The 72,089-nt window shown below is 34.6% G+C and overlaps 4 protein-coding genes and 3 long non-coding RNA genes across 10 annotated transcripts in view; 6 read left to right on the top strand and 1 right to left on the bottom strand.

The window, feature by feature from the left end:
- Window positions 1–10,229, top strand: part of LOC116182480 (glycerol-3-phosphate dehydrogenase [NAD(+)], cytoplasmic) — a 15,354-nt gene extending 5,125 nt beyond the window's left edge. The window contains exons 3-8 of one of the 3 annotated variants that reach the window (XR_004147530.1): window positions 3,024–3,164; window positions 5,319–5,573; window positions 5,623–5,960; window positions 6,010–6,102; window positions 8,651–8,858; window positions 10,076–10,229. Coding sequence is in view for 2 of the 3 variants with exons in the window: in XM_031503016.1 (XP_031358876.1) it covers window positions 3,024–3,164; window positions 5,319–5,573; window positions 5,623–5,960; window positions 6,010–6,102; window positions 10,076–10,106 (858 nt within the window). In the remaining variant the exon portion in view is untranslated. Of the gene's footprint in view, window positions 1–3,023; window positions 3,165–5,318; window positions 5,574–5,622; window positions 5,961–6,009; window positions 6,103–7,058; window positions 8,350–8,650; window positions 8,859–10,075 lie in introns of those variants that run through there. The other 2 variants (XM_031503016.1, XM_031503017.1) reach the window with 2 other exon arrangements.
- Window positions 6,109–6,911, top strand: LOC116182482. Its single transcript, XR_004147531.1, has 2 exons — window positions 6,109–6,307; window positions 6,363–6,911. It is a non-coding gene; the product is annotated as an uncharacterized LOC116182482 (long non-coding RNA).
- A 4,795-nt stretch (window positions 10,230–15,024) lies between the features above and the next one.
- LOC116182476 (regulator of nonsense transcripts 3A) lies at window positions 15,025–16,857 on the bottom strand. Its single transcript, XM_031503013.1, has 2 exons — window positions 15,310–16,857; window positions 15,025–15,258 (listed from the first exon to the last, which is right to left on the bottom strand). The coding sequence occupies exons 1-2, from the start codon at window positions 16,682–16,684 to the stop codon at window positions 15,254–15,256; spliced, it is 1,380 nt and encodes a 459-aa protein (XP_031358873.1). The 5' UTR covers window positions 16,685–16,857; the 3' UTR covers window positions 15,025–15,253.
- A 1,247-nt stretch (window positions 16,858–18,104) lies between these two features.
- Window positions 18,105–19,593, top strand: LOC116182472 (methionyl-tRNA formyltransferase, mitochondrial). Of its 2 annotated transcripts, none has more exons than XM_031503007.1 (4): window positions 18,105–18,343; window positions 18,395–18,598; window positions 18,850–19,151; window positions 19,200–19,593. In XM_031503007.1, the coding sequence occupies exons 1-4, from the start codon at window positions 18,183–18,185 to the stop codon at window positions 19,553–19,555; spliced, it is 1,023 nt and encodes a 340-aa protein (XP_031358867.1). In that variant the 5' UTR covers window positions 18,105–18,182; the 3' UTR covers window positions 19,556–19,593. The 2 variants fall into 2 exon arrangements, with proteins under 2 accessions (XP_031358867.1, XP_031358866.1); XM_031503006.1 differs by having other exon boundaries at window positions 18,847–19,151.
- A 9,008-nt stretch (window positions 19,594–28,601) lies between these two features.
- Window positions 28,602–48,780, top strand: LOC116182478. Its single transcript, XR_004147528.1, has 3 exons — window positions 28,602–28,786; window positions 45,754–45,791; window positions 48,769–48,780. It is a non-coding gene; the product is annotated as an uncharacterized LOC116182478 (long non-coding RNA).
- Window positions 42,929–44,712, top strand: LOC116182479. The gene is made up of 3 exons (XR_004147529.1): window positions 42,929–43,655; window positions 43,714–43,837; window positions 43,883–44,712. It is a non-coding gene; the product is annotated as an uncharacterized LOC116182479 (long non-coding RNA).
- Window positions 48,781–70,788: 22,008 nt separating the features above from the next.
- Window positions 70,789–72,089, top strand: part of LOC116182474 (roundabout homolog 2-like) — an 11,371-nt gene continuing 10,070 nt past the window's right edge. The window contains exons 1-2 of the mRNA XM_031503008.1: window positions 70,789–70,846; window positions 71,000–71,308. Coding sequence (XP_031358868.1) covers window positions 70,789–70,846; window positions 71,000–71,308 — 367 coding nt within the window. The remainder of the gene's footprint in view (window positions 70,847–70,999; window positions 71,309–72,089) is intronic.

The following is a 72,089-nucleotide window of genomic DNA, read 5'->3' as shown; positions in this document are numbered from 1 at the left end:
TTCCAGACTTTACACTCTCACTGTGTGATAATTATGTAAATATTAGTTTCAGTTAGTTTCAATGTTCAGAAGGCAGATAGATTACAAGACGTTTAAGTAAATAATTGATAGCTGTTATCGCATACAATGGTTCTATCTGTGAAAGATATTTAAATACACGCACCAAATAGGTACAAAATTGGATTAAGCACTTGTCCATTAATGTTAGCGTTTGAAACAATTTTATGATCTTTTAAATTGGTCATTCATCGTTATCACCAAAGATAATGATAATGGCTTAATAAGGTTTCAATTTATTGCTCGAATTGCAAAACAAAACATAAAATGAAAATGTACCCATTTTGTTTTTTTTTTGTATATGATTCGAACATAACAGTAGGTAATAATAATAGCGGCTATTACTACGAAAATATGTGAGAGATAAAAAGTTACTATAATATTTAGTTTTATTGCAGACCGATCACACAATATAATAGGTTTTAAGCTAAGCTTAGCAAATTGTTCGGTGCAAATGGCCATTAGTCGCTCTTTAACCGTGAGGGTAGATAAAGTGATCACTTTCACCGTTATGGTAGATAAAGTGAAACAGATGATTGTGCATTCTAATTACATCTGTCAATCTTTTTCAAATGTCACGTGGAGCACGATACAAAATGACGTTCAGAGAATGTATGACAATGCTGTTACTATGGAAATGACCGCGACGGCAAAACCTAAGCTTGCTATTGTTGACGTCTAAATTAAATTAAAAATTGTCAGAAGCTTTACATTGATTTATGTGTATTCTGCTATAAAATTAACGGAAACTAACCATCTCGTGAAAGTTAATTCACTGGAATGGTTAAAATAGCCCTTTATCGTCTTATATAATAAATAACTATTTTTGGGAAAACTTTAGTTGCTTCTTACGGAAGAAAACAAGACATGCCTTCAATAAGTAATTGATACTTGACTTTAGAGTAAATTTGTTTTAGCTTGTCCTCTATTAAACTAAAGAAATATCATTTGTGTGGTGATATGCAATAAATTAGTGTTCGAATTATTTTTTACATTAGTGCAGGATCCAATTCTGCTATGGAATATTCATTTTTGCACTAACGCAACATTCCATTTGCACTTCCTGCAGTCTGTATTTTTACACCTTTAATTCTGTTGTTTTAGATAAATCTTGGCACGTGAAATTACCTTGATCTATAGCCCTTCTCCTTGCCTTAGATTGTACCTACTTCGTTGTAGTAAACACAAACACATTTATTTCTGTTAACCATTTATCCACAATAGCCTCTAGAATTCCATCTACAACAAATACTTTTATTTAAGAATACCCATTATTGTCATGGGGCACTTAATTTCATTCATTCATATGACATCACTAAACACATTTACGTATTCATAGACCTTTGTGCTATTTAATTCGCAATTACTTTTCATGCGGATAATATGCTTTATGTAAATTATTGTAGTTACAATTTAATGCTCCCTAAATGAATTGCACAGTTGATTGATGACATAACCACATCTATTGAAAAATTTAAAAAAATTACGGTATATCCTACACTGTAAAATTGTGTACTTCCCTTTCTTTAAACTCCTATAATGACTACGACAAGTTGAAATAAATAGCAACTGTGAACTTTTGGCAACAGTCCCAAAAAATGCAGTTCGTCTGCGCATTTGAAGGTCTTTCATCGCCATTTTTCTATTATAGGTATCGATAGGTTTTGTCAAACATGATGTGATCATATAATTAAAATTGAGATTAAAATGAAAATGATGCAATTACATAAAAGCTTTGTAATCAGTTATGAATTATGAATGATAAAAGGAGATATCTTTGCAACAACGGTTATCTATTTGTTGAATATATTTATGCGGGAAACATTGCAAAATGTTCTACAGTAGATATATGATTTGTCAATATATAGTGCCATAATTTGTAGTGTAGATGGTGTTATGTCGTAACTGTCTTTTTTTAATAAACATTTTTGAATTGTGAATTAATTTATCGCCATGGAAATAAGTTAAACATTTTAAAATTTCAAGGCAAAGAAATAAACAAATAATTAAATACCACATTGATGACCACTTACTGTAATTGGGCGTCTGTCGTTATACCAAATTGTAGCAAATTTAATGCAAATTGGAGAACACAAACGTTTGTTATTCCAAGATCCATTAGTGTGAACATTTTGTTCAGTGCCGGCTTTAGGCGTAAGCGATGTAACACGCCGCTTACGCCGCAGACAAGAAGGGGTGCAAAAATTTTACTTTAATGACTTACGGACGAAGGACGTAAAAATCCGTACACGAATTCCTAAATAGCAAACATGTTATCCCTTCGGAAAACTTTGTACAACTTTGTTTTTAAAAAAAAAATGTGAGAACACAATTTTAAACCTACAAAATAACTTGCATCGTCTAAAACGCCTCGTTTTCGTTATACAGGGTGGCAAAGAATATGTAACACCCTGTATAATACCGCAACCAACTATTTTGATACTTTATTGTAGAGATTCTCAAAAATAATTGAGGTATCAAATTTGAAACAATTATCAGAGAATATAAGAGAGAAAGCGCAAAATACGAGATAAAAATTGAAACTTTGTCATCCTGTAAGTATAATGAAATTGAAGCCCTTTAGACCACGCACAGATCTGCATTTTTTTTCTTATTTTAACGCCTTGAAATATCTGCATATAGGTACTCTTTGGCATGACATTAATTAACACCCTATATTTTTAAAAATATCCTTGCGAAAAGTTCCCATTATTCAGGTTTTAGCGAGGAGGGCAGAGGCGCAAATTTTAGTGCTTGCTGACACGCAACTTTTGCCTTGAGCCGGTCCTGATTTTGTTGTCCTACCTCTCTTACGATTCCAAATATTTTTAGGAAAACGTCGAGGAAAATGGTTACTTGAAGGACTCTGCTTAAATCACCTTTATGTTTGCTGATGTGAAGCAATAACAATAATTATTAGTAGTATTGTTGTGTATTATTTAATTAATTAATTGTAGATGTTTTAGGTAGCCGTTCCGGATGTTGTTGAAGCTGCAAAGGAGGCAGACATTTTAATATTCGTAGTTCCACATCAATTCATACGAACATTATGTTCTACACTTTTAGGTAAAATAAAGCCTACAGCGATTGCGTTATCTTTGATTAAGGTAAAGGTTAACATTTGCAACTATGCAAACAAATTGTTGACATGTTTTTGAAATTTGGACTTGATGTAAAGAAAGTGGTTAGATATTTTAAAAGTATCTAATGCAAATGTATGATATTGTTACACGCTGATTTTTTCTTATTTGGCACAAATTAAAGAATTAATGGAGAAAAAGATAATACAACCCAGAGGATCAGTACTAAAAATTATAGCAAATAAAATAAAAACCTTAGCAGTCGAAGTCGTACTTAACAAAAAAAAAATGCAGGGTGTTCCTGTTCTTTATTTTTTGAATTTTTCTGATCCTTTATGGTCATTAGATTCTTTCTTTTTTTAAATTTTTTCAACTTATCCTATGTTTATTATTCTGCGGTCTAAACTTTATTACTTTATTCATATCAATCCTCATTTTCTATCATAGACAACTATATCATATTTTTGGATTCTTTAATTATACTTCGGATTTATGGGATTCAACAGAATATTCAAATTCTTTAACATTTTTCAATTCTTAAATACCTGGGCCTTTAAGAATTCTTTATATCCATCATATTCTTATATTTTTTTTCGATTTTTCAATTTCTTCTGATGCTTTTCTACTCACTTATTCGAATTTTAAAATCTTTGAATTTTTTTGAATTCTACTTTGTTCTGAAACTTCTTAATCTGACGAACACTTGTCCATACTAATTCAGTGCAACAATGAATTTCCAAATCGACCCAAGAACAGCCGTGTTTATTTCCCATTTTTCTTACTTAAAGGTGAAACCTCCTCCAGTCATAAGTTCTATATCGTTGTTGCCCGCCGTCGCTTGCTATTCCCACCACCATCGCCTGAATTCCAAACACTTGCATTCCTTATCTTGAATGTGGCGTTGTTAGTAAACAATGCCAATTAATTAGTCCAATAACGTCTTTTTACAAAACACGTGAAATCACGATTAAATAAATTCCCTTATTTATGCGTTCCAAAATGTATGATACTTATGGCCGTTTGCACTGACAATTTTAAGTGGAGCTTGCTTAGCTTAAGCGTAGTTTAAAATCCATTGCAACGATTATTGAGACAATGGTTGCCATGGACTTTAGGCTACGCTTAAGCTACGTTGTGCTTAAATTTGTCGGTGCAAACGGCCATAAGTACAACAAATACCATTAAATGACTTAAACAATTTCTAAATTTACAATTACAAAAAACTAACACTAAAATAACAATTAAACAAATTTTCCAATTCTGTGTCTATTTGAAAGAAATATTGGGGATATTTCCTATCTAATACATTGAATCATTTTACATACAGGATGTCCCAACTGCTATTTCCAATGCATAAACCGGAATTATGTTAACAAACCGTACATTTTTCACTACGCTCTCATCTTTGGCTTTGTTTCAATTTAGAGAAACGACACCCCCCTGTAGTTTGCACAACAATATGAAGTTGATCTAAAAAAATAATCAACAAATCAATCGATCCACTTACATAATGGAAAAAATAAAAAAAAATATTTAGCTTTTTAATCAACTGTACTATATTTATAGGGCTCTTCAAAATACCCAGGTGAGTCACTTTGATTTTTGTAGTACAGTAAAGTATGATTTTGGTCTATTCACCTTGATTCAAAAATGATACCATTTACCTCAATGTTGAAATTTAGGGCCACTCCGCTCAAACCGGAAGTGATAAATAACTATTATTTCAAGCATTAAAGTAATTTTAACAGAAATTTTGCTAGCATTCATTGATTCATTTAGTAGGTACGCTACAAATGAAAAGTAGAGTGAAAACAGTTTTTATCTTGTTAGGTTATTCTTCCTGTTATTAAGACGCGTATTTTGTTAGGGTCTCCTGAATAATTTCAAATTTTGGTTGGTAACACAGGACCTTGGGTAAATTCTATTCCAAGAGAGCGTCAAATTCTACACATCAAAAGATTTAAAGTTTCACTCCTCCATTTCATATAAACTATTAACCTTACGCCTTTAATTTTTTCTTAAATATATTTTGAAGTATTTTTATTTGAGCAGTAGTGCCTAACTCCAACCCAAATGGGGCATATTCATAAATTTCAAAAACATGTGAATGATTTACTAATTTATTTTGGAATTTCAACAAGTTGTGTTGCTTTTCTTATGTGTTTGGTATGCGGATTATAGGGATTCGATCAAGCTGAAGGAGGCGGAATTGAGTTAATATCACATATCATCAAACGCCAGCTGAAAATAGAATGTGCTGTTCTAATGGGCGCCAATTTAGCTGGAGAGGTCGCAGATGAAAAGTTTTGCGAAACGACAATCGGCTGTAAAGATTCACGCATGAAACCAGTTTTACGAGATCTTATACAAACAGAATATTTCCGAGTTGTTGTTGTTGACGATGAAGATGCGGTAGAAGTTTGCGGGGCTTTAAAAGTATTCGATTTTAATTAAAAAAAATTTTATTCATGAAAGAAAATTTCAGAACATTGTCGCTTGCGGTGCAGGATTCGTTGACGGTTTAAATTTGGGAGATAATACAAAGGCGGCAGTAATTCGATTAGGTTTAATGGAAATGATTAAATTTGTTGACTTGTTTTATCCTGGCAGCAAACTGTCCACTTTCTTTGAGAGTTGCGGCGTTGCAGATCTTATTACCACATGCTATGGGGGACGTAACAGAAGAATTTGTGAGGCATTCGTCAGAACTGGCAAAAGTATAAAGGAGCTGGAAGACGAACTGCTAAATGGCCAAAAGTTACAAGGTCCATACACAGCGGAAGAAGTTAACTTTATGCTCAAAACTAAAAATATGGAGGACAAGTAAGTGTTGATGACTTCAGCAGGAAGTTACCTAATTCTGTTGTTACAGATTCCCCTTGTTCACTGCAATATTTCTTATCTGTACTGGAAAAATTGATGCGAAAGAACTGATCAACTGTATCAAAAATCATCCCGAGCATATGTAAGTTGATAGCTACATTACTGTTGAAAGTATGCATGCGGTACCGTTATTGCCATTGTTGAAATTTTAATGTATGATTTATTACTCCTATCTATAACATTACCTGAGGTTGTTGCACTGTTCCTTTAGCAATAACGATATTAGTTTCCTGCTTTCTGCTGAGTACAATGCTTTTAAACAGATTTCCAGATTCTGCAATATTAAAGTAGGTACATATTATGATACACAACGTGTAGATTACACAGTTACATTATTTTCAGTACAAAACACAAACATATGCAAGGGTACTGTGCGACTCCATTATGCACCTTTTGCCTACTCAACAAGGCTTTAAAAATTGTTTGTGAAAGGGCACTCTCAATTACGTTTTCCTACTGAAGCTGCCCATTTGATTATTACAGGGAGTAGCATACTATTCGATGTGAAAGGGGGCTCAATAGTAGTCAGTGTGGCACCCCATTCTCGCCTCTAAATGAGATATCGGTGTCAGGTTTGCATTATGTGGTAGCGTGTTTATATTGTAGTTGTTATCTTGATTCCAAATACCACTGTACCATTGTTAACTATTTACTTCATTCTGGCAATACTAAAATTGGGAACCAAAGAAGTAGTAATTCATTGACAGTTTAGAACAATCAGTGTGCTGTGAACATTCAAGAAACTCCCCCTTAGTACCTTAATGTGTACGTAATAGTTTGAAAGTGTTGAAAGTGTACGTAGTATAATTAAGTAAAGTAAAGATTTGAAATGTGTGGTTATAATAACATTAGGAACCAACTAATAAAATGCTAGTCATTCGATGATAATTACTGAAAATAGTATAACTACATAACCAACATCATTACCTTTAACTAGTTAAACTATAATCTGCCAATGAGCATCGAATTAACCTAAATTTTTGCAATCTGGTTGATCTTTTGTGCAGCTTAATAGTAATGTGTTGTTTTCGTTTACAGCTCACCGCTAACAAATATTGCATAGTTGCCTTTTTTGCCATTCACTAGTATTAAATGTGATGGCACGTTTCGTTTAATTTTATACAATTTTTAAAATTGAAGTTTTTATTCCGTTAAGTTTTAGTAGCTTAGACTATATATTATGTTGGTACCTTTTACATTCATTTTATTTTTTTTTCTAAAATGTTGAATTTTACGACATTGTTCCTCAAAACAGCAACATATGTATTTAATTTTTCTTTATCCTAAGTTTTCTTACTTAATTTATTTAAAAAGTAGTTGTCAGTGCTGTTTAAATACAAAAAGTTACAAATTTGTAAAAATATATAAATCGTAGGTAATAAAATATCTTATAATTGTAAAAAGTTTTCAATTTCGGAACAATGGTTCCATGATTAGACTGTGTGTCAAAGGCTGATAAAACTTTATTACATACGATTTAAACTTAGAGCTTATAATTAAACATGGAGCACTCAACAAAATTTTAAAAATGTACCTAATCATATTTATTTTTAATGTAAAAAGTAGAACTGCTGGTTTTTTAATTTGTGATCAGAATTGTTGCTGTTTTGGGAATGTTTTATTTTTGCTCGCAGGCATGTAGAGTAAGATTGATAACATTTGTGCCTTGTTATGTAGTTTAGTAATTGTTTTAATAATACATGTGGAATATTAAAGTATTTAATATGATAAAAATTAATTGTGTTGAAACGAATTATAAGAATTGTGATACGTACTTAATTGCATAAGACAGTCGGTAAATGCTCTATGATGTCTTTACAGTTTTTTAATTTATCTCCCTTAAATACCTGGGAAGTAGCATTTAATTGTCCCTATACATAACTACTCAATATGTATTTTAAAGACTCATAATATTCCATGTGCAGCTTTTTCTTTAGCATCCTTACTACCCCATTAAAGGCTTCCAAGTTTTTTAATTAATAATTTAAATTAACTGTGCAATAACTGTTATAAGCAATCTTATATTGTAATTAATATTTAATTCATGCATGTTAACTTTTCTTCAAGAGGACATATTAGTATATTAAGTTTGTCTCTGTGTTCAATTATCTAATTTGTACTGTTATAATGTTAATATTGTTACGCAGAAAAGTAGTTGTAAAATATTTTTTATGGAAGATTAAAAGATATCTTAATGTTTTAGGTACGTTCCCAAATCAATTTCATATATATAGCAGCCCTGACTTTCCAAACCTTCCCTACAACTGGATCCCATCTATTGCTATATTTAACCTTTATAAATTTGCGAAATATATCTTTTCTAAACCACGACACTGTTTTATATACATTACATTTTTAGCATATGTTACATTAAAACAAACGTGCAACAAATAATTTACAAGCCTATGGTACGGTTGTATGAAATTTTCAACACGTTTTTTCACTGTATTTGTATTTGACTGGAAATATTAATGCAGATTTTAATACATTGTAACACAGTTGCCATGTAACATTGTAACTTCTATTAAATTGGTTGTACGGCAGCTGCTGTTGTGCTGCATTATCCAAAGTTGCATTGCTACTTTTCCGTCCTGCACTTGTCTAATCGCCATATATGTACTTTGTTTTAGGAACACAAAATTACCATCTAGGACAGTGTATTCCAAGCTTTAACGATTGGCGATTTTAAATGCTTTCGAACTGCAAACTCTTTGTGATGCATCTTTAAGCCTGTGCTAATCTTTCTTGAAATACTCTTAAGGTTTTAATTTTTAATATAAGTGTTTTACCTAGTCATATACTTATTGTGTGTGTAACTAATCAGTGTTCCACGAAAAGGTATGTTATACTTTTGATAATTTTATTATCACTTTAATTTTGCCTCATCTTAAGGATTCTGGAAAAAGTATTAATTTGGTATTTTGTTTATAAGTGTACGTCACCATCAAACGTAAAGCATTTTGCATGTGTTCTTAGCACATTTCATATAACAAAAACACGTTAATTGTTTCATGAGATGCTCAGAATTCTATGCTGATCCATGCTTTATTTGAATTTGTAAGAACCAAGTAGTGCTTATGTAGCCTACTTGCGTAACCAATTGTTTGTTAAAACGCATGGTAATATGTTTTCCGTGTTAGAAAATTTGGCATCGAACTTTGAATGCACTTTTTATGATAGTTCCACATTTTACATAAAAACACTAGTACAAGAGCACATATAATTATGCAAGTAATGTTCTAATGTACATAAACATCAGATAATACTGGGTGATACAAGTGTATCTAACTTTACTCATGGAATTATGTGCATAATGTTCATATCATTGACACCTTAACGATTTTTATGTATAAAGCAAGAATGTACTTCCTGCATTAGGTTAAGATTCCATAGCAATAAAAAAAAGTTAAATTGATTTTAATTTTTTTTGTTTCTAGTATAAGTACTTCTCAATATTATTGTTTAACTTATCATTTACTATTGAGAGTATTTTTATGATATGCATGTACTAAAGCAATACAAACGTCGTGTAATTTGGTCCATATCAGTATAAACAGCATTATAATGAAACTTACAAATGATCTAACTAAATTAAACATGTGCGTTTACAAGTTTATTGTGCAATGTTGCCTGCTATATTGAGGTGGACTAAATTGTCTACACACAATAATCAATTTCTGTCCACATAGCATTTAACTACCTATAGTCAACCATGCAACAAGGGAGATTACCAAGTCAATTGTAATATTAATGGCCGTTTGTACCGACAAATTTCAACAGGGCTTAGCTTAAACGTACCTTAAAATTAAAATCCTTGACTATTGTCTCAATAATCGTTACCATGAATTTTAAGCTAAGCTCCGCTTAAATTTGGCAGTGCAAAGGGCCATAAATGTATCAGTTGATAGGTTCGAAGTAATCATGTCCATCAATTGACACTTAGCAGTTACCATTTTTCTTAAAACTAATTTGTTATGGTCTACTTTTTCCAGACGCCTACCTTTACATCGTTTCATCATACTGGAGTTCCTTTATTAATATTTGTTATGTTTTAGGATCACATATGAGGGTGGGGATGATCACTAAGAAGTGTGGAGCCAGACAATTTAGTTCTTGTAATTAGATAAAGGGAATGTGGGAAAATGTATTATTTTAATGAAAACGCTATGGGAGAAACAATTAAATGATTACATCGCTACCATAAAGAAATGGTTGTTTTTATTCTCCTGGTGGTTTTAAGTAATTTGCTGCCATTTTTTTTGCATAGGTGACATGGAACTTGAGTTGTTTAAACAATAAACATACAGCCCTGTGATGTATTAGAAATGTCAAACTTAACGTGCAGGTTATCTGCCGAAAAACGTTATTTGGCGGTATTTAGTATAGGCAAAATGACATTTTGACACGTTATTTTGCGTTATTTACTATATTAAAACAAACTCATTCTGCAAATATTCTCAGAATATTGCTTTTTTGTACTCCGTGTGGAGTATCCTGTTTTGTCTTCCAAGTGTATAATTTTTATCCCGGAAGGAGAAACGCGCGACTAGGGACAAGAAGTGACAGAACACACTGAAATGTCAAACACAATTTATGGTGGATTTATACAATCAATGGGTGCGTTCACCAGAACCAAACGTGTTTGCGCTTTGATTACGTTTGCAAACACAAACTGTTTAGGCGCAGGTGAACGATAAGGTGCGTTTGCCAGAACCAACTGTTTGCAAACCGTTTGCGCTTTTTAGATAAGTACGTTTACTGAACGCGTTGCTAGTTGTTAAACTGTTTGCAAGCGGACGCCATTTTTTGAATCGCATTTTAAACTTGCTGAAAATCACAAACATGTTTGTAATTTTGTAAGGCATGCATATTTGTTTAAACCATCGGCATATAGGTTTATGCGTGAAATTGGAGTAAATTACTAGTACCTATACATCACGACCAAAAATTGGATAATTGCACACAATGCGCTTTAAAGTTGTAAGAGATAAATCGAATAATTTAATTATGAATGAAGAAGAGAGCATTCCATGTATGCAGGCTTATTCAAATTCGAGGGCCACCATGGGGATCTCGGGAACTGTAAGAAATAGAGGTTGGCAAAGTTGAGTAGTTTGATACTTAACAAAATGTCGTTTTGAAACTGAAAAAATTCCGACTACTTTCGGAGATATCCAGAAAAAAAATGACATTTTACAAAATCGTTTTTATTTGTTACCTAAGTTATTTAAAAAGATATTTCAAAATAAACGGCGCATAATTGTGACCACTTTTTTCCATATACAAGATGCTAGTTTTAAATTTTTAGTCTGACGTTTCGTCTCTGGTTAACCATCATATCAGCTTTATTTTTTCTTATGGAAGCCATTTTTACTTTTTGTGTCATTTGATAGAGCTTTTTCCTATCAATAAATGGTGCTGTTAATCCGTAAAAACGCAAGAAACTGCGAACGTACACTGCCCACAACAAAGTTGCCAGACAAAAAAAGAAGATATTTTAACAGTATTACTTCAGCCTCCCTTTGACGAATGTCAAATTTGAAATACTCGGCGAGTAATAACTTTGTAGTGAAATCGTTCCACACCAAACTTCTCTTCGAATCTAATTAGGGTACATTATTCGTATACTAATAATTAACACAAGTATCTCTATAACCTATAACTGATACTGGCTGAGTGCTCTCGATTTCATTTGGACTTGTACTGACCCCTTCATATGCGGTTTATGAAGGCTCCAAAACGGCACGAACGATTTGCTCGTCTCCTAGTAGATTCCTGGCCATCAAACCCTGCCTTGCAACACTATAACCACAGATATACGTCGTGTGCTATAACTATACGTTTTTCCCCTATACAAATCTTAACTCTTTCCTTAAAATGACTATAGGTACTTATGTGGTGAGTTTAGTAAATTTATTAAATGTAACAATCTGAAAATAAAAACTTCTCATAAAGCAGGTACAATTTATGGATAAAAAATATTTACTCAAGGATCCAGTGAATATGTATTTAATACACCAATCTTGATTTTCTATAGGACAATTCAATTCATCTCGTATAGAAGGATGTATTTAAACTGTAGAAAGGTTGCCATATTTTTATTGAAATGTACAAAAAGAATACAATAGTATTTTACATTATTAGCCAGGTAAGTGAGTTTTTACTGGCGATAGGAGAAGTTGACTGGCGAGCCTGTCATCTCCTAGAGCCAGTAAAAACTATTACCTGGCGTATAATGTACAATATTTTATTTGTTACTCATTTGTAAACGTAAATAATTAGTTCTTAAATTGATCTTGAAGAAATGTCTAAAATATCATGTGATCCATGTAACAGAGACTTCGCATTAATTCTGGCCAATGAAATTACTAGATTACTAACTTGTAAAATTTTTACAGGTCTGCTGTCAGTTTTACAAGTCAAGTCAGTAGCGTTTAAACATGACGTTTACCCGTTTGCGTTTTGTCTTGTTAATCAACGTTTTTGCGCGATCGGTCATTTCTGACTATTTACCATGGGTGTTTCCATGACAGTACGTAGAATTTACGAGTTACTATGATTACGACGACGCCAAAATTACTTACCGATCTAAAAACAGAACAGCAAAAATACTTACCGACGCCTTTTTAAAAATCAACAGTCTTACATTACATTTAATCTTTAATTATTGTTAGCTGTTTTTCCTATAGCAAGACGCTCATAAAGTCATAAAGGAAGTGCAAAGCTAGTAAACTACATCAGACACATGCACATTTTTATGAAATTATTAATTTCAATTTTGACATTTAAACTGGTTGCCTAGTGATGTACACCATACCACTTCGATCATTTCGATTTATTCTGCTCGTTAATTTCTTAGTGCATATTTATATTGGTTGCATAATTTTAATTTCGATCGCGCAAAAAATGTTATAAGCACGTCGAACGTTAAGGGTTACCGTTCTCAGACAATAATTGGAGTCGTCGCTTCGCTCCTCCTCCAAATAATTGTCTTCGAACGGTAAAAATCCCTTACCGTTCTCCATACTTAATATACTATTACAACTGAGTAACAAATAAAACTGTTTTCTCAAAATTCACTCAAATTAAATTTGACGTGTGGTTTCCAGGCAAATTGCGCGGTTATGACAAATGCGGATGCCCGATCAACATGTTTGTGATTTTCAGCGAGTTTGAATTATGATTAAAAAAATGGCGACCGCTTTCAAACAGTTTGACAATTAGCAATGCGTTCAGTTAATATGCTTATATAAAAAGCGCAAACGGTTTGCAAACAGTTGGTTCTGGTGAACGCACCCATTATCATTAGTTCACTAACAAAAATCATTAAGAAATAGCCAATAGAAACAAAGGATTTCGCGCGTTGCTAACCAACAAAACCATCCTAAGCGTAGTGAACTAATAATAATGATTGTATAAACCCACCATTAATGATTACATTTAGGATATTGCACCAGATATATTTAATACTTATTGTACCGTTTTCCATATATCTTTTTGAATTTGGGAAGCAGTGGTTGCTTCCCATAGGTTGCTCTGCAAAGTTTTAAGTCATTTCTTTAATCTTTAAATGAAACTGAATTTATTATTCTACAGCTTAGACCATATAAGTAGTAGGTACATGGACTGCTAATTGTAACTAAAATATGGTCAAGGACATCGTCTGGGTTTGTGAGTTTCAGGGTAAACGAGTCTGTCCAAAGCTGCCTGATATTAGACACGATTTGAGACTGTCTAACCTATAAATTAACAAACGTCAATTAATTATAATCACCTAGATATGCCAAAAAAGCAAACCTATCCTTATTTGTGGACGTATAGAAGATAATCATGAGTATTTAAAGCTTCGCGGTTACTATAAAAGCTACTCTTTAAGCGATCCGAGTGGTGTTTACACGACTGTAGTTTATCCTGAGATTCACATACCCACGACTACGGGGCCCTCTATCCATGACCACCCATTTAGTATTGAAAACATAGGGCTAATAGCAGTCCATGTACTATATGGTCTAAGTTCTACAGTCACAATTTGACAAGACAAGGTATATTGGTCCTACAATCAATTTTTTAGCTCCAATATGGCGGATTATGATAAGTTGTCGCCACTGTCCTAATCTTTGGTAGTATATAATCAAAGGTACTAATAAGTCACTGTAGGCTAGAATGAAATTTCGATTCAGGAAATTTGTATGGATTGAATGAGCTTGTAACCCTTCTGATTCTTTTATTTGTTACTGTATAAACCTTTCTAGCTCTGTTACGGTCCTCATTCTTTGCCATGGCGCGTGAGAGGGCTACTAGTGTGTCCTCGGTGGCATCTGCGAAGTGTCTGCCAGTTGTACATATGCTGTGCAGTTGTGTGAAGACCGTCTGTTTTTTTTCAGGATACCTACAGTGTGTACCTATACTTTGCTTGGTATAGAACCCTGTGAAGTCAAGGTGATGTTCGGTCTCCTCCAGTTGCTTTTAGCCGTTTGCGCTTAGTAGTGGTTTGTTTTTGGATTGACTAATTTACAACAGATAAATGTGAACAATTATTCACAGCATAAATGAGCATCTACTCAGGTGCGGTTAGGACAAAAACAAAATAAATTAAAAGTTTGAAAATGAAAAGGAAATTGTCCATTGGTAAAAGCAGATTTCCTTATTGCAAGCCCCATCAGTTGAAGAATCTCTTATCAGGGAAAATAGGATCATACACCTAATACCTTGCCTCATATTTTGAAGCTAATATCTTCTATCGCATATACTTACTGAAAATACTGTTCTGAGAGTTTCGGGCGAAAAGATAAAAGGTAGAAATAGAAACTTTCACATTGTCTCCCAAACCGTCAAAGAATCTCTGTTGTGCGAGCGCTGATCTAGGCGCGATTGGAGTTACAGTTTAGGATGTTAGACAAGGGACAACACTGAGATAAAAAAAATAATCCCATGAACGTGAAACAACTCTGTCCCCAGCAAAATTAAACAATCCTTACATTTATGTAGGCAAGGAAGATAACAATAAGTTGCAATTTTTTATTTAAAATAATTATGAATAGAAATGTATCCCCTATTTACTAATGTATGAAACAAAAGTTAAAAAAAACATCTAATCATAAAGGGCAAACCCAAATATTTAACTCCTAAAAGTAATCTTCCTTCTCACTTCATCGGCCGTGTGAGTAGAAAATTTCTCTGAATTCTCTTGTAGAGGTTCCCATAAAATCAATTGGCGTACTGCAATAGGATAATCACTCTGAAATTCTAACAATTAATACATCAAAGTAGACACATAGACAGTGATTACCTTTTGGACCTGCGGTATCATCATCAGTAGTTTTACGTTTTGATAACATGCCTGGCTGATAGATAGCCATTGTAGGACGATCTTTATTTCTAATTCGTCTTTGTAAACGTGGATCATGCTCTTTGCATTTGCTTTCCTTATCCAGACTAACATCATCATCAAATTCAGTGGAAGATTGATTCTCCAATTTGTGTTCAACTGGTAAGCTGCTCTCTTCCATGTCGTCAGTCTGCACGTTACCTGCTTCTTCATTTTGCCCTTCGGTACTTTCAGCTTGCACTTGACCCTCAGGCATATTATCTGTTTCTTCTGGCTTCTCAACAATTTCTTCTACGATCTTAAGCTCAGCTTTCCTAGCCTCGTTCCTCCTCTCCTCTCGTTTTTCACTATATTTCTTTGTTCGCCGAGGTGCCTTGAAGTCTGGTTCATTTTTATACTCTTCAAACCTGCGACTTCTGAACTCTTTTTCCCTATAATCATCTCTACGGTTTTTATATTCTGATCTCTTATCATGATAATCTACCTTTTCCGAACGAGTTGGAAATCGAGGTTTTAATTTAAAATGTCCCTTCGAGTCCTCCTTGGCACTTTTGTCCAACTGTGGAGTATCTTCTTCTTTTATCTTAGCATCATGTTTCTCCTCCTCTTTCAAACTATCAAGAGCTGTTTTGGTTGAACGATTGCCACCAACCGGCTTACTGGCAACTTTTGCAGGAGATTTCTGTTCGTACCTTTTACGTTCATCTTCTCTTAATTTTTTTCTTTCCAGCTCCTTTCGTTTTCTTTCTTCTCGACGTTCCTCTCTTATACGTTGTTTATCAATACGCCTTTGTTTGATGTAGTCCAGTAGTGGTGTACTCGATATTTCCTCTTTTGTATCATTGCCAAACTGATATGAAAACTCTGGTTTAATATCTTGATTAGGTTGCTCCTTAAGCGACTCTACAAATTCCAAATAGATAGGATCCGATTCAATGCTCCCCACTTTTGGATCAAGTCTAGGTTTGCGTTTACGCGGAATCTTTTGGAAAGATGCAAATTCCACGACGGCAGGGTACTCGTGTCCTTTCTGGTCTACAAAGACGTAATTATCAAACTTTTCCTTAAACATAAATATATCAGTTGGCTGAACAAAGTTTATGTAAACTCTTCCAAATGCGTGTTCGCCAAAACTCATGTCCCCCCTGACAATGTATATGTAATCATAATCTGGTATTGGAGAAACCTGCATTAAAAACGATTGTAAGTCGATTGAAGGGGGTAAACGTCTAACAATGACTTTTGTTAACGGTTTTTCTTTTTTGTCTTTAGATTTCGGTATATCTTTGTATGTTTTGTCTTCACAAGATGCATTAGGTCCATCGGAGACCGCCATTTTTGTAGCTTTCAGGTATGCAATGCGCTCCACTTTATGATAGGTCTTCAAGATTTTATCTTAAGTTCTGATAAAATGAATAACAAATTCACAGAAACATTTTACAACAATTATAATATAAAATGTACAATTCATAAAAACATTCAATCAGCTGTTAATAAACACTAATTTTTATACTAAATCCTTGCTATACAAAGTTGCATTACTCATACAACGAACTTGTATCCTTAGACTGAAAGAAAGGGGACTGACAATATCCTATCCAGCGTAATGCTGCGCGGTGAAACCTGGGGCGGCCATATTTTCGGAGCCAAAATTTGTTTAATTTTTCATTTTCGTGATTATGCGATCCTTAAGTCTCGAAATATCCGATTAAAAACATTATTGGACAATGGTACATTGTAGTGCACGGAAGTAATAGCCAAAAAACACACGAAAGTATTTCGTTTCACAGGTATAAATTTGAGGTTAGTTTTCGGTGGAATAACAAACAAATGTGGGCTACACTTTACGATCAATATTATCACTCCTCATTCTTTTTCCTTCTCTAAGCTTGTATCATTGTATCTACAGGGTGTTCTAAACGAATATCAGGGTTTAACGCTTTGTACTTTTTATCACAGACAACTTGAACTTATAATATTCATACATCAAATGATGAAACAGCTCAAACTCTAGATTCTTATCCAGAACGTGTAATGTTGTTCTAGGACCTTTTTAAATAGTCTAATCTCTAAAGAGTTCTGAAAAGACGAAGACCGCTCTGAAAAAAGCCTTTACAGAGCAAGAAAAAATCAACACGCACCACTCATACTTTCTTTAAATTGTACTTCGAGCGAAAATGAACCCTTAACGAATTAAGAGCTACCACATCTGGTTGTAGTTGTGGGCGTTTTAGGGAGTATTCGTGACTACTCACTACCATGAGAGCGATACAAAAAGTCTTTTTTGTACCCCATGGACTAAATCAACGTATCTTATCATTTAAGAGACTTGTCACAATAATCAATGGTGTCACTTTTGCTCCCGGAGAAAGATAAAACGCGACGCGTGATAAAAAGTAACAGCCACATTGAAATTTCAAACACAATTTAATGTGATGGACTTTTTTGTAGTTTTTTATGCCACATGATTTTGCTAATTGAATTTATTGTGCCGATTTTTTTTGTAAAATTAGCAGAAATACAACTGAAAATTAACTAATTCGTATATCATTAGATGAGAGAAAAGTTTTCTTTCGATTGGTGTCATTATAAACCCCAAGTTAACATGAGGGGCAAAAATCTGCAAAAAAAACGTTTTTGCCGTGTTAATTCTCTATTTTCGGTTTTGGAATATTCACCCGGTATAGTAAATTTAATAGTGCGACTATGAAACGTTGGCATAATGGAATGGCTGCGATGTGTTGGCACGCCTGATATCTCTTCCAAGGACAACCGACAAATATGATTAACTTAACCTAATTTTTTTTCCTTGCCTTAAAGCAACAGTACACATAATGTATGCAATAAATAAACTATTTAAATTTGTAAGGAATAAAAAATATTTCTCTCGTATTTACACTCACAGTCAATGCAAAGTGAAACCCCCGTGGAAGGTCATTTTTTATGGTACCGACGAATTTTCAGTCGAAAGTTTGAAGGTACTCTGCAAGGAATAGTAAGAGCATTTTAATTTAATTGTCTTCAAGCATTTTCATGAAATGTTTAGTAGACATGGATCGTTATTAAGCAATTTGGAAGTTGTAACCTCACCAAAAGCTAAAAAGAATCCAATTGAAGTTTATTCGCAGCAAGAAAAGTTATTAGTTCATAAATATCCAGTTGACGAAATAAAATGTGGCAACTTTGATATTGGGATTGTTGTATCGTTTGGACATCTCATTCCGGCGAATATAATCAAAAGTTTTAATCTGTAAGTGCATAGATTATGTTCCTGACTTTCCTGTCTATTTTTGTGACTGTTATAATAGTCTATTGCACCATTTAAATGAAGGCTTAAGCTGAACATTATTAGATAGCAATTAGATTTTAAATAATCATACACAGTTGATATACATGCAGCTTCAGTTTTAAGTATGTGTGGTGCTGTTAAGTCATAAGTACCTGTTACATTTAAACAATGCTATTACTTTTTCATTATAAAACTCTTAAGATTTGCTGTAGTGGAATGTTGAATGTGCACGCAAGTCTATTACCAAGATGGAGAGGCGCTGCACCAGTTATATATGCGATGGCGAATGGCGATCAAGAAACTGGAATAACCATAATGAAAATAAAACCAAATAAATTTGATATTGGTGAAATAGTTCGTCAAGTTCGTGTAAAAATTTTGCCCGATGACAGATTACCAGATTTATTAAACAGATTAGCACAAGCAGGTGCTTTTGCATTAGTTTCAACACTTCGAGAAATGCCAAGTTGTTTGAACTGTGCCAAACCTCAATCCAATGAAGGTGTAACATATGGTAGGTTGTAGTGTATTACAACACGAATATACAGTGATTATATTTCAGCACCAAAAATTGATCAAAAGATGGCTGTAGTGCTGTGGGATAGTTTATCTGCTCGGTCCGTGATTAATTTAGATCGGGCACTCACAGGTGTTTACCCTTTAATGACAACATTTTGCGACACTCAAATAAAATTGTATAACATTTCACAAAGTCAACAATTACCACTGATCAACTTTGTCAGGCCTGGATTAATAAGATACTGCAAACAGAGTAAAAGTTTAGAAATTCAGTGCTCAGATGGAAACTGGATTATGGTAACACATGTTGGTGTTCCTGGAAGAAGAATGATGTCTGCTGCCGACTTTAATAATGGTTTTTTAAGTAAAGTGTCTGAGAATTTTCGAATATGTAGATAATAGTAATTGTATCTAGTAAAATTTGAAATTTAAAAGTTCTTGTTTAAAATATTTAAATTCTCCCTATTTCATTTGGGTTGTTAGAAAAAACACCAACAAAATGATGATATGCTGGCTTGTTTGGTTGGGTTGATCCTTATCTAAGAATTTCAGTAATAGCAGCAACAGTTATTTGTCTATTTGCTTGAATCAAAACCGGTTCAATATTGGTTTCATTCACAGCTGTAGAGGTTTGTCTAGTAGTATGTAGCGTGTCAGTTACACTTTTTGTTGCACCACTTGGATCTTTACTACATGTTTTCCACAAAAATGGCAAGAGTCTCACCAAAGAGTTTTTACACTACACTCTTTCTCTGACTAAAAGCCCTTGACATAAAGTGTACCCTTGAGTGTATCTTTTTTTTAGAATAATTTACTAATGAATTATTGGATGCTTTTACAGCAGTCTTGAGATTCCTCTCAAGAAGTCAAGCGTTACGAGCATAATATACAGTGCTATTTATTAACAAGTAGAAATAGGGAAAAACAATATACATACGTAAATGCCTATGTCTATAGTTCTTAATGAATGGCACTGTATATTATGCTGATGATGTAACGCTTGTGATTTCCGAGAGGGATCTCACATATGGATTTACCTATGTGTATTGTTTTTCCCTATCTCTAGTTTTGAATGACAAAATCATTCTGAAGGGCGCCTAATTTTATGCAACTAAATAACATACAAATAAACACTTGGCCATTGAATTTAGGCTGTCACATTAATGAATTTGAATATTGTTATGTGAGAACTCTTAGATAGGGGATTGCTGCATACTGCTATTAGTGAACAATTAGGTTGCCATGGATTTTAAGCTACGCTTAAGCTAACACTTAAATTTGTCAGTGCAAATAGCCATTAGTGTTTCTTCTGTAATATGATGTGTCACATTATCAAAAGCTTTGAACATGGCAATGGAATGGAGGCGGCTACAGAAACGGCTTTGTAGCTCAGTGGTAGAGCGTTGGGCTACAAAACCAGAGGTCGGGTGTTTGAACCTGAGTTGAGGTGAATTTTTCATCTGTGGCAGAGATGGGAATTTCCTAATTCGTAAGGTAAATACCGGAGTAGTACTTAAGACAAACAACTTAAGACCTTCGGCAGGGACACCTCTAAAAAGCAATATGCGGGTCACTTTGTAGTTGGGCGTAAGCCTGTTGAGGGCCTAGAACAAGAGGGACAATAAATAAATAAATGTACTGCATTTTCAATTCCCTGCAACGTAGAACTAGTCTTTCATATAGGAGCTTATTATTGTCGAGACAAGTGACCATTTGTATATATAGAATGCCTTCCACGATCTTGACACTCGAAATTCCTCTACGTCGCGAGAACTGATAAAACACCTGTATCCCTTATCTCGCACGTGACATTGTATGTCGAAAAACTAATTAATTCTTGGTCGATAACAATTTTTTATCAACATCTTTTCAGATAAAACTTCAAACTCACGTAAAAAATTCGATTAAATTCTTCCTTAGTTGCCCGTTTTTTATTTCTCATACAAACTTAATATAATTAAATTAATTAAACAATTACGGACTACCTATATTACCACAGTCACAATCTGGATTTAGAGAAAACCATAGCTGCAGCACCGCGTTGTTGAATGTTACAGACGATATTTTTTCAGCCTTAGATCAGGGAAAACTTTCAGTGATGGTATCACTAGATTTTACTAGAGCGTTCGACTTAATAGATCACAATATATTGATAAGCATTTTACATTATTTTGGCTTTAGCAACAATGCGTGTGCTTTGATTAAGAACTATCTTACTGATCGGACGCAACAGGTAGTATTGATTAATAATAGATCATTGTCAACACCTGTAGCAATAGGCGTTCCACAAGGGTCGGTGTTGGGACCTCTTTTGTTCATTATATACACTGCCACCCTCCCGAATTGCCTGAAATATGCAACGTGTGCTATCAATATGCTGATGATACGCAGTTGCAATATAATTTCTTTAGTAAAGATTTAGACCTTGCGAATGAGGGAATCAATAGTGACCACAACGACTTATTACAATCATATATATTATTACAATCGGCGGAACCAATGGCGTACGTAGAAATTTATTGGGGGGGGGGGGATTAAACAAGTTCGTGGCACATACAGTCACCCAGTGCGTACTAGAAGGGGTAGGGGGAAATAGAAATTGGGTTGCATATATCTATTTATTATTGTACAGGCGAAAAAGATTAGATTAGAACGGTATTTTATTTCTTACTGCTGACAGGCCCCTTTATTGCTTTTGCTTTAATTAGTCAACGAAAACTTTGAATAATAGGTATATTTATGGGCAAAAAACCAATTTCGACAAAAAATTCAAAGGGCCGTAACTTTTGATCTAGTAGTCCGATCTTGGAACTGTTTCGAATTATGGATTCTACAGGCCACATTCTATAAGAAAATATTTTTTTCCGGTCAATCTGAGACAATTTTTTTTCTGGGCAAAAAAAGGCAGTTATTACCTTCCTTTTTTACCAAAAATCGCCTGCGCCAAAATTTATCGGGAAAAAACTTTTTCTTATTAATTTGGGTGCGTAGAATCCAAAACGATTCGTACCTTTTCGATTAGACGTTTCAATCAAATTTAAAATTCTTATTAATTTCGTCATTTCGTGAAAGGCAGGACGCAGGTACCTCACCTCAGTAGCAGTACTAAGTACCTGATACCTATTTGTTATTTTGGGCATCAATGTAGCGAATTGCCGATCGATGCCGAATAGCCAAATCGTTGCGACTGCCAATACTGATCACTCACTGAATAGTGAATACTGAATACTACAGAATATTTAGATTTTAGTGACTTTAGACTTTAACCAAAACCAAAATTGCTCTCTATATCTACCTATATATTATTGCCTTTATTTTAAAGGGGCGGAGCGGATAGCGGAGTATTACCTAAATACCTAATAGCTATGATGATAACTCAATTCTTCTGGGGGGGGGGGGAAATATCCCCTTCATCCCCCCCCCCCCCGTAAATACGCCACGGGGCGGAACAACTTAACCTAAAAATAAACCCATTAAAATCCTCTGTAATCATCTTTGGAGGAGCAAAAGAAAGAGAGGCCTGGAAAGATGATATAATTATAAAAGTGGGCGATGAAATTCTACCAATTAAAGATGATGTGAAAGTTCTTGGGTTAGAAATTGATTCCAAGTTGAGATTTAAATAACTTGTTTCAAATAGGATAAGAAAAGCGTACTCAAATTTAAAATTAATTTTTAATCAACGTTCTATACTTAATCAACAAATGAAAATTTCGCTTTGTAAATTGTAACTCACTTGTCCTGTCACAGTTTGTGTATTGTGCTAATGTGTACGGACCATGTTTGGATACTTATGATTCCAATAGAATCCAAAAATTCAAAATTCCTGTTTGAGACTATAATTTATGGAATAAGGAAGCATCATCATGTATTCATATATCACACAAATTAAAAGAAACCGAATGGTTAAGTATGAAAAATCGTAGATATGTGCATGAGATGGTCTTATACCATAAAGTGGTAACAATAAATGAACCTGTTTATTTATATAATAAAATTCAATTTAGTAACAACCCTAGATTCGTTAACTTAATTATACCACCAACTCATAAAACGGCATTATATGAAAGATTTTAATTTTAATTTTATCCCTCTCTTGTTTTGGGCCCTCAACAGGCATGCGCCCAATTACAGAGTGACCCGCATAATGCTATTTAGAGGTGCCTCTGCAGAAGGTCTTAAGATGGTCTATACTACTCCGGTATTTACCTTACGAATTAGGAAAACTGCAGGAAAACCTAATTCGGAGTAGCCGGTAGAATGTTCGGAACTGGTGTAAGGTAATTTCCATCTCCGCCACAGATGAAAAATTCACCTCAACCAAGGTTCGAACACCCGACCTTCGGATTTATAACCCAATGCTCTACCACTGAGCCATAAATCCGATAATCCGATAAGATCATTTTCATACAATATTTCAAAAAAATACAATGCTTTAAGCAATAGTTTAAAAAACATACCCGTCGGGAAATTTAAGAAGGCACTTCATAACATTGTTTTTGCTAGGCAAACGTTTGAGTTGAGTTAAATTTTATAACCCATTTAACTGAAAGATATTTATTTTTATTTTTTTTCATACCTACATTTTGTATTTCATAAACTTATTTATGTACTAATTTTTTTTCCATTACAAAGTAATTCTTTATTTTTCTGTACAATTCCCAATTAGTTTTATATTTCTTTTCATTATAGTAGGGTTAAGTGTAAGAGCAGAGTTGGGTCGCCGTGAGTAGCCCAACATCTGAACTTCGCCCTGTTAAATTGTGTGTATGGCATGATTTAATAAAAGACTTTATTATTATTATTATTATTAAATTTGCAATAAAAAAAACTTAACATCAAAATGGCAATTCAACAAATTTTTCCAATTCTGTCTATTTGAAAAAAAATTTCCAGATCTTACATACTTAGGTACAGGTTGTCCTGGCTGCTATTTCCGATATTCAAACCGAAATCAACAGTTCGTATTTTTACATTTCAAGGTGATGGCGCGCTCTCATCTTCGGCATTATTTCAACCTAAAGAAAGGACATCCCCAATTCCCATGTAGTTTACCCAACAATATAAATGGGCCTGTATAGCTATTTCTATCTTCCAATATACATTTTTTATGAATAGGGATCACCACAGCAGGTATAAGATGATCTGAGCTTATCATGGAGTTAACCGTTATCGTACTAATAAGGGTCGGTTTTATAAAAGTCCGGTTGAACCCCTGGTTGAGCCTCTTGCGTTTTATAAACACTGCGAGTTGTTTCCTAGGAGTTCCTCGGAAATTCCAACCAATGAGTGCGCAACGTTTGATTCTACAGACGCGGATGCTAACCGATCAGCTGACTATATAGTGACTAGTGTTTTGGTTTTCGATACTTACTTGATTTGCTCGTCTCACCTGCTGTGTACCGCGCCCTAAGGGTATGGTACATAATTTAGGGTTATGTTAGGTTTGAGAAATTTTGGGTTCAGTCCATATCCATATAGGTAGTAGGTATAGTCGCACAGATAACATATTGGTACTATGTGGTAGTAGGTATAAGTTTGTAAAAAATTGAAGTTTATATCGCTCAAGGTTCTTACATGTTCGTTAAACCAATTTGGACTACCGTTTCCTAGTTTACAATGAAGTTTCTTTATAGGAAAGAAGACATGAAACTAACGCCTTCAATGCCGCTTGCCTATCTGTGAGAATATCTATTTTTTCTCCCTTCTTACCCATTTCTAGGTTTATGAGGGCACAGAGGTTTATGATGACATAGACCTCAGCTTGCAAAACAGTGGATTTTTGTCCCAGTAATTCAGAGATCCGGCATGCTTGGGCCGCTCATCCCAATCCCTGTTTTACCATCTGTGTACTACTGCGTAGAACCATTCCTAACGGAAGGCTTTCCCAATCATGAGGCCTTTGTTTCCTGCGGCTGCTTTGATGCACCTTCTATATCTGCAAACGCGGTTAGCGTTAAGGGTGGTTTAGACGCTACGATAAATTGTAACAATTTATCGTAACGATCGAATCGTTACGATTTATCGTTGCGTGTGAACAGAGGATTGTAGCGATTTATTGGAATTGGAATTGGATTGGATGGTTGATGGCGGCCGGCTTCAATTTCTGCGAATCGTAGCGATAAATTGGAACGTGTAAACAATAACAGAGATTTATCGCTACGATTTGTAACAAATTTTGCCGACGTGAACCATTTTTGTATCCATTTGGGCTACTGGACTGTCTCTAGCGCACACATTTTACATTTGGCGACTGGCGATCAAGTTTGGCCACCCAAAATAGTATATTAAGTATTAAGGTCAGTAGGTGTACTTTACTGGTTGAGGATAATAATTGCAAACCGAGAGCGCAGCTCGAGGTTTGCAATATTATCCGAAATCGGTTAAGCACCTACTGACCGTGGTGCTTACGCTATTTTTTGCACGATCAATTTATAATTGATATAAACCAATGGTATACCACAAAAGTGGTTCAATAAACGATCTCTCTCTCTCTCTCTCTCTCTAAACTAAATTCGAATGTATCAATGTGGTAGCATCACAATGGGTTCAGTAATTTTTTGTGGGTTGCTACAGTTACGTTTCTGTTTTTGAAAACAAAACAACACGTGCGCGAAACGTGGTTTGGTTGAGACTAAGTGAACATACCTAAATGATTCAGAAGATTTCGAAATAGAAGCTGCATGGAGTATTGGCTGCGCATCGATCATTCCCGAAAAATTTAAAAGTAGATATGAAGCCGCATATGATTCTTTCCTTAAATGGTGTGAAAGTAAATGTCAAACTGACATAAGTGAAAAAATGGTGTTAGCATATTTTGTTCAACGTAGTGAAGGATTGAAATGGCTTATGGTGTGATTATTCCATGTTGAAAATATGATTTTTCTAAGAAGGTGTGTTGATATTTCTAAATACAGTACGCTGATAGCATTTTTGAAAAGAAAGAACGTTGGGTATCAGCCAAAAAAATCTAGCGTTTTTTCTAAAGCAGATTTCCATAAATTTCTTACGGAAGCACCCGATGACACGTACTTGGTGAGTCATTAACTAACAAGATTGAAACCGCTCAGAAGATTTTATGTGGAACTCCAGGGAACCCTTCATCATCTTCGTTGCCATCAACAGAACCTGCTATTTCATACCGTACTAATTCAAATCCTCTATCGACTGCTGAGTGTGAAGAATCTGTAAACACCGTGTTTTCCAATTGCCTGTCTAATTCCCGAACTAATTTTTGTAACTTGCAAATTGTACATTTAACTTCCACATTAATAAACAATAATTTGATTTTTGACACATATCCTACTTGTCGCATGTTACTGTACTGTCACTTGGTTGCTAAGCACGTTGCTATGATACACTTACCGCCCTAGGTTGGTAAGTGCACCTTACCGCCTTGAAAATGAATTAGTAAGTAGCCGACTATAACCGATCGTGCAAAAAAAATATTTAGCGACACATGGCTACTTATAAATAATAATCGAGATTAAGATTAAGCAAGCAATGTAAGCAATAAAATGCGAGTATAATTTATATTAGTGGACAGAACCAAAAGACAAGTGGAAAAGTAAAAAAAATTAAAACTGTATTAAACCGTGATCGACAATGAGATTGGAACAAGAAATCGTTACATGTAAACAGTACGCACTCTTTCGATTTATTGAACGATAAATTGAACAATCAGATCGTTACGATTTATCGAAGCCAAGATCGTAGCGTCTAAACCGCGCTTTAGAACCACCTCTTTTGACTTAAGCACCTTTTCAAGTTTGTATGTTAAACTAGGTAGAGCCGTGATTGTCGATTTTTCTTTTTGATAGGCGTGTTGTTTGAGCGTGATCACGATATTTTGTTAGCAACACAGCCGATCAAATTATATAATGACTCATAACAAATATGAGAAAAATAAACCCATAAAGAGCAGTTAAAAAGCGGCAGAGTACCTCGGTGTGACCCCACGGAGTCATTGGATTTGACCCATTTTCAATTGGCTTGTTACATGTGGTATGTATGTTAACTCATAAGTCATAACTGTGCAAAGTCTGAACCAAATCGGTCCAAGCGTTTGACAGTTATCGTGTTCACGGACAGACGGACACCATCGACTCCCCTATAAAGCTTGCATCGCTTTGCTCTGCCGCTTAATAAAGAATACAACATTAGGGAATGTTAACGGTTATTATAGCTTTAACTGGCGACATGTCTCCTGCTAGAGGTAACATTAATCCAGTATTCATAAAAAACAATTGCGTTAATTCCCTTCATACCAGAAAGTGAACCTACAATATTGTCGGTTGGTGTTAAGAAAAATTTTGCCCATACTATTTCGCAGCAGGACTAGCTGTGAAATTTACAGTATCTTGTTATCTGGGGCGATGTCGGCACATTCTAACCCCGCTAAAATGTGTGGCGCTAGGAGTGTCAAGTGAAGAAGGCACAAAGTGACGTCAAGTAGGCTCTACAAAGGAGTGAGGAAGATTCGAAGGAGAAGTAAAAAAGGCTCGAAAGAGGATTGAATTAGACATGAAGAAACCGTGAAAGAGATGCGCAAGATGCGTGATGACTGGCAAAGTCTCAAAGTAAGAGAAAAAAAGGTTTGAAGGTAGCACGAAGAAGAATTGAAGGCGGCATGAAAACGGTTCGAAAAATGTATGAAAAGGGCTTAAAAGGGGAGTCTAGGAAAGGCGCCCGAAAAAAGCTCTAAAGAGGAGTGAAAACTAATGGGAAGAGCGAAGAGTGGAAACGGATGTTCAGGCACGTATAATTCAAAGCTGGCGTGAAAAAGACTTGAATAAGGCGTGAGTCCGTGAGTGAAGGGGGAATGGTAAAAACTCGAAGGTAAAGTAAAAGAACTGCGAAGGGGGTGTAAAGAAAACTTGAAAAAAATTCTAAGAAAGGGTGAAGAAAGCTCGAAATAGGTGTCAAGAGGGCTCGAAGGAGGAGCGTGGAACGTTTGGGGGAGGCATAAAGAAAACTCGAAAGTGGGCAAGTTTCTAAACAAAACGTCTAGCAAGCTTAAAAGAGACGAGAAGACAGTTTGTAAAAGGCGGAAGAAAAACCTAGTATTTTCTTTTGCATGTCATTGGATGCAATGGGGGTGCTAGTGTTAACAAAGCATCCCCTTTGAAAGTCGAGGGTTTTTTCTCAAAATCTTTATTATATATTTAGCCGGAAATGTAAAATGGTGATGCTTTCGTACATTATTCAAGAGTTTCACAGGTTTTTTTGCAAAAGAAACTGGCCAATCTCCGAGTTAGCTAAATATAGTTCTGCAAGTGCTTATTTGAATAAAATCTTTGAATAAGTAATTTATTTAATGATAAAATTCAACTTTCATTCTTCGTCCATAATTAATACAATTCATGTTTTTAAAAAAGTGCGCGCGCGCTCTTTCCTGTCGGCAATCTTCGCGTAATGTTAAAGGAAGGAGAAGCTGTAAACGACAACTGTCACGGCCCTGACGTCAGTTATTAAAGTGTCTGTAAGGTTTATGTTTTATCGTTAGTGTTCCGTTTATTCGTTCTTGCTTTTTAAGCTTTGTTTATGTTACGGGACATGCCCTTATGTTTAACGGATTTTTGTTTTACCCAAAATTAGCCGCATTTAGAACAAATCAATCAGAGATTTTCGGTAAGTTGATGTTCATTATTTATGATAATTTGGTTGGTTTTTGTTCTTGCTATAAATATTTACACGACTCGCAATGACAAGTTTTTTTTAAATCTCTGAAGATAAACACTTAAAAAAAATATGTTCTCTGAAATGTTTTATCAATCCGAGTGCAGAAAGGATTATTAACAAGAATTTAGGTAATTATTTCGGGTTTCCTTGATTGCAGACGCAATATTGTAACGTCTTGTAAACCTACCTGTGGTAATTTATTATTCAATAAACCGATTATTAATTTCTGAATCCAATAATAAAAAAATGCCTATTTTTGTCAGGATTCTTTGGAATCTAATCAACATTTTCAGTTAGTAAATATATACACTTTTGCATAAATTGTGGTCTCGTTTTTGATGATAAAAACTGGAGTTTATTTTCAGGAAAAAGTAGAAATTGAGGTTTTTCATTTATGATGGCATTTGTTATTTATGGCGGAAAACAATTGTATTTTTATTTATTACTTTTTTGTTGTTGTAAATTTGAATAATTGGGAATCTTAAATTGACAGCATATGCGTTTCTAAAATTAAATGTTAACTTTTAGTTTGACATTTACAAAACATTTTCAAACGAAAAGCAGCTTACTAATCTACTAAATATTTTTATTGTTGACTGCATTATTTTTTTGAATTCCTGCCTGTTTGAGGCTGTTTTTGAAAAATGGGGTTGCCGAAGTTAAACAAATTAGATCTCTTTGCTACGCTAACGGCCTTTTTCGAAAACGTTCAATTTTTTTCGAGCTTTTTTTAATACTTACTTAATGGAATAATATGATCAGGCCGGCGTCGGGTGCCAGGTATTCTGATAAACTCGAGGATAAACTCTTTTGCGTGCAAGAAATAGGAAAATGATGTTTGCAGTAAAACATTCCTTCTTATCACGGAGATTTTTCGAAATTTGTGGAATGGGAAACCCATCCGCAGGAAATGGGAACTATCGAAAGAACTGTATTTTTATCATGCAAGTGATTACGATTGAACCTTGGTTTGTCTATTGTTTACGAGTTTCTTTATATTGAAATATTTTGTCCCCTAATTATTATGTGTTATTATACAGCAACGTTGTAAATAAAATTGTTGTATATTATAAAATTCTGCGTCAATTTGTAATGTTTTGTTGTGGGAAATCGGAGAAATGGATATTATAAATTATAACTATAATTATAAATCTAATTTTTGGTTCAATAATTTCACGGCACGAGTGACATAAATTCGATTTTTACGCAAATACTAAATTCCGAGCTAAATTCTAATTTATTTATTTTTTCCGAAATTGAAAAATAATAAATGAAAACATGAGCAGTCGTATACTTTTTCAAACTATAAGAAGCCTATTAGAACTACAACTACTAAAAAATTGATGCAACTGTCAAGGATTTTATTAAATACTTTTGGTTAATTATGTTATTATAATATTGGGGTAATTAAATTTCATTCAAAAATTTGGATGTTAAGCTAGATGCCATTATATGGTAATTTAATTCATACTAAAAGTGAGTTACCCTCAAGGATTTTAATTACTGATTAAGTACAATGCAATTACTCGTATATTAACTTTAAATCAAGTATATGACTATCACGAATTCCACCTACAAAATTTCATTAATTACACACTCTCAAGGTGTAACTGCGTACAATTTCGGAACGCGTATACAAAGCTTATCATGAAATTTGCTAAGTGACTCCAAGACCAGTGCTTTCATTCACAAGTAGAAGCAATTATGTACTCTGGGTTTGGTTCCCAGTTTTGGAGAGCTTTGCATAGCAATTAAAAGGGTTAGCAGATACTATATTTCAAAACGCAGAGTTTCCCTGGTCATATTTGGAGGGGGGGCGGCTGATGTCCTAGGATGGTTCATACCTCAACTCGTACGAAATACGAAGAAGTTCCTTGCAGAGATTTCTAAAAAATTGTAATAAAATTGAAAATGTAAATACCTACAGCTGGGAAGGACGTCACAATTTAGCATAGAGTATGGAAATGTGTAATGAATCAGAAAGTGTTTCGATCTAAAAGTAATTTATACCTGAAACCGTTTGAAGAGCCACAAAAGCGACTCGTCATGCCAACCCTTAAACCTGTTTGTATTATTTCGGGTTGCTATTACTCACCTTTACCTTGGGTACCTACCTTCTGCAAATTTTTAAATGGACATGACATATTTTTTTATATTTTATCGAGGGGGTAACGGCAAAAACGTTCCGTATTCCCAGAAATCATAGGTGAATTTTGAACTGTTTCTTTATTTTGCGGACATCACTTCGGGGAATCATAAAATGATTTTAAGATTGGATCGACAATTGGATTATTCCGGGAACCTTTTGAGCTTGCACCAGGGCTCAAATATTCGGGTAGAAAACACCAAGAAACATCTCAAATTGTATTTTTTCGTCCACTGTTTTGCATTGCATGTTAAACGTCCGTAAAGTAAAAAGTTGGAAAAAATTCATTGCATCCCACAAGATTCGCATGATGGGGGACAAATGATATGGATTCCATGAAGAGTTTTTAAACTGAATATTTCATTGAAGGTGAAATACAATGATACCGTTTTGCCAAACAAACTCGATTTGCACATACATTTGGGTTTAGGTGTCGTCGAGGGTGTCCTACTACTCTACTCACTACTGGAAAGTTGAACCTGTGCCGGGGGTTGATTTTTTTTTTTTGGGTAATACGAGCGTGATGTAGTCGATTGAAAGCACCTTTGAATAAGTTCACTAATGGTGAAATTACATTATTACATTCCATAATTTATGATTTATGAATAATTATTTTTCGCCCCCAAAAGTCATTCTTTAGTTTAGAATGATGGTTGTGATTTTTAAAGGTGCTTCAAAAAAATTGTTACCAGTGGAAGAATCGTCTCCAAGACTATGTGGCTTCCCAGAGATGCTATTTTGAAAGAGACAGCAATGAATTGTAATCATATTTAAATAAAAAATGTAAACGCCTTATGGCGCGTAACTTTAGCCAATTTTCCATAATTGATCAGAGTTGAAAAGGTCGTATACCTAATGTAAGAAAGTTGACATGCTCACATCTGATTTTACAATATGCGATACTCTTTCCTTTACTGTGGTTAAAATTTCAAAAAAATATCTCCACAAATAAGAATGCAAAAAGAACGAACTAAATATTTTCAAAACTGTAGGAGTAGTTAAGGCCACGGACAGACGGAGAAAGTTGCCCTAATAGCACCTTCCAACATGAGTTGGAAAATGCCCTAACAATATGTAAAGCATCAGTCTCATTACTTAATTTACACACCTCGTATTTTCAAAGTGGACAACCCGCATTTTGCAATCAGTTTTGAAAGTCGATGTATGGAAATCGTGCCCATTCAATTTTTGAGCATCCGCGAGTTAGTTTCCGAAAACAGAATTAAATCTTTCATGTTTCGGAGTTATCATGTTGAAATTCTCGCATATCGAGTACGAGAAGATTTAGTCCAGTGAATTTGTAGTTTCGAATTACAAAAGGTCCGATAGATTTTATTTTTCCGAAAAATCCAAGTTTGCCAATTCGACTGACGTCGGGAGAAATTTCTGTGTGTCAAAAATCTGCAAAAATTTCTACTTTTTTTCGATTTTTCTCAAATAATCCGCCACCGGCAATACTTAGGTAAAATCATCCATTATTAAAAACTGTAAATACGAAACTTTAAATTAGTGTATCTCAGTATCTCCTAAACTATACCTACATGTTAGGGAGCCAAATAAAATATCAAATTGAAGGTACTTTTATACACTAGAGTTTTTAATAATGGATAATTTTTAACCACAGAAATTTCTCCCGACGACGTCAGTCGCATTGGTGAACTTGGATTTTTCTCTCTCTTTACTATTTAAACAAGTTTGAAAAATAAAATCTTCTATATTGGAGTGTCTGCTAATTTTATTTTATGTAGATGTGTAGGGAATCTGCCATGATTGGCTCTCAATCGACAAATGGTTGCAATAAAAGGCCTGCTGGAGATATTTTTATACCATGGTTGTTGAGGTAAGTTTGGTTCTAATTGTTTGTAGTATTGCACATTTGTTATGTGTGCTTTAATACACACCATGACATCTCTTTTAGGAATATGATAGTTAAGACTAATATCTCTACTGTTTGCTGCCTCTTTAGCACGAAGGTCAGCAATTTCGTTACCTTCAATTCCTGCATGCGCTTTTATCCAAGCTATGATAACATTTTTTTCTTGCTTGCGCGCTTGGAAATAAAGTTCAAAAATATTCTTAAGGAGGTGGTTATTATTTCGGTAGAAATCAAAATTTTTCAATTTCTTAATAGCGCTTAAACTGTCAGTAAGTATTATAAGTCGATTGTACCTTAAGCTGAGGACGTATTTTAACGCTTCTACTATTGCAATCAATTCTGCCGAATAAATGGAAGTGTATTTAGAGAGTTTTGAACTAAATCTAAACTTGTAGTCACTATGATATACTGCGTATCCAACATTGTCATCATTCTTTGATCCATCTGTAAAAATTAAATGGAAATTTGGGTACTGCATCTTAACATCAGCTAGAAAAGCGTATTGTCTAAATGATAGTGGCAGCCTGCTATAGTCTGGGAAAGCGAAAGTATCTGCGGTTAGATTATATATATTAAACTGACAAGGGTAACCGTTATTCCTTTCAGATGACTCAACTACTTTCCTGTATTCTATAGTATCGCAATAACTTTGTACAATTGTGGGAGTAGCTTTATTTTTCCAATATGAACTTGTTAAATGTAGAATAAAGAGTTCGTGCAATCTATTGTATATAGGTGATCTTCTTTCATACAAGCCACCAAACACCAAACTATTGCTTAATAGTTCCCTACGCCTACTGAGCTGCATAATACCGCTTTCGGCATACAGAATATCAATTGGTGTACTTATAAAAAGTCCCAGACAAAGACGTATACATTTATTTTGTAACACTTCCAATTTTTTTAGATGACAGTTATTGGCCGCGCCGTAGAACGTAGCGGCGTAGTCAAGAATAGATTGTATGTAAGATTTATAAACCATCACTACAATGTCTGGCGATGAACCCCACTTGTTACGTGAAATTGCTTGAATTCTTCCTTGTTACCTTATGCTAATGTTCCTAAATTTGGGCTGGCGTATAAATCCTGTTCTAAATGAACACACGTTTATTATTTAAAGGTGTAATCATTGAATAAAAACACTCAATGGTGTAATGAAACTTTTGTAACAATTAACAAAGATCATGTGTGAATTGTTGACTAAGGCTAAACTTACGTCAAAGGAAACAATTGGTTGGTGATAACAAGAATAAAGCAATATATAATGTTTACTCATTCTGTTAAAGGTGCTTTGTTTGGATCTGTTAAGGAAGGAAACGTCATATTTGGTTCAATTATGAAAAACCTTCATTTATGATCATTTTGCATTCCTATAGACCTATAATTTATAAACCACAGTATTGTTACGGGTGTTATCGAAAATAGCCTCATTTAATTGTATTTAGATTAATGAGTCCAAATTGAAGTTTAACGTATACAATCTCGTATACAATTAACGCTGGTCATAAGATACAATTTAAGTGTGTGTATGTGAACATATATATTTAACCGAGTATTTAATTATAAAGACTTGTAATGTGCAAAACTTTTTGACACATCTGTGACAAGTACTAATTCCTAATTGACAATTATGGAATAGTTTATGTTAAACCTGCGTGTTTATTTTGGGTTAATTAGATAATGTAGTTCAGCACTCGATTTAGCGTTTAAAAAAATTAGCCTTTAAGTGTAAATGAAAGTCTTATAATGTCTAAACGCCGAAAAAGAAGAGTTCAGAGAACAAGAAAATCCTACCTTGAACATTTAAGGCATTCCGGATTGAAGAGTAATTTCGACATATCCACTTGAGATTATCAGGACATATACCGGGTGCGAATACTTTCAAACCGAACATAGGGAATTAACATAGGTAGGAAACAGTTTTTCGCAGATTGTTGCTCCCCAAATTAACTTAGAGAGTTCATAATGCCACCATTGGAAAGAAGATTTTTTTCCGCGTTTTATGATATGCAAATTATTAACGTCTAGTTGCACGTTTAATTATTATTTTGCGAAATTAGGTAATCAAAATGTGTACTCGGTTTAAAAAATCACGGTAGTCATGATAACAAGGTACGATAACTGTCAATAATTTTAATTTGTACTTACTACAAAACTTACGATGTATTCCATTGAGGAAAACTTTTTATTGTAAAAAAACGTTTACGGCGGTAATAGTTATCGCAGAGTGCGAGATTTATTTTCCGTGGAATTTAATCAAACCTCTATTCCGTCAATATCGACAATTTGACAATTCCGGATGCTTAAATCTACGGGTCATGGCTACATGATTTTTTGAGTTCATTTTATTTTGCGAATTTTTGATAAAATAATGAGAAAATACAAATAAAACTTAACTAACTCGCATTTAGTTAGATGAGAAAAAAAGTCTTCTTTCCAATGGTGTCATTATGAACCCTCCAAGTTAATTTGGGGAGCAACAAGCTGCGAAAAACTGTTTTCCCATGTTAATTCCCTGCGAAAAACTGTTTTCCCATGTTAATTTATATGTTCGGTATTCACCCGGTATGCATGTACACGTACAGCTCGATTTATACACCCACAAAAAGAGGTTGGGACGCGGACATCAGAACGCCCCCTGGGACGCGGACATTAGATCCTAGGCTAGGACGAGGCGTTAGGGCGTTTGCCCACAAGACGGTAACGGCACGATTTGACGCGCGCGATATATCGCGCCGCATCCGCTAAGTGCTCGCCCACTACGCGGTAGATATCGTGCGAATATGTTTAGATTAATATTCCGTGTTGCCAGATCGATTTTAGTCAGTTGGTGCTGTAAGCTTCGAAGTGATGGATCGAAGGAAATTAATTTTATTAGCGATGGTTTTGGGTAGGCGCCGAAGAAGGCAAGCTATCCAGACTCAAAGGCAATATTGGGTCCATCCCATTTTGAGACAGCACGCACCAAATGACAACACAGTACTAAAAATATCGTAGATAATTTTGACCTGTCGGCTAGAAATCATTTAACCCTATTGGCGTTCAACAGTCAGGCGAAACGAATTTGCGAGCTTTTTGACCGCTAAATCGCGGGTTTGTGCGGTAACGTGCGGCCGCGACGGTTTTAAATATCATCGCGGCATTTTTTTACCAATGGGCGACCACTGCATTTATTGTATGACAAATTTATGAATTTTGGTCGTCGCAATAACGCGTAGGATTTATCGCGACCTAATTTCTGCTTTGTACCGTGACCTGCATGATGCTTGCGTTCTAATGTTCGCATCCCAATATCCGCGTCCTAATATCTGCGTTCTAATGCCCACGGTCTAATGTCTGCCGCCTACTGTCCTGGGGTCCAATGTCCGCATCCAAATGTCTTGCGGCCCAATGCCATAGCGCCAGAATCGAAGTATGCAGTGGAAGTCGTCACATCTTTGGACCGTGACACAATTCAACAATATTCAGCTGAAACTCGGCTTAAACGATTATGTTATTCCGAGTATCCAAGAATGTTCGCGAACAAACACGTCATATTTCCCGGAAACATTCCGTCACATCCGCGTTCGTTCTTTGTCGATTAATCTTTTATGACGCCTCGATGTCTATTCGGATTTCTAGAATATTCGCTACAACTTGTTTAGGTTTACGAACTCTCATTGGCTTTAAATTGAACATCTAAACGTGTTAAAAGTACCTGTGAGAACCATCGAAAAGACCAATGGTTTGTTTAGGTCCTTCCATAAGTAATCTTTCCAGTTACTGGGCCGCTGTGAAGTTAGCAACCAGTTTATTTCAGATATCTAAACAATGGGCAGCTAAGAAATCAACAGAGTGAACGGCTACACGCCGAGGAATAAACACTCGTGACTGTAAGAGGACATAAGGGTGAAATCTTCCCCGAAAACGAAAAAAAACCGTTAAGAAAAATTAATAAATAAATTTTCTTGGACTGCGTGCTAAGGGGTCACCGCCGTTTTTTAGGACGTACCTCTTAAAATTTCAGAAAAATCCGTCCATAAACAAGAAAGTTAGGTTTGCTCTTGCGCAGTGTTCCAGCAATCAAATTGGTGTTTCAATCAAGATTTGAGTCTCACTTTGGCTAATCAAAATGCAACAAGACTATAGGTTTTATAATAAAGGTCAGGATTTTTTGCATTGACTTTTTTCGCAAGTGGCCCAGAATAAACTTACAAAAAAAACCTCCATACTATAAAGAACCAAACAGCGATAAAGTAATCTGATAGTGACAGATGCACTTTCAAATGGACGGGCAGGCAAAGTAGCCACAATAGCGCATTTTAAGGGCGCTTTTTTAAAAGTAGCGCTTATACAATATTCACTTTGGCTGTTCAGTCGGTCCGTCGGTTGGCTGCAAAGGTTTTTTAAATATAACCCTCGAAGGAATCATCGTAGAATGCTCAGGTTTAAAGCATTAAGTAGCTTTGTGTCACAATTTTTCGCATGCAAATTATATTTCAACGCTAATAAAACCTCGATCCGTCGCACAAAAACGCGCTTAAGTAGCTCGACGCATTGCGTACTTTTCAACTTTTTATTTTTGTGGAAATGCGGCAAAAGTGATTGACCCCCACTCCTAGTCATTTTACTTCTAAAGTTAAACCCGAGGTTAAACCGTAGATTAAAAAATTGTTTTTTTAATCTATGGTTAAACGAACTGAATTCAGGTGACTTGGAAATTGGTTTGATTCTAAAAATGAAACTGCATCACCCGGGATAAGAAAATACAGACGTGTAACACTATATGTTTTATCAGCACGTACTACATTTCATTAGACAAAACAATCTGAGATTTTCAACTGCAGCTGCTTTTAATTTGTAAATCAGAACAACATTGAAATTTGATGTCATTCTTTTGAATCAATTTTCCTGACTCATTTTGTTTGCTAAATTAACCTACCGTCCGGGTAAATATAGTCCCACCTCTCAGGTCAAGCAGCCCTGAGAATCAGAATAAACTTTTTAATTAAATTAAAGCACTGAAATAGAAAAAATAGTATGAAAAACGCGTGTTACAATGCTTTATTGTAATACTCCTATCTTGCGGACACTCGTGGCTACGCTTCGCGTCGCCACTCGTGCCACAAGATAGTCGTATTACAATAGGTCGCATTGTAACACTTGTCTTTCAATATACTATTTCCGAACGCTCCTAAATTATTTGATAATGACGACCCTATGCGTTCCACGGCTGCTGTGGAAGGGTAGAGGGTTCCACAAACAATCGTAAATTTTTATCAGCTTGTTTATTCTATTAATATACATTTTATTTCAAATTGTTGAATAAAGAAAATAAATAATTTTACTTTTAATCGAGCATTTCCGTCGAGTCTATTTATATCTAAGTCTACATCAAAGATTTTAAAAATATACACCTGATACTTTATTGATGATGTTATTATATAAATATCACTGAACATTTCCGACTCTCATTTTTGTGTGTTTAGAAGGTAATTATCGGTGCGTGTGATAAAATATACCGGGCGATCCAAAATAACAGATTAAATTTGGCGCGTAAAGTTTTTAATGCTTTTTACTTAGGCATTGGCAAACATGTTTAGAAGGTGGTATAATTCATTTAAGACAATCATTAAGAGAAAATGCTTTATAAGGATCATGTAACCTTACTTTTTAAGGGGATGGATATTGATTCATTTTTAAGGCGTACATCAAGCGTAAAACGTTTAGAAGATGCTCATATTCGACTTGTTTGTGCTTAACCAAATAAAGAGTATATATACAACTGCAGTTGTAAAGCCGGGTCCACATTATCGAACTGAACCGCAATCCAAATCCCGCCGCGAACATAAGCATGGTTCGAGTCAGGTTCAAACTATCGAACTGAGTCGCGAGAAGAACCCCGTCGCGCGCACTGCGAGCAAGCTCAAACCGATCCATCTATTGGCGGTATTCTGTCGAAACATCAAAGAATGTTACATGACTGGGTTCGAAGTTGATTAGACGATCCACATATTTGCAAGTGCATAACCAGATTTCCCGCGTTTGTCTAAATACGTGGATCGTGTCGATTTTCTTCACTGCACGAGGTTCGGCTCGATAAAAAATTGTGTGCATGTTCACGAATATGCTCGGCTTGTAGCTCAGTTGGTGGGCGAGTATATAGTGAGTGAATCTTCCGGGGGACGAATATTCTACGATTACTAATTTCTGGGGTTCTGACAGGCATGTAATGAAATAGAAAACATAACACCGAGATTCTGGATTCATGACATCAATCTAAAAAAAATCCCTTTCGATTCGGCCGTTCACGGGTAGGTGGATTTCTTTCCTCCATTTCCAATAGGTAGATAGATAGAAACCTCCCTAAAAGGGAGACATAATATGGTGAATTCTATCATTTGGTTCCAGATTTACTATATAGCTGATTATCTTGATAGTGTAGCGTTTTATTGCAAAATACAGGATTTTTATTTTGAAACATGAACAGAATGAATCAATTCTTAAATTATTAAATTTGTATCACCTAGACAACAACTTATATTGTTTTCCTAGGATGTATCGATTGGCGTTAATGGTCGGCACAGTACTCCAAAATGGCGACTAAAACTCACTTTAACATTTTTTTCTTGTTGAAAACAAAAATATTATGATGATTTTTATGTAGCACATACGTTTTGCCACTTAGTACTAGTTTATGAAAAATTTTGAAGCCAAAAAAATTTAAGATGGCGGCTGAAATAGAGTTCCAAATGCCGCGTTTTGTAGTATTCTTGATTTATTCTACCTTAAGTGAGCAAAAGAATTATAATTTGTTTACAAAGTGCCTGCTTAAGTAAAAAAGAAATACAAAAACTTTACTTAAACTTTTTCAAAAATGGCGGACAAGATGGCGCTTAGTTTGACTCTTTGTATGCGATATACAGGTAGTATTAAAATCATTATTTTTCGTTTAATTTCATATTATTTATTACCGTATACAAACTCTGTATAAAAAAATAAATTGAAAACAAAACTTAAAAAAATAGAAATGAACAAAAACATTAGACTTTATTCGGATTCGTCACTTGAATCCGAAGTTTGCACAAGCTTTCGTTGTTGGTGCAAACGCTTTTGCATTGGCAACTTCTGGTGCACAGCATGCGTTTGCCTTTCGAATTTACAGTTCTCCGGCACTTGCACATGTTAGTTTTGCACCCTTTCTTGCAACCACAATGTACCAAACTTTTGCTTTTGCATGCTTTTGGCACGGCACACCCACAGTCAAAATATTTCGAACTTGGTACCTAGCATGTAGCCAGCAGATTCGCGCTATCGGTAACTCTGCGCGCGTTGCGTCGTCGCTGTGATGGAAGTCCTAAATTACGCGTGCGTTTCAAATGCTGTAGGTATAAACAATATTTGGCGTTCTATTTGTAAAACTAAAAAAACTTAATAAGGATCTTATAATATAATTATTAATACCTCCCTAATGCACTCAAAAAGATTTCGATAATTGCTATTAAAATATCATCAAAAGTCATACTATCCGCATTTTGGGAACCATTTTGTTTTATTTTTTCGCAAATTGTTATTATTAACAATAGTAGGTAGACAAACTCATTTTTAACCTATTTGTATCAACCCCATGTAAAAAATGCAAATTTTTCTTTGCAACTAAAGAAATTAGTTAATACAAGTTTCTACCGTTATTTTGGCCACCATCTTAATTTGTTTTTGGCTACATATTTTTTTATACGATAGTAATAAATAATTAAACGTATGTACTAGATAAAAATCATAAATATCTTTGGTTACAACAAATTTTAAAGCGAGTTTTAGTCGCCATTTTGGGCGCCATCTAGATTTGAGGCCTTAGCAGCCGGAATTCGAGGTGGTGACAGGCAAAATCGGATTCAGCAGGGTCCAATTACCCTAAAAACACTTGTCACCAAAATGTCTCAAGATTTGCCGTTAGAAGTTAAGATCTCAAAATTCTCGCCCGGACTATACTGTATTGACGTACATTTTCAATTAATAACTCCCATTCAGACTCAGACATAATATTTGGGAGTTTATAATCACGCCACTGAATAAACTTTCACAGTCAAATCTCTTGACAATGTCCGTCGGCGATCGGTAATTTTTACCTCTTCGAGCATTCCGCGATTAACCCGTCGGTGATATCGTACCCGAACCGACACAGTGCGCGGATAATTAAATGTTTGCATAGCAAATCCGGCGGAGGCGTTGAGTCGTGTCGAGTCGATCCGAGTCGATTCAATGCGCGTCCTGTTTGTTTCCACCTAACAGTATTTAAGAGCTAAGACACAGAGCAATACATACATGTAGGCCGATTACAAGAGACACTTTCGCTAATGTCCGTGAAGAATTTCAATACAGACTGTACTATTGTTTGTGCACTTGTGGTTGTAGAGACAATTAATAAAATTAATTTTATTTTATAGCAGAAATTGACATGAGTAGTCTAAGTGAGGGTAGATAAAGTGAAACATATGATTGTGCATTCTAAAGACATCTGCCATTCTTATGTCAAATCTGACGCGGAGCACGATATAAAACGACGTTCAGAACATATGACAATGCTGTTTCTCTGCAAACCACCGCGACGGAAGAACCTAAGCTTGCTATTTTTATTGTTGACGTCTAAATTAAATTCAGAATTGTCAGAAGCTTTACAATGATTTATATGGCATTTGCTATAAAATAAAGTTTTGTCTTATACGATTAAGAGAAACTAACCATCTCGTGAAAGTTAATTCACTCAATGTTTAAAATGTCCCTTTATCGTTTTATTTATAATAAATAACTATCAGACTGAGGGCAGCTAAGGGTACGGGAGTGAATGTTAAAACTGGTACACCTTCCATTAAACTGATTAAAGTACCGCCTCTGCCTAGCTATTTAACTGGGCGTGTTTTGCACTTTTTGATTTATGATCAAAATTACAAAGGACGGACGGATGAACAAACATGTGCATCGCATGAACGGATGGCTTTTCTTTTATACGCTTATAATAATTATTGTTACCTTGTTGCTCCTCCCGATTGTGGAGTGACGCCACTTTATCATATGTTAATAGCTTGTTCATTCATGTACATACTCTTATCTATTGTCAATATTTTATTTGGTATCATTTTATAGTATAATGATCAAGTTTAGGCGCACTAATATATTCGTAACAAACAATTGCAACTGCCTGAAAATGAATGTAAAAGAAGGAAATATGTTGCCATGATTACGGCGACCTTAAGATAGTCACCCACGTTCATTTGATATTACAACTTGAGCAAAAAGCTTCGCATGTGCATATGGAATTTCAATTAATATGATAGCTGCACTATGGCAATGAGTGTAATCACATTCTGTAATAGGATACGATTGGTATTTCATGTTTTGAGGTAGCATTGCGACTGCAGTTCTGCTTTATTGATGAATCATTGATTTTAAATTTCTTTTAAAAATAAGTAAGGGTAGCTTGTGACAGGGAAGTTTTCATCTACAAAATAAAAAATTTGTCGCTTCCAGGTTGCTTCCTGTTAATTTGTTATCCGATAGAAAGAATCAAAATTGTTAAATAAAAACTCAAATTATAAAAAGGAAACGCTAAAAATTGAAATAAAATGATCATTAATGATGTGGCGTTTTCATACTTAAATTAGTCGCCAACGGTATTACCGTCAACTCTTTTTCAGATGGATAGTTAGAGTGACATAATTTGAATGTCATGTAATTAATAGTTTTGAATATTTTCAATAAATGTTTAAAGAAATTGTCTCCATACACAACAAATTATAACATTTCTGTTCTATGAATAGAATAGCACACAACTTCAACCACAAGAAAAACTACTTCAGCGGCGTGTACCTAATCTCACTCACTTGTTAGATAAAGATTTCGTCTGCGGTTTATCATAAATATGTATTTTATATTTCCCTTGTTTACTTTTGTAATTTAATAAATTTTTACTTAATATTAAACGAGTGGGAATTAAATTATTTTCATCGTTTTTTATATTATAGTTAATAAACTAAATAAACAAAATAATACAGGGCGTTTCAAAAAGAATCATCCGATTTTGTAGGTTTATAATTTCAATAGTAATAATAATATGGACATGAGGTTAATTTTATATTAAAGGATAACTAATAAAGTTTTTTTATACACCATTTACAGGTGCTCAATATGGCCCCCTTGAGATGCACGGCATATGTCTATGCGATACTCAAATTCGTCCCACACCTTAGCTTATACCATCTTCTTATGCTCTGGGCTGTAGGAGGATCAGCACCATATGTGGTACGAAATTCACATTGCACGGAAATCACAGACTCACATTCAGCAAACCGTATAACACAAAACGCTTTCTGTTGTTTAGACGCCATTTTGACAATAACTGAGCTGGGCGTTGACAGAAGCGCGCTACTGCTACCTAGCGGAAACCACGCGAAACTCGAGAGCTTCCTCTTACTAACAGTACATTGTTCTATCAAATCGGACTTATAGATGAATAGCAATAAATTTTTAAAATCGGATGATTCTTTTTGAAACGCCCTGTATATGGGGATCAAATTTTGAATACTTATTCTAATCGCTAACTGAACGATCCTTTCATCTAGATTCTAGAGAGTATTTTTTGACGCTGGTCACGAATATTTTCGTATTAACTAGGAAGTGTAATAGTTGGTCGAAAAACACTGATGTAATTATCCTTCTTATGTTTCATGAAAATGAAGATCCAGGAAACGACGCGCAAAACCACTAAATGAACACGAAGCCACCACATCTTGTGGTTGCAAGCTCACTACAGAATAAAAGTAGGCCTTACATTAATAAATGCTAACGATTCCTGAATTATGAAAGTTCGTTCTATAGATACCGAATGTTTAAACGAATCGAACAATGGATACTTGCGCCTGGTTTACTTATGGTACAGTTGCGCCTTCAAATTTTTTTTGTAATAGTGATGTCACTATTGTTAATGAAGGTGAGACGATAGGTGAGACAATTGCTTTACCAACATTTGAAAAACATTTTTTTACAGTCGCTTAAAATGGGTTGAGGTATTTTCGAGCGCGTACAAAAAATACCTAATTTATGCATGCATATGGTAAGTATTATGTAAGTACATAGCTAAAGATGTACCGAGTGTCCTATTTTGCTTGAGACTCGGCTGTTTTAAAAGATAGAGACTTGTGATTTTCGCGACTTTGTGCTATTTTTTTTGTGGAACTTTTAATACCACAGGCAGAACCAATCTAGCTACGTTTGTTTCTGAGATACAAGGTGAAAACGAAAAACTTTTTGGGATGTTACCATATCTTACTACCCACGTAGAAATTTTCCGTAGAAGCCAGTGGCGTAGTAAAAAAGATTTTGGCACCGTTTTTGACATTTGACCCAAAGTTAGTATTTTTTAAATACAACCTCCTATATGTCGCAATGCCAATTTTTTGTATTCTTTTTCCTGAGTACGTACCATAACCTATATCTATTTTATATGGTGTTCATTTTGTTTTATCCGCTATTGATATCTCGAGAACTATAAGAGCTCCGAGGTCGGTTAAATTAACAACCAATTTCTATTTTACAAGACTATGGAATAGGACAGTTATTAGAAATCCACTGATTCGGGAACATATCATTTAAATTTGCGTATTATGGTCAGGTGCATCGTCTTGTAGATAATATAAATGTGTTTGGTACATTAAGGATGCATCATGTAGCATATGTGATAAAGCGTCTCTTAAAAATTGCAAATACCTCACCTGTGAGAGTACCTTCATACATATGAATAAATATTTTATCTTTCAAAATAGCACACCAAACGTTAACACTACATTTTTTTTAATCCACCTACGCACAATTATGGGTTCTCGGTGCTCCAATAATGATTATTTCGTGCATTAAACATGCCATTATTCGAAAAATTCGATTCATCTGTCCAGATAAAAATTGTAAAAAGTCCTAACAAAACTGAAGACGTCTTTCATGGTTTCCAAGATGTAACTGATGGATTTTTTAATCTTAAGTCTGGACAGTGCATACGGAGCGGAGTATGTGAATGTAAAGTATGGCAAGTATTGCATTCTTATGGTTTCACAGTTTTCATGAGAATTAGAAAATTTGGACCATCATTGAAGGTGGTTAGTTCTTCAGGAAGTGATATTTCTTTTGATTTCGAAGGATCACGTATTAATCAATGGGCAGTATTTCTAATTCGGTTAAGTGTCCTTTTCATATTCCTCGATGAAGGTATCTCTGTGACCCTGTGACGAATGCATAACCCTGATCAAGCTTCTCCTGTAGATAAATTTTTGATGCATGATACAAATACCCGTCATCTTCTTTGGCAGGTTTCTTCGCGTTTGAGAGACACATATTTTGACTTCCGTAAAGACTGGGGAAGCAGGGACTACGTTTGGTCTGCACTTTTGCTCTGTTTATCTATGGTGTATAAATTAATTACACACCATGACATGATCATTATAATAATTAATCAGAAAACGTTTGTAAGAAAAAAGTCCAATAACATATGCCACTTGCGTTTTTTAATTGCCTTAAATAGTTGTACTTTTGACCTGGTGTATTGTTGACTATATCGTTTCCGTCCACAACAGACTCAATTCACTGTTTATGTTCTAAAGTTCAAACCTCAATTTCTGCAAGGTTACATTCCACGGATCCCGCAAAAAATGAAATGAATCTGAATGGATCCATTGCCGACTTTAATTTTTATTGGCTTACTGTTTTGAAAATCCAAAAATATAAATTATTATTATAAAATAAATGTAATGGATTTGATTCGTAGCGGATCTAGCCATTAAATGCAAAGGATATGTAGTAATCTGTATAGAAAATGTAACAACTGTATATTGGGTGTTAATTTTGATTAGTAATCGTCCTTTTTTACAGGTTTACAACATCTCGAGCACTTTCTAAATCTATGTAAGGTAAGTGAGGAAAAAAAGACACCCCATACTAAATTTTGCTCGAAATTTTATCGAGATCGTTTAGCAAAATCTGTTCATTTAAAATATATGAGGTTTCTACGTTTTTTGTTTTTCATTAGAAGGTTGCCACTGCTCGAAACCAATGTCGAAACTACAAATTAATGCTGCTGTCGCTTCAGTTTTACTATCAATTTTAACTTGTACGTGGGGTTTTTTCGGCGAAACCGGACGACCACGTAGGGTGTAGGTGATATTTGATCTTGTAATGTATTTGAACCAATTCAAGTCCTTTTAAAGGGCTTTGTTTTGTTAGAGGCTATGACAACAAATCTATATATTTCGTTTACTAACTTAACCTGAATAATAATTTCTGTTGATTCAATACGGAGTAACGTAAATCTTCGCAATTAAAACTGGTAAATAGAATTATTGCACCCAAAATACACCTGAAATCTGCCAAGTTGAATTCGGAAATCGGCCCTATCTGCAGTGTTGCCATAATTCTCATCACGACTTGTAAATTATAATGGTTGTGATTATTCTAATGTGTCTGTCAAAAATACGTCTGTGGCAGTATAAATTACTCAGTGGCGAAATGCTACCTACTCATGCAAATGTCTACGGCTTTCTCTCTAGGTTTACGTTATTTCAAATTATATAACACTACATTTTTTTACAAGGAATGTTGGGAAAAATTGTATGTAGGTATCCCACGAATAAACCCATATTATTCCCCTTGATAAGCTACTTTTGATTCCTTGATTCGTAATGTAAGTGATAGAGAGAATTACCATTACTCCACTTGAATCCTCTACAGGTCAGTCATGATATATTATTATTTACATGTAACGATTCTCTTTCAATTTTCACTAACTATAAACGTGATCACATTGATTATAAAATGTGTTATTGCAAGTCCTGTTAAAACCTTATTCACCATAGAAGCAATCAATGAAGACCATTTGAGTGTGCGATTCTTTAAATAGAACTTTAACCCACATTGTGCCATCTAAAGTTGACCGCTTTCAAGGTAACCCACCTGCAAGAGTACTACTAAACTTCGGTAGTTGTGGAATGTATTTGTGACCACAGTCCACAGTTTATTATTTCGAAACCACTATTAAATTTCATTGTTTCTATCATGGCTGTTTGATGTTTTAATAACTTTCTTATATGTCATTTCAAGTAACGGTGAATGTGACATGACTACCTACCTACTACCTACTTCCTTGAGTTACCTACTACCTACATTTTTATTGTAATTACTGAGAGTACTTTTCCCATTATTATAACATTTTCTGTATGTCTATTACAAGAAAATCGTGGTATGATAAATGAGTTATGCTTTAATCTGGCGAAAGGCGAATCTGAAACAATAAAAAAACTGTTTTCTTTTTTGTAGAACTGCACACATGCACCGCTGTGAAATGAGCTGCAACATGGTGCTTTGTTGTTGTAATTAGTGGTATCGTTTCTTGTAAGCAATTCAGATTTTACTCCGCATTGTAGTTTTATATTGCAGACAAAAAGAATTGTAGTTCGGTAACAGTCGACAAAAAAGTGAAGTAACATAATAGCACATTAGAAATTATGTCTAATTGTTACCTACTTATTTCGTGCGTCAATGGATGACAAGTGACAACATTTAAAGTCTATAGGAAAAATGAATTACAAACAAACGTGTATCATTTTTCAGAAAAAACTGCAAGATCAGCATAGTACATTATGAGACACTTTTACGACATTTTAATGTAAAATTATTTTTCCACGCATGTACTTTCAATCTATATATGTACTTATTTCACCGTTTCATAACAAAGTCACTAGCAACTTTCATCATCATCAGAGGCAAATCTTTAGCTTCGTGTGGTTTTTCTAACTTTAGGAACAAATAGTTTATTATAGTTGCAGTGTGTTAAATCCGGACTATAGGGCGAATATCTTAATTCCTAGAGCGACATTCATCGATTACTTGTCGAATTTTTTTAGCCTTGACCACTGCAATTGTGTAGCAGCATTGTTTAAATACTTTATTTAAACAATGGTAGCAGTATGGTCTTATCGGCAAAATTCTCAGGCATTTTCTTTCGAATGACAGCTTTAAGGTTTGAATAGTGTCTTTATCAACATGACCCTTTTTCACTATCCCAGAAAACCGGGTCCGTCAATTTTCCCGTTGAACACTATGTTTTTGCTTTTCTGATGGTGGCCATTCTTTATGCTCCAACAGGACTGATTCTTGTTTTATTGAAAGATTCTATGTATAGTAATTTACACCCAGGTTTCATCGTCTGTAATAATTTTTCAATATCTAAATGTTCATGCCAAATTTCTTGCTTGTCAAGTTTTTGTTCTGGTTTTCATCCACAAATCTTGCGGTGTTACCTCTGAGATGTGTACGTTTAATTGGCATCTACAATTTACATCATAATGTTAAATAATGCAATATGGACACACTTCCAAGGGGTATTGTGAGGTGACGCGTGTTCCCTGACGATGGGGATCGCCGTTCAACTACTTGTTCGTAAATTATCCCACCTCGAAATTTTAAATTGAAATCTCTCATTTACGACACTTAATTGGAAAGCTATTTTTAGTACATTTTATTACATATATTACATACACATTCGAAATTAACAAATAATCGTATTTTATGTGGTTACAGTTATATTCACAAAAGGAAATGTTTCTTACATCTACTTATGCAATGAAAGTAACACGTCAATTTTGAGTTACACTGATGGATTTCACTTTAAATTTAGAAAATCCAATTTGATCGAGCTACAAAATATTATAATCGAAACTTTTAATTAAACATAATATTATGTAAGTACTTGTCTATTTTCTTTAACGCTTGCCAATTGACGAATGTGAACAACCAATGAGATTAAATGCGTGTTTATGGCAACAGTGAGAATTAGTTTTTCGGAGCTTTCTGAAGAAGTGGTCGGTCGCAGGTGCATTTTAAGATTTTGAGGTGGAGATGATGGGGAGTAGATAGTCGTAGGTAACATTACACTTGTACATACGCCTTTCAGATTTATACCCTCTTCACACAACTGATACGGAGTGATAGGAGAATTTTTTTGTATCTCTAACAGGAAAGAGATACGACCCACTGCATGAAACCATTGAATAAAAACACTATTTATTCAATGATGAAACGTAAATGTAAGAGGTAAGAGCAGGTGCCACTAAGAATGTGACTTTTGCAGACTGTTCAGTAGGAGATAGCTACCATGGAGATGATGTGAATGTTTTTCATGAGCATTAACCCTTATTTGCATTTAACAGAAATTGCCCCAAATAAAAAATAAATTTCCTACCTGATAATATAAAGAAATAAATAAAGACATTTCAAATTGCGCTAGAGTGTGCCATGTTCGTAAATTGGTGTGCCACAGTTTTTCATCATGACATGTAAGAATGATTTTTTAAACCCACACCTCAAAGCGTGCATATGCTGCCTCGTATGCTGGACATGAGTTCGGAAGAAGTAATAATACGAACTAGCTTCTTCTACAGCCGCTTCAACGTCGGATGAAATACCCGCATTTTCATCGGAATCGTTCCTTTTGCTTTCGCGGACCACAAGATGAAGCAAGGGGGGCCGCGTGTTGACCACCCATGATTTAAACTCAGTTTCGCAGCTCTACATAAGAAACGTTCTTAAACGGAAGGGGGAGTAGGGTGGAGAACTCTAAACCGTTGAGTGAAGCTAAACGTAATTTTTCTGATTTTTCCAATTGTGGTCACGATAATGTCTATTAGTGCGACGTCTAATTTGAACGGGAAATTCTAATTGCAGGACTAAGCTATTATATTGTCGAAAATATTGACCCCTATCGCCCTATGCATTAACTATCACTTTTAAATAGGTCCTCTCTATGGGCTTATACTGACCTGATGCGAATTATAAGCATATCGACCCTTTTATATCGAAACACTGATTACTTAACTTTAAAACCGAACAATAAGCGTTAAATTGTGTTATAATTAAAAATTAAAGATATGTCTACGGTGTCTACCATATTTCCGTTTTACGGTTGGCAATAAGGCATATGATATATTTCCATATAAGAGGGTCGATGTGCTTATTTAACTCGCATAATCCCATAAAGATGACCCATTTAAAAGTGACACTTAATTCATAGGATGATAGGGGTCAATATCAAATAGTCAAGTCCTGCAATTCGAATTTCGCCCTCTATTATGACGTATTCACGGATAGACCCTATTATAAAGGAAAAGGTAAACGTGTTACATTCCACCGACACCCCGAGACATCGTTACGTGTTGACCTGCATCAAAAATATGAAATTCACCCAAATCCGTTAATATTTTTAGCGCATTTTTTTAAGAATTAAAACAAATGTGCTATTGTTTGCGTTTTGCCCATCCGTCTGTCTGTCTGTCCGTCCGGACCCACTTTGTGGTTTTGAATTACGATTAGGGGATAGTCCTAGAGACCTGGAATTTTTCTAAATACGTACCCTATACCTTTAAGGTGTGCCAGACGTTCATCAAATTTCGGTGTCTCGTGCACTTTTACATGCGACAACCAACTGGTCTCAAATTTTGCATATGCATGCGTTTAGTGGTGCCAAGTAAAATTTTGCTGCGAGAGGGAGGGGAGGGAGTAGAAATTAATTTTATCTTTAGTGGGTATTGTAATTAAAGGTCTGAACAAAAGGAACTGATTTCTACTAACTACCGCCCTTCTGTCTGTGTCCTTATCCAAAGACGGGATTTAGGGGCGAAGGGGGGGATTGGTTTTATGCTTCACGGCGTACTCTTATGAAAGGTTTCAACGAAAGGAGTTAATTTTGACCAACCATAATCCTCCTCATCGACTTCTTATCGTGATCGGATATAAATAATTCCTTATGTACCAAGAACAGATTGAGACAATTCATTTTTTTATCTGGTTTACAGCAATAAACTCGTAACGTATTACTGGTGAACTGGTGCAAAATAAGATGAACCCTGCTTTTGATAGGTGTTACTCTATCCTTACAAATTTTAGGATTGTTTATGGTATCATACCTACTCGATTTAATACTTGGGTATTTCCAGAACGGTACAATTGTAAGTTCACAAACCGTGCAGTAGACTGTTTTACTTACGCTTGAAGCAAAGAGATAACAAAGCTTTCTACGGTAGTAGCGAGGGTAATAGCATATCAGGAAATTCCAAATCCAGATTTGTAGTTTCATTGATATAGGGATGTACTTTCGAATTTTTGTTTAATAACTAAAGCCGCATTTTTTGATACTGTCATTGACTAATACTCCCCCAGTATTAGTCAATGATACTGTTAAATAAAAAAATCATTTGCTATTGGCTTCCATAATAGGCTACGAAGAGTATAATATAAAACTTGTCTATATCGGTATATCCATCTGCACATAAAATTCATTAGGAAGTGCACTCGATATGGATAAAAAACAGAAGTTCCATTCATATAATTATAATTATGTAGAATGGTTCAGATAAGGGATTTTACGGCGCCGTTTTCAAACAGGGAAATGAGTGGGCTAGGTATCATTGTTTATATTATGCGCATTACATTTATCAAAGATTATAAATGTTTATAAATTTTCCTATCTATGCTTCACAAGTTTTTTCTGATGTGTTTATTTTAACCAATCAGGATATAAAATTATTGACGGGGTTGTCATTGGCAGCTACAAAAATGTACTTATATCTTGAACTTTGGACCTTTAGAGTGATCAAACGTAAAACAGACTGGACAGATGCAGTTTCGCGGCATTAAAGAAACGTTTCGAACAAATTTTCAAAATATTTACGCAATTAAATAGGTACGTCTGCACTGCATATTTAAATATTAAACGATACGGAGAAAAGGTTTTTAAAATAATTTCAGAAATTTTTTTCGCATTAAAACAAACAAATTGAGAGTTCAATATAAATTTGGTATGCAATTGGACATTGATTACTAATTTTAATTATTTATAGTGTGGCGTACGTAGGTCTGGGCCGTATAATTAAATAATTGCCTCAATTAAAAAGATTTATTATGTTTACTAATCAGAGATAGATTTGCAGACTAAAGGAGACATTTTAAATTAATTTACAATTTACATCCTCCTTATAAAGGAAGTGCTATCTACATGTTTCCCCGTTATAATTCCATCATTAGCAGAATTATACATATAGTTTATTCCTCGTGGGGGAAATCAAATGTTTATTAACCTACTCTGAAATAATTTACATATCTAAATAAATACTACGCAAGTTCGTTTATTTGATTTTTAAATGGACAACATCGAAATCATCTCAACCCGATCCAGATTTAATAATCGGGGTCTGTAAACTAGTGCATCGGACGTTGAATTAACAACACCAAGTGCGATGTCCTAAAAAAGGTCGTATTAGTAATGTAATTTGTTTGTTTTAAATCTTGTGGAGTTAATGTTATCTGCAAATGGTAAACCGCCAGATTGTTCCAACCTCAATAAGACACCCACACGTGCGTCACACAGATAATTGTCACATAAGTGATTAAGTAAGTATTATTAATCCTTCCCTATCAAATGATTGATAAGTAATTTATTATTACTACTCAGATATTGTATCATTTAAATCGAAATAATTATCTAAAGCAACCTCCTTGTCCAAACAAATAACTGTTTTAATTTAACATTTAAATTAATGACTCATGTTGCGAGTGATCCACATCCTGTAAAACTAACATGGTAATAGTTTTCCAGAATTTTTTTTAGTATAGATTGGATTCTTGTTTCCCAAAGTGTGATGATTATTAGGTTTACTATCGGCAGCTTTGTTTAAAAATTTCATAATGATTATACGACTAAAAGCGTGCCTGTAGCTGCTGTACTTACAGTGTTGGGAAATATAAATAAAAACTGGGCGATTATAGATAATTGCATTAATTATAATATGCTTGCAAGGTTAGCGAAACGTAGAATATTTTGTTTTCGTTCTATTTTAACAAACGCAAGCGCAACCGGGAATACATGAATGCAATTGGTAATTATTTATTAGTTTTGATATGGGCAACTTAAAAGTTCGGCTACCCTATTTATAGGGCAGAGCAGCAAGCCATTTTCCTGGGAAGGTTTAATTAATTATACCAACTTACCTGTGTTGAAGTTGTAGGCATCATTACCAAAATTGGTGCATGCTGAATGTTAATGGGAATTAAACGATTGAAATTTAGACCTTGAAGGTTACTGACGATTGACCGAAATTAAAACTTACTTCTTAGAAAATGCCATGGCAACATGCTGAGTTTCGGAATCAGTATCCTCCAAATGTTCGTTAACTTAACACCCCCATCATCGAATTTTGTTAAATGCTGTGTGAAATTTATTGCTCAGTTCATTTGACCGAATTTTTGTTATGAAACTGGGGGTGCTTGCCTCAGTAAGCTGTTAACAACTTCTATCCTACATGTGTATTAACGTCATTAACGAGGCGAAGTCGTGAACAAGTTCATCATAAACGCCGTACAAAGTGGTGGTAAAATGTGTTGGGATAGTTCCTAAGTGTCGGCACCAAATTTATTTGAATACAATTGTGCTACTTAGCGGAATTTTGAAGCAGGATGACATGGTCACACAGCAACATCAGCCGGATAGATTAAAAAAAAACTTGCCGCTAATCTGTTGTTCGGGGGTTTGGAAAAGGAGGTGAGTAAGGAACAGAATTAATTGAATGTATATGTTACCGGCAAACTGCGAAATCCGGCATTTTGCAAAATCCCTAGGCATTTTGCGAAATGACTAATGCAGCGGGCAAAGTGAGAAACGGAACTCGACTTCGCACTTCGCCTGCCTTCTTTAGGGATTTCGCGAAATGCCTAAACATTCAGGCAAAGTGAGAATACTCGGTTATTTTCCACAGATGCCTAGGCATTTTGCAAAATGCCGGATTTTGCAGTTTGCCGGTAACATATATAGACACGTTTTTCGTGAACTGATGTGGCGAACCATTTGCTCACGATTCGTAAAAATGATACCTACCATAAAAGCGGACCGAACAAAAACCTTCACTTCAATTGAGAATTATTACTAACAATAAACACAAAAAATTCTTGAACATACCTACTATTAAAAATCGCATGTTTGATGGTGTTTAATTAAATTACCCACAGAATTCCCGATAGGTAGCCCATACACACTCTGTGTTCTGAGTAATCTATATATGGCTTTGGCATCAGTAAGGAGATGTTCAATGTAATAATAACCAAAGGTCCGAAGTTCCTGTTTGTTTTATTTAATGTGCAGTTTTTGAAATGCTTTGGTATTATTACCAAATAGATAATTGCAATTGCCAATTGTCTGAGAATGTCGACAATATTATAATTCCATGATTATACATTGGGTAATTGGTGTTAATATTTCGCGCGATATTTATTAGGTACTCGTACTTATACGGAACTTGCAACTGTCTACATCTATAATGAATGAACTTGCTCTGCTCCAGCGATTAAAAGTTACATAACTACGAAATTTGTCACGCCTTTAATTAGGTAATTAACAAGAAAGTTTGGCATTCTACGGATTTATTAATGCCATAATTGTATTGTAATAGGACTTTCTTTAAAGACGAATTAACCACAATTTTCTTTATTAGTGAAATACAGCTGCTACTGTTATTGCATGTCCATCACATGCCAATACGATTTGCACGAATGAGTAATAGCACAGATTAAAATACGTCTGTGGTAATAGCTTGCAATAAAAATGAAACCACATGTAAGAAATTTTTTATGTCCCTCTTTTACAGCCGGAAATTAAACAGAAAATGTAATTTGAATGTCGTACTTACATAAAATTCCACCACAATACACACGGCTTAGATAATTCAGAATGTAATGAATGATATGAAATACTATATGAAAATGACCTACTTTTCACAATCGTTTTACAAAGAAGGTAGATTTGAAGTTTCAAATTTGGGGGGTGAAAGGTAAAATGAGATTCCATACCTATCAAAACTTAGCCTCTAAACTGTAAATACCTACCAATTTGGTACACTGTATGATAGGTCTAAATAAAAAAACCTCCTAGATACGGATGTTGATAAAGGAAATCACTGTAAGGTATATTGGAAAAAGTTTCAAAATTCGTTTCGCTCTATTATTGATTAGAAAATTTATTAGTAATTTGCGATGGTAATTATTCGGGTAGTTTCAATTTTTTAATGTGTTATATGACATATATTGACATGATTAGAGCTATTTCATAACAACCGTCGCCAAAATCCCAACCTGTATTTTTATACCTATCATCTTTAGTGAATATGTTGTTTAAATACTTTTTCTACTCCTATGTCGTAAACATACCCAAAATGTCACCCTGTACTGCACGTCTAAATCGTTCATTATATCATACGGTTGCATAATGAAAATTAGAACTGTTACTTAATATATATATATTACGTAACAGGTTAAAGGTCAAACGCGAAATGTTAATTTAGTAGGTTGTCAGCCCTGCCAAATGAATGAAGTAACGTCAGGTTTTGTTGTTGTAGGTTATGTTTCACATTTTGTAAACTTCTTTGAACAGAATTACTCATAATTTGTTTAAACATTGCCATTTGTATGAGAATGGAGAATGGAGCCTGTATGTAATTTATTAGCCGTACCCAATTATTTTTCATAATCGTAATGGGCTACTTAAGAATGGTTTGAAGCTGCGTTTAGTTAATTAAGCAAACTCTGTTGCTACTATTTTGTATTTTAGAAAACTACAATAAGTACTCGAAGAATTAATGGATGGTGCTAATTACGACTTGCATGGAACACGGAATAATGCACTTTAGAATACTGGGTAGTCCGATGCTTCCTTCCCGGGAAAACTCGTTAAAAGACGCGCAGCGTATTGAAGGCCTTAGTATTATCGATAGTTAGGTACCTAATACATTGGCAACTGCAACAATAGAAATCGTTGAAAACTGTAATGAAAAAGAGCACAAACACCACCTGAGCTAGTTAGGTAGTAATCTTCAACTTCAACACTTTTATCTTGTATCCTATTGGCTATTGCATCTATGGTGCTAAAATGAAACTCACATTGCAGTAAGGAATAGGGATGTAAAAACCCTGCAATACACTTTCAATCTAAGTAAAAAGTATTTATAAAATTCTTGCTCGTTGGCGTGCATTCATGGAATATAAGTAAGCTTAGGTTGTATTTTGTATTCCGTTTAAATAGACCATGACATTTGACACTTGACAGTTCTAATTTTTAGTTCGAAGTTCGAATATTTAGAACCAAATCAATCCGAATCTATCAATCTTTTATCAATTATATTCAAGTCGTAGAAAAAGTATAGTACATAATTCGAGTGCTAATGCCTATTACGCACTCGATTTTATTACAACACTCGCTCGCTGCGCTCGCTCGTCTCGCAAAATACTCGTGCGAAATAGGCTTCTTAGCACACTTATTATGCAATATACTATTATTAAACATGTCAGTGCTATTAGTAAGTTGGAATGTATTTGTCCTTTGTAGGGTTGATTGTAAAAGCGCGCAAGCTTGGCGGATATAGGGACTTTTGACCGTTGACGTCTTATATTCGCAAACATCTGTTCTTGGATTGACATGATCATTGATCATATATGAAAGTAAACTTTTAATACAGTTCTGTAACAGTAAATTATCATACCGGGTGTCAATTTTAAAACTTGCAGTCGGCCATATTTTGCAAACTAAAGAAAATATTGAAAATCGTGCAAAACCGTTTCGAGGGTACCGAGGGGAACCAGAATGGCGTTATGTGTGACAACCCCGCACCCCCTTAACCTTCCAGCCACCTCTCTTCAAAAATCCTAAAGCTACTGAAAAATGCTTTCCAGTGGTACCAATAAAGTCAATATTTATTTAGACAATTTAACAAAAATTAAATAATTAACAAAAAAAATTAAATATTGACATTGAGGGATTTATGGCAAATTGGCACTTCAACCTGAGCTACTTCATTAAGCAATCTTGGTTGATTTCTTTTTTTTTATTAATAACAGATTCCGTTTCTTCGAATTTAGCGACCAATTCTTGAGCATAGGCATGGCTTACATTTCTCCCGGGATGTCTCTCATTAAACGTTGTAGCTATTCTAAAAGATGATCGATTTTCGGAGCCATAAATGAGTATTAATTATTTCCACACGTCCAGCTGGACTGTAAGTACCTGACGTATTTCTGGAAGATTGCAGAAAAAGGTTGATCACGACCCCATATCACTTTGTGCAGTATATATCCTCCATCAATTACATCTATTTTCCTTCGTCTCAGGTCTGTGTCATTTGGTAGACAATTGAAAGATGAATAAAAGATGAATTTCGTTCCTTTGCGCATGCTTTCCTCTGAGAAAAGAGACAATGGGACAGGAGAGTGGTCATACTGGAAATATTCTTGACGTTCACTTTCCGACTTTTTGACAGCGCACATACGATCGAAGAGCATCAATGGATCTATCACCACAGTCACAATCCTAATTAATGACTGCTGGTCACTGCCGCAAGAGAAACCACTGCATTTTTACGTTTTATGTGTAGGTCTCCAAAGTTCTCGTTGATAACTTTAGACATAGCGATTTTTTTCAGCCAACTTGCTCACCAGTCAATGACAGTTTAGTTGTCTATATCATATCATCCCTCTTAGTTCTTGTTGTTCTGACATTCTTGATTCAACTCCACACAATGACTGGATACCCTCACAAATGTTGTGCAGATAAACAAATAGAGCAGTCCCACGAAGAAAAGAACTGTAATTTCACGTCCTCTGGTCAATCCCCCAGATGTTTTTATTCCATGGTCATGTCAGACCAAATCCCCGACCAAAATGTATGAGATCGTCGAATAGTAAAGTAATCCTCATTCGTGAATCTTTTACATTCTGTTGGATTCATCTGTTTCATTGTCAACATGTCTTGAGATGTGCACTTTTGGCGTAATTGAGTTGAAATTTCCTATTTGGCAGCCATTCTTTTTAACGATCGCATTTGACCATTACTGTAAATAACGAAATTTTTTGCATTATCCGATAGCATTTTTCCTTGTTATACCGCACAATATTGATAATAATTTAATAAAACATTTATTGTTATTGTTAATAAAAATAAGTGGAGCGTGTTATTGTTATGCATTTTTATAGAAAACCTAGTCATGGTCAATTACATCCAATTTGGTTGCTAAAAACTCGCTTCTGTTAGGTAGCGTAGGTACACACAAAGGAATTCAATTGACACCAATCTCGTTGTACAAAGCAATAATTTTTCTACCCTTTAGCTACCTAACACGTGTTTGTAAGTAAAACCTCAGTTTCACAGAAGTATGTGTCATCGTCCATGATTTTTAAGGAAGGAAGTGTAGTAACTATCTCTATCAAACAGTTTAGCTACAGGAATTACACTTTAATGCAAACACACGCATCGTCTACAAATAAATATGTGGTTTGACAATAATTACGCTTAAGGCTGGGATTGCCTGAAAAGAGAAGTACCCATAGTAAAGGACAAAGTTTTTTTCGTTAGAATGTGCTGGTACCTAATAATGAATAGCGTAACTACAGCAGTTTTCTATACAAATATTTAAATAATTATACTCTCTTTAAGTGGGCCCCAAACAACACAGAGGGTGCTTTAAAAAAAATGCAATTTGATTTGCATAACCACACGACAAGAAGATACAAAACACAAACGCAAGGTCGTTCACGGCTCCTTACAGACTGCTAGGTTAACAAAATTATAATTAGCTCTCTACCGCACATAACTTGAGGAGAATAATGAAACGCTTGTAACGTAACTTATGAAGTAAAAATCGCGTAATTATTGGCATGGGGGACTTTCAAAATTAAGGTCGTAAAATTGGTTCACAAGTGGCGACAGGGGCTTTTTGTTTGGGAGGACCCTCAGTAAAACTCTTGATTCCTTCACTTAATGAAATTCAATGTCATTACGAAGTGTGTTTGTTATACTTATAAGTTATAACGATCCTAGTGCCTATTCAAATAACAGGTAACGAAGACTTTGTAACTAACGAAATGTTATTACAGTAAAGACGCGTTTTGACTTTTAGGACTTGGAAAAGTTCAACCATATTTTCGTTTTTTTTATATTTTTCTCTGAAACGGTAGGGACATTTCGAATTAGAACAAGCAAAAGCTTTTATGGAGAATGGATTTTTGTCAAAAAGTATAGTAAAAGTTTTTCTTCTTGTAAAGTCAATCCGGGGACATACGGTATACCGATTTTTTTTTAATTTTTTAGCCGTTTATACCTAAATATACATTTGTTCCCAATGTCTTACATTCGAGGGATGGTGTTTTGTAAATTAGTAATTGACAGGCTGATTCGAATTCGAGGGCCACCATGGGAATCTCGGGAAATGTAAGAGATAGGTAGGTGGTAAATTTGGCAAAGTTGTGTATTTTGATGCTTAACAAAAACAGTTTTGAAACTGAAATTCTGACTACTTTCGGAGATATCCGGAAAAAACGAGATTTTGAAAATCGTTTTTGTTTTTTACTGAAGTTAATAGTTGTTTACAAAGATATTTAATAATAAATGACACATTATTATGGCCACTTTTTTCCCTCTACAAGATGCTACTTTTAAATTTGAAGTTTGACGTTTCGTCTCCGGTTAACTATCATCAACTTTGTTTCTTATGGAAGTAATTTTTACTTTTTGTGTGATTTGATAGAGAATTTTTTTCTGATTTCAAAAATGTACACATCAATGTTTTTAATGCTTGTAAAACATCTTTTTTGCCTTTGTCTTAAGTAACGTACGTAAGTAGTTTCTTGCGTTTTTACGAATTAACGTTTTTCTTATTAAAACTAGATGATGTTACCATCAAGGGTAACTTTGTCAAATGTAAACTACCTATCTCTTACAGTTCCCGAGATTCCCATGGTGGCCTTTGAATTTGAATCACCCTGTATAGGTCAATTATTACACATTACACTAAACTGACTAAACTAATACTAATATGTAATAGGTACTATCATTGAATAAAGAGCTTTATTCAATGGTACTATTGAAGTTCAAAAAATTTAATTTGCAACAAGGTATGGATTATAAATTACCTTAGAGAAGGAAAGTAGTCTAAGTAAATTACGGTATTTTAATCTGCAAAGTGCAATAAGCAAAGATAAAGAATAAGGAAGACGGTCAAACAAATCGCATTACAAATAAACACCCACACAAGGTCGCCACTTGCCAGACATCAACAACAATATACAACAGCTCTTTGTTCTAAAAATAACGTAAAATTTTGATATTTGTTATAAAGGAATGTTACCTATCCCCATTTCTATTATTTATTTCATAAAACGATAGGTAGAGGAGGTTACCTTTTGCAATGAATAGGAAAGAGAAACCAAATAAATTTCGAAGCAAGTAGTTGACAAAATAAAAATATACCAGTGAACGATCTTTTTCTTGCTGTCAGCAAATTCTTTTACAAGCAGGCTCTGTTTAACCTTGAAAGAGAATCGCTAAATGATTTAACATAGGCAACTTACATAGCCTGCTAGTTTTTTTTTGCTCGTAAATTTTTGTCTTTTGTTATCCCCATTACACAGTACTAGCTCAACGGTACTAGCCTAGTTAAAAAGTAAGAACAACTCCATCGCAAGATAAAAGCGCTTAGGTACCTATTTCATATCTTTATCGTATTTTTTACCGACTTCATGAAACTCTTGGTGGCACCCTCTGTGAGAAAGAAGCTACACTGTTGACCGCGATATTAGTCACAGCTGCGTAGTTTATTTCCATTTCTCCAGTTTACATGCCCATTTTTCAGAACTTCATTCACCACTTTTTTTGTGAAAACTTTTGAGCTTCACATAAATTGCCAAAATATAGATAAGTATTCACGCTACCGATCCCATACATTCGTATTGCTTAAAATGCTCCCTAATTTTTGCAATTAATTCCTAAACTATGAACTCTTTTGACGCATGTTTTCTAGATTTTTTAAACATATATTAATGTACAAAATATCAGTTTATATTGTATGGAAACTATGCTCTGTACATCTATCTACCTAATGCATATTTTTCCGATCATATACACCCCTTGCTTATGGAATGGTGAATGAAGTTCTGAGGCAATGCACGCCCCATTGAATTACATGTGCATCACCAGTTGCCTATATTCTCTAAATCCAAACCTTAATGCCTCAAAAGAAGTAGGCGATTTTTACACCGTTCAGCTAGATTTAGAACGATCCATGAACAAACAAAATGAACGTTGCGATAAAAAAGGTTACGGCTCGACGTTAGAGGAGTTTTAGGTACACTATAATATACATATAAGAGCATTTCTGATTAAGCTCTTATGTAGGTATATCATGTAATTATACAAATCCGCTTTTCCGGACCTTAGATGTGTAATTCTGTAATGCGAATACTACCGATTGCATAGCACAAAATGAAGTGAATGCTGAAATTAGCTAAATAACAACGAGATTCAAAAGCCGCAAACATATCAAATTGCACATTGGCATACTCATTCCCGATTTCAGTTTGAACTGATTAAGTTACTTTCATGAAATAATAAGGAGGTTACCACTTAATTGGACGCTTTGCTCCCTAGTGGCTTTATCAATAACAAAATTAAAATGCAGAGTTGGAGGTAATTGAGAGTTTCCTGTAATTCTACTATTGATATTTTTAGTTTCTATTACAAGTATAAAACATTGAAGAGATTGAAATCATTGAAATCCCCATTGCGCAGGGTGCAAAATTTTCATTCTACACTTTTCTATTTTTTTTAACTCAAAATGGAATTCCAAATACAAGGTGATATAAATAAATAGCATAGTGTTTCTCTAATCTAATGACATATTCTGTCGGCATGTCGAGCTTTTTACAGGCTTTTGTGTATACTAAACAGAAACACTACCTACTTGCGCACTAGTTTATTGGTGTGTCTAATTAAACGTATTGCAAAAAGTTATAATGTAAGGTAAGACTAATGAACCAATAAAACTGCGAATGAGGTGTGAGACAATTTCATTAAGATAATTATAGTAGGTACGTTCATTTATACAAAAAAACAAGGTCTTTGTTACGCGTTATTTCAGTACCTCTAACCATAGTAACGAATGCTGCTTTGTTTGCTTACGAAATACAAAAAGCACGACCATTTCATTTCACGAAGAGTTTTTACAATACCTTCGTGTATTATTTGCCGTGTGTTATTGTCTTTTTTTTGTAAAAAATAAAATTTCTATATTAGTTACTATTTTAGGGTATAGGTATGGCAGTTCGTCATAGTGTGACCTTAAAAATCGAATCACTCGTCATACCTTTATCTACGCTCAACATTTAATCATCATTAATAAATTTTGAAGATGTGTTAATAAATATTATTAATTGAATTCATACATAACCATGAGCCAGCAGTGAAAGTTCTAATGATGTTTCAACATTGGTACTTCCATGTGAGATACATCACAGGGGAGCACTCTAAGCACCATTTTCAACGGTAACCAATGCTGGAATGTTAGTAAAAAAATACCCGAACGTCTCATAAGGATTATAAAATACTCAACACTACTACAACTCATTAATAATAATGATAAGGATTCAGGTCTGTCTGTCATCAAGGAAAAAGTTATTGAGCTTAACCTCATTTTTTTAAATTGGGAAATCCGGTATGTTTTAATCTAAACAAATAGCATACTAAATTATCTTTTCCCAACTAGGTATAGCACACCAGGGATGATATTAAAAAATGGTGCAAGTGATTTTCACATAAAAAAGATTCAAATGATTAAAAAATTCACAAAATTTTTGAATTTTTTAGTTTCCTTAAAAACTTCCTTTTTGAATTGAATCCATTTAAAAAATGCTTCAATAACTTTTTTACCTGACGCCGTATACTTATTTTGAAAACGGCAAATTACGATGCTATCATTACAAAGAAACTTTGGTAATAAACACATTTCCGATCACTTAATAAAAAGAGTTATAAGCTAAAAATGGAAAATGCAACACATAAACAAAAAAACTGCTATGCAGACAAGGCGCCTTTTCTTGAAAATAATAACATTTCAAAACGGGAAGAGATTTTAGTTTTATAGGGGTTGTAGATCAATTAAGAATAATCTATTAAAGAATTTATGTGCAACAAAAGTTACAACCGTCGCAGTTAAATATTGCTAGATAAGAACCCTGATAAGAACGAAATTTTCTAAAAATTACAAATTTTCAGAACGACAAAAGATTTGATATTTATGTGACCAATTAAGCCTAATATATTAAAGAAACAAAAATTTTTGATGAGAATCAAGATTTACAACGTGTGCAATTGGTTGTTTCCAGGTTATTTAACCATAATCTATTGAAGAAACATTTTTGATGTGCAACAAAGGTTATCGCCCGCGCAATTGAATATTGCTGTGTCGGTAAAGCCGCCGATTTTCTTGAAAATCGCTCAATTTCAAAACGAGAGGGGATTTTATTTTTATTTGGTAGTTGAAGGGTTGCTTATAGATGAATTAAGCGGATTTTATTGAACATCGCGAAATTTCAAAGCGGGAAGATGGGGCTTATGTGGTAGTTACTTGTAGATTATAGAGTATCTTTCAGACCTTATTCAAATGTATTGTAATCTTTAAATAATGAGTTTTCAAACCTCGATTAAATTAAAATGGTATTCTAGTCAACTGCCGACATTTTGATCTCATTCTAAGCAGGTAATTAATTTTTGTTGCGGTAGGTATTATTTAGGTAATATTTGTCCTTATATCGTAGGTCTACTCGACACGTGAACCAGTTGCTATTGACTTTCGGAAAATTAGACATTCCATTCCCTTCCTTTCAGATGTGTTTAATCCTAGTATTCGACCTAAACAAACATCGCCACGCTTAAAAGCTTATTATACGCATCTGTGTATACGTCGAAATTTTCAGCTGCTCCTATGTTAGCTTATTCTCAATTCCGTTTCTGTTTTATGCTTTCTTTAAATAATATTTTGAAGGACCACACACGTTAGTAATAATTATTAGACGCATATACTTCATGAATGTAAGGAAATCCCATCGCGGAATTGGAAATGTTTCAGGAAATAAGTCAGACAAATACGCTTCAGCATATTCAACAACACAAAACCGAAAAAAACCTCTCCGTTAGTATTACAAATGGCCCCATTCATACACGATCAATTCAGCCTATTGAGCCAAGCTGACAGGAGGCATCTGAAAATCTTACAAAATGGAACATAACTGTTACATCAATCATCCAGTTATACAAATCTGCCTTCGAAGAAAGTAAAAGTCGCCACTGCACAATGGCAAAGCTTCGCCCTCAAAAATCGCAGTCATTCTATTATTACCAACAATAATTTTCTTCTCCTGAAAAATATAACACACCTTCCAGATATTGAGAATGCGTTTAATTGTTTTTTTAAGTATACAAGTTTAGTTAAACTCTCCATCGTATTCGAAGAATTCAGCGGAAGCGAAACGTGTAGTGTACAAATCGCCACAGGCTGAAGTACGCCCTCATGACTTACAAATACAAAACTAATCGGTAATCGTTTTACATATCGTAAAACCCGATGAAAACTTACGGATACGCAATGAAATGCAACTGGGAAATGCTATGAGGGAGTTAACTGAAGTAAACTAAATTGAATTATTGTTTCCAGTAGATTTGCGAGCTCGCTTGTGGGTGTTACATAAAGAGGGCAAGTTAATTGTTTAAATTGTAACTTTCTTACATCCCACTTGTGTCGCTCGTTAAAAACTTCTATAAGGCTATAGGGGTTTGTTTTTAACGACTGTAACAAACGATCTTAAGTTAACTAGAAAATTAACTAAATTTGATTTATTGGTCGAGAGGCACAATTTGACGGTTCTCTTTCTAAGAAAACGTGTCATTTATTTGTTGGAAAATAACCCTCGTAGAGAGCACCAGTCGATAAAGAGCGAAATTGGAGTAACCATGTTAGTTAGGGCAGATTGTGGGGTAAAGATTGACACGGCAAATGGCAAAAGATAAAAAGAAGAGGGGTCGCTGTAGTACGTTTGGCAATGTACCCTAACTGCAGTTGCAGCACGAAATAGTGATAACAGACAGGAAATGAACGACATTAAAGTAAGGCGCTTCCAAAAGAAATGTATTTTCACAACCGCATTAGATTTGGTACTTTAAGAAAGCGTTAACTAATCGAATGAAATTGAAATACGCGCCCCCAAGCAAACCACCTACATTCCATGATATTTATGATCCACTAATCAAAAACATATTTTACATATATATGTCAATTATAATCAAACTGTTTTTCTTCGCCAGAACTGCATGTGTATTTTTAAATTGAGATTTTGTAATACCGCGAGCACCACCGGGCGTAGGTCGTATTGAAATTTCTTTCACATCTTTTGCTAAAAAAATACACAAATGAGATAAAAAGTTTACTTTATTAGCTTCATGCTGTGCTGAGTTTTATAGCACCTTGTAATGCCAGCGAGCAAGCGCATTCTTATTAACATGTTACTGTTTTTCGATTCAGATCTCATATTTATTTTACACTAACTTTTAAGACGGTTGCGATCTGTTTTCTCTTTCTTGATTTATTTTTTTAGTGACCACATGCTGCGCTTTAGGAATAATGCTTGCATTGTTCGTTGGATGCATTGCAATCGAATACTCAGCTATGTTAAAACAGGGGTAGATTATGTTGTAAAATTTTCTAGTGACCTTTCAAACGTTGAGCAATTTTTGGGTGTCCTTAAACGGTCCCATTTTGCGTGTTTGAGGAGATAAAAAAGGAAGGTTTACACTGCCTTTTTTTGAGCCCCGAAGAAAAAATTGTCTCAGATCGACCGGGGAAAAAAATGTTCTTATAGAATGTGCCCTGTAGAATCCATAATTTCAAACAGTTCCAAGATTGGGCTACTAGTTCAAAAGTTACCGCCCTTTGAATTTTTTTTAAAAATTGGTCTATAACTTTTGATTGAAAAGTCTGATCGAAAAAGTACGAATTGATTTGGATTCTACGCACCCAAATTAATAAGAAAAAGTGTTTTCCCGAGAAATTTTGGTGTAGTCAATTTTTGGTAAAAAGGAAGGTTATACACTGCCTTTTTTTGAGCCCCGAAAAAAAAATTGTCTCAGATCGACCCGGAAAAAAAATTTTCTTATAGAATGTGGCCTGTAGAATCCATAATTACAAACAGTTCCAAGATTGGGCTACTAGTTCAAAAGTTACAGCCCTTTGAATTTTTTTTCGAAATTGGTTTCTAGTCTATAACTTTTGATTGAGAAGTCTGTTCGAAAAAGTACGAATTGATTTGGATTCTACGCACCCAAATTAATAAGAAAAAGTGTTTTCCCGAGAAATTTTGGTGTAGTCGATTTTTGGTAAAAAAGGGATAATAATAATATTAGTATTTATTCCATACACAAACTAGTTTGTGTGGAAGTTATCAACAAATATCTTAAAATTTTTAAATTACATTGAATATTATGTAGGTAAAAAACAAATTACACATTAAATAGCGACAAACAAGTTACATTAACCAGTAAAATATTCACTTATATCATAATGACATTTGTCAACTAGAAACAAAAATAATTTTTATGTGAGGTAAATGGTTATAGATCTTAATTCCAAGATTGGAGGGTCAATTGATTCCAATTTTTGTCTTAGTGAAATGTGGTCGAAGATTATCATTACCTCGGATATTGTATTGATGTATATCCTTACTTTTAACCATCTTGTTAGAGTTGACATAAATATATTGACAGATTTCAGTAATATATACAATCCCGTTAGAGTGAGAATTTTATGTTTTCTGAAGAATCCTCGACAAGAATCAAATTTGCGAATATTTGCAAGTGTTCGGATAATTCTCTTTTGAGAGAGAAAGACGCAACGAGAATAGGGGGATGGTCCCCATGAACAAATTCCGTAACGAATGATGTACTGATGCGTGATAGATCAGAATTAATTGTGGTAGTGTAAATATAGTACGTAAGTTTCTAAATAAATAATTGGTTCTATTTAACTTATTGACTATATTAGTGAATTATAAATACTCGGGAACAAAAGTTACTGAATAAGCTTGAAAGACTGTTGTGAAAAGAAGAATAACCCAAAAAATTCAGAAATTACTACAATTTTAAGAAATCATGTTCGTAGAATATGATGAATGTGGAAAAACGGAAGAATCTGAAGAATCTTCAGGAGCTTATGTACTTGAGCAATTCTAACAATCTGAAAAATCGGAAATAATTCGGGGAAATGCAATCATTCGTAGAAGAGATGTATAACAAGATTCGAATACATGGAATGAACTTGAAGAATTTGATGAATGTAAGAATCTGAAGATCTGATTAGAGAGATTGAAAAGAATAGAAAAGAAACTTTCGGAAACTTTGGCTTATTATTCTAATTTCGATTGACAAGGGTGTAATTATTGTAGTACAAGGGATATCTTTGTTTCCTCTATTGATTACGAAGTCTACAAGCAACCTTCTCACAGGGCATACAAATTTCATATCTCGCCAAAAGTACTAAATCATTGAGTCCCTGTATCACTTCTTATCGTTACACTAATTGAGAGCTGTGTAACTCTCGTCGACACACTTTTGATTCCTCGATTGATGTTTAATGAAGAAAGCGGATGCTAAGAACTCGAGGTGCATAACTGTAGGAACTCGCAAGAACGAAAGGATCTAAACAACAATCGAAAGATTTCGAAGGAACGGATCCACCCGAAGAACCGTAAGAATTTGAAGAGTTTAAGGAATCTGAGGAATCTTACAAATCTGTAGAGACTAATGTATCTCAAGAATTAAAAAACCTCGAAAATTCGAAACCCTTCTTAATCTACCAATCGATAGGAATTGTGGAAGAACTTTTTTATAAAAAAAATTAGTACTTTTGACGAAGGAAAGGTGTTTATTTAGGCCCGCTGTATCATGCAATTATTTTTATATAGATACCTACCTATAGGACATGTGTTTATAGACTTTCATTTGTATCTTAAGGGATGAATTTTCGAGTTCGAGTATTGAGTTCGATTCCAATGGTGTGTATTATCACTATCCCAAGTCGCTTGCTTCTTTTAGTTGAGAAGTTTGAACATCAGTTGGTTTACTTTGCACATTCATATGGCAGTTTAGATTAATGATATTCGGCATGTAGCCAATGGTACTGTTATACAAGCAGCTGGAAACAACGCCGAAATTTATTATTAAAAATATAATTTATATGCTTTTAAATCGGCGTCTTGGCTAGTCAAAGAGTGGTGCCAATCGTGATATCTTAATATTGTTGGAAATATTCAAAATAGTCACGTTTTCTGGCATTCTACCGTCTGAATAATGTGACTTTATGGCGGCAAACGAAAGGTTTCACCAATTTATATCGCCGTAAAGTTTTGGAATTTGACTAATTTGTAGGCGATGCAAATTCGACCAAACAAATGCGATATAAATCTGTAGTCGAGGTAGGGAGTATAATAGATGTTGGATTTTTGGCGTTTTGTAGTAGTTACATGTGGTGCCGTAAAAGAAGTGACTATAATTCTATCACCGCCGTTAGAGTGATGCTGAAGTGACTAATAAAATGTATTTTATGACAGGCAGGCTTCATCAAAGCAAACCCAAAACATAAAACCATATGTTCTCATTATATTCTATTAAACAGTTAAATTCCTTCAGGAAATAGGCTATTAAACGTTGGATGTTTATTACTCCGGTAAAGTACAGAGTTTATACAAAAGTTTTATTGTCGAAATAAAAATCGATCGGTTCATTTTCCAATTATTGCTGGCGAATGTCAGAGGACGAATGATGTGCAGAAAATTGCACGCATCATCTGAAAATATAGAAACCGTTCCGGGAACGTCTCCCTCCCATTACTTTTTGGTTCGTTATCTGCCAAAGATTACCCGTGGTCCCATGAGCGCCATTAAATTCCTATTATTTCGGGATTAAGCGGTAAATTGCGTTCGATCCTCTTGTTTTTTATTAGGAGTCTTTAATCAAACCCAACACAAAAGTCTAATTTAGATTTATTATTTCGAACGTAGAGACTTCGCATTTTATTTTTTGTTTTAAATGGTGAGTTAATTTGAAGAGTAACTAACGCATTTATCAATTCGAACAAGGAAAAATTTTATCGTTGGTGCTAAGTTGGAATTGAATGCTCGGCCGCTAGTCGCTTTAAGATCCAATTTAAGATAAATGAAAATATAATTGGCCCAACTATAAATTACTAGATTGTATCTTAAGTGATGTTGATGCCTAAAGTAACTTGTAGACTTTATTAATGAGTTGGAGAATGTCAACTGTACCTAACAAATATTTATTTATCGTTTAAGGTATTTTGAGTACGCGATTGTCCCTACGGACACGGATCCATTTTATTTTCCGTCATAAAAAATAAATCAAATGTCTTGCTTTCCGTCCACTTTATCTTTTCCAAGAGATAATTCTGAAGGATTAACAACCCCCATTAAAAATTTAGATAACAACAGTCACTCTAACTAAAGTTTAACTTGATTCCGTTTAAAGACTGCAAGGATTTTCGTAACGTATTTTGTCACTTTTCTAATTAAACGTATAACTTTCGTCGGATATAAACTTCTTATAACTCGTGATTTAATTATAAAGGCTTGCGCCAAACCCTTTACCGTACAAAAATAAATCCGGAAGAGCATCATTTTATATTTGGATAGGTCACATGACCCTCTGAATTTGGGACTTTTTCGAAGTGAAGAATGCATGAACGGGAATGTAGTAGTGATGAATTTTAATCCTAGCATGTTTATACATTCTTTGATGGCAATTCAATTAAAGAGACGCTTTGGTTTTATGTTTAAATTGGACGTACACCAGACTTTGCAAGACAGTTTTGTATTGCATGGATATTCTATCACACTCGATACACAAATTCTGTTACTGGTTACTTATATGTATATCCGTGAATGGGACATTTTTCACAATTACTGACATCCTTATCTATTAGCTGAACTGTTTATTGGTAAATTTCCAATCAGCAACAGCGCATATAGTTTGAGTCTCTTTGATTCTCTGTACCAAACCTGCAAGAACTATCGGTCAATTAAATTCAATGAATCATTGAAACGGAAGCTAACAGAAACCTGCCGGCGTTAATACTGCAGTTGTCTCAAAAAACGTACAACAAAAAAACCAGGTACCAAATTTTTGATAGAATAGCTTCCTAGCTCAAACCAAAAAACTTTTTTGACGACCGCCAAAATTTAATATACTTATATACATATCCGAAATTTGAACAAAATCGGTCGAGCCGTTACCTCAGAATATTGCTAACATACATACATACAGACCGAAAAAATTGTATCTTTTTAAAAGTTGCTAAAAATAAACTAAAACGTCGACATTTGCTGAAATTTTAACATGTAAACGCAATAGCCGCCTAGCTGGAACTGTAGGAAGTTAAAAATGGCGTATTTAGCTAATTAATTTCCACACGAAAATTACGTAAGAGAATTACGAAAAACTAAAGAAATCGCTTGACCCAACGAATTAATGATAAACTTAATTAGAAAACATAAATTAAGGCAGCAGATTAAAAATGTAACCATTTTAAAGAATTGTTGTAGTGATTTAGATAAAAAATAAATGTAGCGTCCCATTCGGTTCCTCTGGTAGGTCTTGGTTCGTTTTAAAGATGAAAATGTTCGTTAAGGCGTTGCAGTTGTGAATGAAGTAATTGCAAAATTTCCTAGCAATTGCTTGATGTTAGAGAAGAACAGTTCGCTGCATGATTGTCGTAAGGCTGTAAAACCTGCTCAGCAACTTCAGTTTTTGTCCATTTTCTGCAAATCATACTCTGCTTTTAATGTTTCCGAACCTTCGACCTCTTACACGAATAATTTCTCCTATTTGGCAGTTTTTGGTCTTCGTTGAGTGGGCTAGCTAACTTCTAAATTACGTAAATTGCCCTAAGTTTAACTTTATTTTAATAAAACAAATGCAACCCTTAACTGACGATGGTTCTTCTTTTAGGTTGTCGTGAATTTGAAGTCCGTTTCTGTGTTGCGTATAAAAGTAAACGTCTGCAGATGATAAAACACTACAAATAAAAGAAACTTCACTATGTACTAAAACCGTTTTTATAGGTAGTTTGCAATGTTAAAACCAGTCAATCTTCTCTTTTCGCTCAACTAGCAAAATATAATTTAATGAATCTCTTTGTTTCAGGACAGTATCGGTCCCCCCGCATAACAGAACATCCATCCGATATAATCGTTGCCAAAAACGAACCGGTAACCTTAAATTGTAAAGCAGAAGGACGCCCAGAGCCCTCCGTGGAATGGTTTAAGGATGGCGAACCTGTAAGGACCTCTCCCGTTGATAATAAGTCCCATCGCGTACTGCTACCTTCAGGATCATTATTTTTCCTTCGCACTGTAAGCAGTAAAAAAGAACAAGATGGGGGGGTCTACTGGTGCGTGGCACGAAATATCGCCGGAATTGCCGTTAGCAGAAACGCTACACTTCAAGTTGCAGGTAAAATGACTGTACAAATATTGATATTTCTTTGTGGTTAGCTACAGAGACGGCGGATTCATTATCCAATTTCATTATGTACACTTCTTCAAAGCTCTACTAGTTCCATTAAAAGATCGCCTTACAACTTTACAAAAATTCTAAACTTGACGTGCCCCCTCAAACCATTTATAATCACAGCAGCAGATCCTTCTTACGCAAACGACAGGAAAAATCAATTAAAATTACAAGAACCTTGAGACCACCTAGTTTTATTTACTTTTAATTCAATTTAACTGGCGCATAAAAACATTAGCATTTAATGGTTTTTTTTCTGTGGAAATAACGTGTGTCGTATTCATATTGAATGTTTTAATTATGAAGCACATAATTCAACTCTATCAAGATATACAATATTCTTGCCGGCGCAGATTTAATAGCCCTTTTAATTGCACCTTAGAAGCTTCTTATATAACTCAATTAATATCATCTTAATATATGTGTACCTCCCAGAATCTCATCCGCCCGTAATCGTAACCCAATTTTATATTGCTGAAGTTCAGTCCCACCAATTCTTATTCTTACAAAATGACACAATTCATAAACACTGAGACGTAGGTGACTCCAGCACAATTTTTAATGCCAAAATGGAAGAATATATAATTATTTCGGTTACTCAAGGGTATATTTTTAAAAACGCGCGACATTTTTAGCTTCGAAATCCAACCTTTCACGACAAAACTCTCTACTCCCCAAAAGAGGAAGAAGTCGATGGCGTTTCCGCAAAAATGATCATGGGAGC

The sequence above is a fragment of the Photinus pyralis genome, unplaced genomic scaffold (genome assembly GCF_008802855.1).
Source record: "Photinus pyralis isolate 1611_PpyrPB1 unplaced genomic scaffold, Ppyr1.3 Ppyr1.4_unclustered_Scaffold5481, whole genome shotgun sequence".
NCBI lineage: Eukaryota > Metazoa > Arthropoda > Insecta > Coleoptera > Lampyridae > Photinus > Photinus pyralis.
The sequence above is the reverse complement of the archived record's forward strand: the minus strand, read 5'-3'. Positions and strand labels throughout refer to the sequence as shown.

Excerpts from the sequence above, each read along its gene's own strand:
- LOC116182472 (XM_031503006.1), top strand. The coding sequence starts at position 18,183 with ATGTATGCAATAAATAAACTATTTAAATTTGTAAGGAATAAAAAATAT. Across the intron at positions 18,599-18,846 it reads ATAATCAAAAGTTTTAATCT|TAGTGGAATGTTGAATGTGC; the intron begins GTAAGTGCATAG and ends TAAGATTTGCTG. Across the intron at positions 19,152-19,199 it reads CAATGAAGGTGTAACATATG|CACCAAAAATTGATCAAAAG; the intron begins GTAGGTTGTAGT and ends ATTATATTTCAG.
- LOC116182476 (XM_031503013.1), bottom strand. The coding sequence starts at position 16,684 with ATGGCGGTCTCCGATGGACCTAATGCATCTTGTGAAGACAAAACATAC.